This window comes from Microtus pennsylvanicus, chromosome 16 (assembly GCF_037038515.1).
Source record: "Microtus pennsylvanicus isolate mMicPen1 chromosome 16, mMicPen1.hap1, whole genome shotgun sequence".
Classification (NCBI taxonomy): domain Eukaryota; kingdom Metazoa; phylum Chordata; class Mammalia; order Rodentia; family Cricetidae; genus Microtus; species Microtus pennsylvanicus.
In genome coordinates, this window is record NC_134594.1 from 27,258,595 (window position 1) to 27,330,683 (window position 72,089).

A 72,089-nucleotide genomic window follows, 5' to 3' on the forward strand; every position below is an offset into this window, starting at 1 on the left:
AGTCACAGTTGTTACTTCTTTAGTGAAGCCTGTACACCTAAGGTTCGGGGACATTGCAGAAAAGGGAGCAGAAACATCTGCTGTGCGGCAGTGTCTTCTATATATGACAGAGAAGCTGCACCCATGAAATCCCAACAGTGTGGCTGCCTAACCAGGACCCACACAACGGCAACACTTTCCAACATAGATGGGGAAATCTCTTAAGGCCCCAATCCTAGCTGAAGGCAATCCATGGCTGCTGAGAGAGAAAAGTGAGTCTTCTTCACAGTTGAGTACGCTGAATTATTCAGTTCCAAGTGTTCAGCCCTAAACACATGTTCATAAGAGAAACACTAAAGAGGCTCTTTTGTGTGTGTGTGTGTGTGTGTGTATGTGTTTCTAAGGAGTATGGAAATAGAGTGCTTTCATGTTACTCTGAAGCAAAGAAAGGGCCTTCATTTTGTGGGAGACATAGCCTTAATAAAGAATATCCCTCCAGATAGAAAATTCCAGAACTTTCTTCAGGTCCATGAAAGAGCTCTTCCTAGCTCCTTATGGCATGAGGCTACTTTTCTGTTAAGTCTCTACATCTTACTTAAGTATGGCAAACTGAGGTGACACCATGACATCCACTCTGTCCCTGGCGTTCCCTCCTAAACACTGCCCCACATTTTACCGGAGAACCCGCTCCCTTCTTCTCTTCTCCAAACCTAAGCGACAGAAGCTTTAAGTGGATGGTACTTGCTGCTGCGGCCAGGACTGGCAGTCCCTGGGTCAGGGACACCTCAGAAAGGGTTGTCTTTGTCAGGTTTTACACAGAGTAATGATTTTGGCTGAGTGCCTCAACCCTGGGCTAGCAACAATGTCTTACTAGCTCCTAAAATAATTAGAGTCCCACTTCCCATTCTGCTATGCCTGGTGTTTTTAATTCTATTAGGCTTCTGCAGGCTCCTCACCATCTTTTCAAAGTAAAAATGACACAAGAATTTGTAGCGGGAGCACAAACGTGTCACCCCGGCCTGGTGGCAGCCAACCATTCCACACAGCACTTCCATCATCCAGCCATTTGTTTCTGGGGACTAAAGTTAAAAGGTCTCAGAGGCAGGATGATGCAAGAAGAGAGAATTAGTATAGAAGCCCGACAGACGATAGCAGAAAGGTACCCCAGATGTCCTGTCACAACCAAAGTGCAGCTCCAGAACGAGGAGATGCATAGACGATTTGACGGGAGTGAGATTTGTAGGTAGCAGATAAGTCCCAGCTTCAGGAATCTGTGAATCCCCACCGCCTACCATCTGTTCTTCATTCTTCAGTTGTTTCGGTTATAAGGCCCCTATTCCTCTTCTGGAACGAGCAAAGAAGGTAAAGAACCTCCTGTTCCCCAAAACACTTTCCAGCGAAGGAAGAGTAGGGATAGTACCCATTTTGCAGATGAGAAATTGAGGTGCAAAGACCCTGAGGTTTACTCGGGGTGCATAGCTAGGCGGTGAGAGAACTAGAACCATGCTTGAATTGTGTCCTGGGTTTCCTCAATAGTGTATGAAAAAGTCAAATGACAAGACTTAGGCAATTGGCTCCTAGCTGCCACTCCACCGTGGACAAGGCTACAGCTCGAGTCAAGTTTGTTTTGGGACAGGCTCTTGTGTGTCTCGGTGAAAGGACCATGCCAATACACCCAATGCAGAACTTGTCTTGAGAAATCAGTTATTTCCTGCTTGTGCCGTAATGATTGTCTTCCTACCACTCCAGGCAGGCCTGTGCTAAGATAGTTCCTGTTATCACTCCAGGAGAGAAAGAAAAAAAAAAAGACCTTCCCAGGTAAAACACCAGTAAGTGGGGAGTTCCTTCTACAGGCCTGAGAGACAAGTGGTGCTTCTGAGGTCTCTGCCAGCCTCACAGGTCTAACATGAGGTCACAAGTTTAGCTGGAATTGGCTGGTTTTCTCTCAAACTTTTTTTGCCACTCAAATTAGCATAATTTTCGTATGCTGGAAGCATGGGCCATGCTACCGTAGTACCATGGTAAGGCTGATAAGTATCTACAGACTGCTGTTATGACAGAGATCTCTCTTTTAAAGGTAACTGTCCTGAGAGGACCTTTTTACTTCCCGAAGATTACCTTGGAAGCCTCAGCTGCCTATGGAACAGTTCACAGAAAATACTAAGAAGCTATGGGTTTCCTGTGTGGCCTTAGGATAATGGTGGGAAATAAAAGCAGAAAAAGTCTCTGTGTCTTTATTCAATGTTACAGTAAAATATTTTCTGCCTTGAAAGCCATCTTCCTAATATTGCAAATTGAGTATCATTTCCAGATTGTTTCTTAATGTAAAATGACAGCAACCCACATCTGATCTCATTGTTCTACTCCGAAACAACAGAGTGCATGCATTGTTGGAGCCGATTTTAATTTGGTAACATCAATTCTCATTTCCCTATTGGAGTTTTTAAGAAAAGCTGGCAGATCCTCTTTCTGTCTGGCGAATGGTTTATCCAGTGGCAAGCGTATAATGCTGGTGATGGCCAAACCCATCCTCGTTTAACGCTGTGGCAGGTGGCACGGTGGAAAAGAAATCACAGGAGAGTGTTTCAGGATGGCCCTTCCCTGCTCTTTTTCGCAGACAAGGTTAAGCAAAGAAGAAAGGGGTTTCATCTTAAATGCATAGCCTTGGGGCAGTGACAACAGTCTCTTATCGAGAGTCATACTTAGATTCAGAATAAGATTTTGATTTTTTTTTTCAGAGTCATTCACAGATAGCAGATTTTTTTTTTTTTGAGGCAACTGAGACAGTTCATGGTCAACCACATCTTTCTTTGTTTCTTGGAATAAAAACTTGTCCTGGGAAGAAACACTCCAAGGGTAGTAAGCGATCTATTAAGCCAGCAAGGTGGAACTTGCCGTGCTCTCCACGAGCTCAGTGATATGGGGGCTGGCGGGACTGCGCACACAAGACAAGGTTTGTTTACCCCTTTGGCACCATGCCCAGCCTCTCATAGACAGTGGCTACTTTTTTCCCATGAGATGGTTATAAAGAGTGTAAGTTTAAATTTTTTCGCTATCTTTTGAGATCGAATCTCACTATACTGCCCAGGCTTGCTTTGAATGTACAATTCCCCTGCCTTAGTTCCTGAGAGCTGGCATACACCTCCATTGTGATGGTTTGGAATGAACCTCCCTCATCTCAAGACTTCTCTCACACCTCACAGGATGAGATAGGTGGAGGAGGGGTGGCGTGAGAGCAGAGACTTGACACAGCCCTGAATTCTAACACAGTGATTTGTGAAATCCAGCCTGACAGCCAACCTCCATTGTGGTATAGGCTCTGTGCTGGGCTCTGAGGCTGCTGTTCGAATTTCTATGTGGGTAAGAAGTTTTGTTGTTGTGGAAAACAGGGACAGACTACTCTGTATCCTTGCAGCCAATCCTTAAACCATTATCTAGCTATTATGCTCAACAAAGTTATGGCAACCTGTCACCAGTATCAAGTCCTGCTGGGTTAGACGGAAAGGTGATCCTCCCAAGGCCTTGGAAAGTTAGGGCTGTGTGAGAAGGTGCTCAGGTGAGTGGCAAACTCCTGCCCAGATGTACAATTAAATACTGTAATGCAGTTGGTTGTTTCAGGTGATGTATCAGTTATCTTTCTCCCATTGAACAGTTAGGAACAACTATTGCCAGAATCCAGAAGAGATTTTTCTCCAAGATCTGAGCAAAGCCGTTTATTAGAAAGAAGGATGTATTATGTAAGACCTTGCATTTCCACCATCCCTTCCCATTTTGTGTAATTAACTCTTCTCTCATTCTTTCTTGTTGCCTTGGCCTTTAGGTTGTGTGAGATGAGAGAGAGAGAGAGAGAGAGAGAGAGAGAGAGAGAGAGAGAGAGAGAAGACTGGTGTTGACTGTAATTCTCTTCATCACTTTGTCTAAATGAAAAGCCTTATTTGCATTCAATGGCAAACACAGACCTAGGCTTGCAGCCATCAAAGTAAAGTTTATCACCTAATGAGCTATGCTTACCCAAAGCTGATTCAGCCATCCACTGTTTTCCCATCTGAGAACTGTTCTTACTTATCAGAACAGTATGTGAGTAGACTTCTGTATGAACGCTCATCATGACTCATTGTATCTGTCCAATACAAATCGATACCCAGCTAAGGAACCCAGCTGCATCCAGGGGCTATTAGCCATTGGGCTGGAGCAGTGATTCTCAACTAGAGAGGTTGTGGCCCCTTTGGCAAACCTCTTTCTTCAAGAATATTTACATTATGATTCATAATGGTAGCAAAAGTATAGTTATGAAATAGTAACAAAAAGATTTTTGGTTGGGGGTCACCCCAGCATGAGGAACTTTCGGTCAGAGCATTAAGAGCATTGAGACCCACTGACCTAGAAGGAACCTTAGCAGAAGGGACTGGAAGCTATGAACAGTGCACTGGAATTCAGGGGTCCCTATTGGATAGAGTGCAGTGGAAAATTAAAATGCACAGTCCTCTGCTCTCACAAGTCAAGTGAACAAACAGAAAACTTCCTTATTGCACTTTGGCAACATTGAAGTGAAAACTTCGTGTCAGTGGCTTATTTTTCAAATCAGTTCTACAACAGCTGTGGACCCAATCCATCTTCAGTGTCTCCCTCTCAGCCAAATCATTTATCTATTCAAGGTATTTTTGGAGTCAATCCAATGTTTACTTGGAAATGACTGAGCGAATGACTGCACAAGCGAATGAATGTGGAGGCTAGAGAGACGGCTCAGCCGCTAGGAGCATGGACCACTCCTGTTGAGGATCCGAGTTTGGCTCCCAGCACCCATGTCAGGTGACTCACAACTGTCTGTAACTCCATTGCCAGGGGATGTGACACTTCTGGCCTCCTCGAACACTGCACTCATGTGCAAATGCAACCACACACACACATACACAAACACACATAATAATAACAATAAATGAATAAAAAAATAAGATCAATACTGCTTTGTTAGGCGATGTATTTTATCCTAATTACTTTAGAAATTATCCAATTAAGATATAATATCATAAACATACTTCTTTGATATACAAAGCAGAATTGGTTCAGAGATGTTATAAAACCATGGAAACATTGCAAAGGGAATATAGTCTAACTTTCTATCTTCTACATTCTCAAAAATCATTTAGGTGTAAGTCCTTTGCATTTATATGAGAGTGGTTTAGGGGAAAAAAAAGAAACTATTACTCCAGATAAATTTTTAGTGTATTCATGTTCCACAAAAAGATTTTATGTCTAAATCACTGTCTTGGCAAAAAAAAAATCATTCCCAAAATACTAGAATCTTGGAATAAGATGGGTAGGTAATTTAAATAGGCAACTGCCTAGATTAAAAAAAATAAAGCCAACATAGAGGCTGTTCCAGGCATAGCATTGTAATGTTCTTTCATGGTGTTTGGGAAACGACCAAGAAGAAAAGTTCCCACACTTGTGAGTGGGCCCACTTTGCACGGGATGACTGAACTACATCAAAATGACAAAAGTGGTGACTTCAAGGTCAAATGAAACACTACTTCAAGGTCAGATGAAACACTAGTTAAGAAGTAGTAGAGTGATGGACATCACTTTTGGGAGTGGGAGTAAAGGTCACAGCTAAAGGGATCATTTACAAAAAAAGCACACAGGGAAGTAATGACTTGATCACAGGTAAAATTCTAACAAATCTGGGGAAGAAGATGTCAAAGCCAAGGTTGCCTTTCAAAATGCTACTCCAGTTTTAATGAGGGCTTTCGGTTCTGTTTTCTCCTCAGACGCAAGTCTGATTATTTCCAGTTTTTAGAGGTGTGCTCAGAAAGACAATTTTTGTCCTTAAAGTTTCTAGGATTGTTTATACCATAGCATTATCATTAGTATACAAGAAGTCTTACATATTGTTGTACAATCTGGATGTGTTTTTAAAGAATTCGCTTAAGCCATGCTGTGGTAGGCGTGAAGGAAGTTCTATTCTTTCTTATTATGCTCCATCCATTTTATCTCTTCAATTAAAATAATTTTATAGTAATTTTTATTCTTTGAGAATTTCATATGTGTATGCAATATGATCTCTGCCCCCGTTTTTCCTACCTCCCCCAGTATCTGCACCAACATGCCTCCATCCCAACTTCAAGTCTTCTTTCTTCCTTTGATAACACACTAAACCAAATTAGTGCTTGTCCACTAAGTCCAATTGATTAGTGCATGAATGGGAGGTCACTTGCTGGATCATGGGACACTTACCAGTGGCCACATCCTCAAAGAATCATGTCTGTCCCTCCCTCCACAGCTATTAACTGCCAGTAACTCCTCAGTTATGAAATTAGGACTGGAGATCGCATCCTCAACCTGAGCAAGTCTTGTGCAGGTAACCATAACTGTAAAATAATTTCTATTTAGTGTATGCTTTTCCTGTGAAGGTATGCTTAGACTGGTTCCTTATCTAGTGTAATATATAGGAAAAAATTGTTCTTGTAGGGTTTGTAATTGTCATAGATCTGAGATTGAAACAGCTCTAAAATTCTTTACACCCAATGCCACCTATGCTTCAGCTTCAGAGCTTTTGCGTGTCCCCTAGACTGCTCCAGGGGAACAGGGAAGAGCTTGGGAAGTGACTGTACTGCCGATGATCAAGTTCACCCTCAGAGTGGGGCAGCTGCGGGCTGCTGAGAACAGGACAATGTGACTTGTCATCCCTCCCCCTGCCCATGCTACCCTGCCTTTTCAGTCACCCCCACGACCTCCCTCCTCATACACACAGACAGGCTTTCCAGTTCCTGCCCTGCTGTGATCCCAATCCCCTTCCCTTCCATTCTTCATTCCACTTCTCTATATGTTCATAGACATGCAAGATAAGGTAGTCAACGGATGTGCCTCTGTTTGTAACGTGGGTCTATAAATGTTTATTATTATTTGAGTGTGTGTGTGTGTGTGGCCTGTGCGTGTGTTTCCAACCTACAAAATGTATAAATGTTTATTATTATTTGAGTGTGTGTGTGTGTGTGTGTGTGTGTGGCCTGTGCGTGTGTTTCCAACCTACAAAACGTATGAACACTGCACAGTTCGTTCATTCTAACCAAGATCCCAAATTTATATCCACTAGAAATATCTAGATAATTGAGGAGTAGAGAAGAAAGGAATGCAAATTATCTGATATAGCCAATTTTCTGGGTTTGCTCATTCCAATATGCTGCAGACTAAAATCTAATCGATCCATAAAGTCATGCACATATGCACACACTGAAAACCACGTGATGACACAGCTTGTCTAGCAAGCCCCAGCATTAACAAAATAGTGAGCCAGGTGCTTTTCATATCCGTATCTTTATAAATGCATCCCTGCATTTGTTTAAAGTGAAGCCTCAGACAGCAAAGCCTCACAAGGGTGTATAAAATGCTACGTAGCTTGCATTTCTCTATAGAGATTCCAGCTCAGAGTCTTTGGCTTAAACATAAAACTTAGTTGTAACATTTGCTTGAGTTAAAGAGCCATCATTGCTTGTAATGCAGCCACAAGTAGAACTTAGTTGATTATATAGTATACAAATTGCACATGTTATCTGGATATTAGCCAAGTATTTAGTGTAACACATCCAGATGAATTTTGCCAAATAAATCCCACCATTCTTCCAGTCCTCAAAGCGTGATGAAGCTTTTTGTAGAAAAAAAGTGGGTATTTAAAAAGAATAATGCTTAGTAATTGCTAGCTTGTACTGGCTAAGTTTTGGAAGCGTTCAGTTTTGGTCATATGACATGATTTATGCCTTCTGACTATTGAGAGCAATGAGAGAAAGACCCAGTTTTCAACATTTATCCCCCTTAATGCAATACAGAATTTTTGATGGATCTAAGATAAATTAATTTTTTTAAAAAAAGCTTTGTTATAAAGGATATTAAGGATCCAAGATAGTGAAACATATCTATAATCCCCATAGTACATAGAGGATCATAGGTTCAAGGCCAGTCTGAACTAAAAATATAAGATGACCCAAGACACTGAGGAATTTGAATAAAGACTATATGTTAGATTATATCAATAGTAAATTTCCAAATGAAATGTTAAGAAAATAAGAAAGATTCTCAGGAAATATTATGTTGAAATAGCTAACCACATTAGCAACCTTCAAGTAACACAAAAGTGCATACATGTACGTATGCATAGAACTATGGCGGAACAAATGTGTCAATGTGTTAACATCTGGTTGCTCCAATCTAAGGCTATATGGATGGTCACTGTTAAGACTCTTGCAAGTTTTCATGAATTATTTGAAAGATTTCAAGAAAATATGCTTAGAATAATAATCTAAAATTTAGCCAAAACGTTAGAAGCTTCTAAAGAAAGTACGATGCTTCAGTAAGCATCAAAACGTTCAACCTTTTGCTGCTACCATTAGTTAGCTCAGGATGACCCTTATCTCACAGGTGGTCGCAGTAAGCAATTGCAGGATGGTTCCTGGTAAAGGGATCCTGTAGGGGAACCAGAAACCAGTGAGCCTTTCTCATGAATTCATTTCCATGACTATCCTCTGAAATGAATGTCCTGTGGATCCTCTGGGTAAAGGAATCCAGGCATGTTCCCCTGTCATCCGTCATATTCAGAGGCAGCCACAGATATCTCTCCTATAGCTTAAATACCCAGGCAAAGGCAGTACTATGAAAACATCCTAGTTCTACAGAGCAGGTGGACTCTGAGAGGCTTGTGGAAAGCCCACAATAGCTACTAAGGTCCAGGTTCAAAGTAGAGACCTGGGAAATAACAGTAGTAGATAAACGAGACAGAAATAGAGCCGTTACCTAGGCAGCCAAATAAAGCACACAAGCTGCAAACAGCAAGTTTCACAGACCAGTTATGTTTCTCACAGTCCCACAATGGGGACCACCTCCTGGATCATCCAGGTTTGGGTGAGTTCTCCAAAGTGGTAGGAGGCCAAACCAACATCATCCTACAACGTCTTCTATAGTCCAGGCTCAGAATTCTTTGAAACCGGGAGCCAGTAAATGATTTGTAAACTGAATCTAGTCAATTGCAAACACAGTTGTGAATAATTGGGAGCATGGATTGGAGAAGTGGGCTTTCCAGTCCTCGCTGATCACACAAGAGTGCAAAAAGGTACTCTTAAATGATGAAGACTGGACAAGCTGGAGTTGAGATGTAGATTACAAATGCCACCATCCCTACAAGAGGATAGATACTCTCTTCCCTGGATCTCTATGTAGATCAGAATAGCAGGGAATAGAGGATTCTGTGCTTTTCACTAGGGAAGTATGTTTCCCCATGGGACTTCTGAGGTCCTACTCATCCTATGTGTGAGAACAGGGTAGTAGAACTTGCTTTCCTCCCCTCTATATCATGCAGAGTGAGCTCAAAGGTCTGGCTTACAAAGAATATCGACACATCCCTTGTAACACTGAACAAAATAAATGATACACCAGGCTAGCTACAGACTGTGGGAGCAACTCAAGCCCTCAACAGCTTCTTATCATTTTAGATAATAACTCAAGACCACGCTCTGGCAAATGCAATATGGAAGCAGAAAAACAAGTGTTGGCTCAGTTCCCCTAGAATGTACTTCAACTTTGACATCAAAGAAGGCAACATTGAAAAATAACTGAAGATTATTTGCAGAAAACAAGACTACTGTATAGGTGACCTATGCGAAATAGTTATATATTTTTCTAAACTACAAGCAAATACAGTTTGAGAGAAATAATGAATAATCTTTTCTACAAGCTCATTGCCTTGTCCTAGTCATAAAAACAGTCTTGGTCAGAGATGAGCATTTAATCACAATTACCTGTTCTTCATTCTTTCTTGTTTTGTTGTTGAAAGCTGGCATGTAGGGATATATCATGAAGAAGAAAGTTATGAAGTAGAGGGAAGAGGCAGGGGATGTGTGGAAGGGCAATCCAATGATAGGAAGAGGGAGGGAAAGCCTGGATGCCTCTAGAAGAAAGAAAAGCTAGACAAATCAGTGGGGAAAACAGCAGTACCGCATGGAAGCTAGTTGTGAGAATTTGCTGGTAAGCAACATGTACAAGTTCTGGGAGAAAGGAAGAGGAAAAAGTACAGGGAGAGGGGGGGACACTGTTCATGTCTCTTTCCATCTTTATGACTCTTAAAGGTAGTTATTATTTTTGCTTTTTATAAAATGATGCTACAAGTCACTCATGCACTTGAGGCAGAGTTGGAATCTCCATCCCCATCCCTATGTCTTCATGTTCTATGTTCATTATATTTATTTTTTTCAGGAGGCTGAAAATGGGAGAGAGATCTTTTGAGACTGGAAGTCATCAGTGAGGAAATGCTCCGATTATGTCCCTCCTTCTATGTCTGTTGTGGTGTTCTCACTCTGCCTGAATTTAGGGTGGCTGTCATATCACTTGCTTAGAGCTAATGAAATGTAGGAATTGTGGCCTGTGTCATGACAGGGAACATGTGACCAGAGCAAGAGCTGCTATGCCCCACGCTGTGGCAGTGACTGTGTGTAAGGATCCCTGAATGAGCACAGCGACTGCCTTTAGCCCTTGCTGATGCTATTGGCACTGAACATTAACAGTGGCTAAACACTCCTTATGAGTTTTATTATTGACATGTCATCTACCTTGTGATAACTAATACAACATCTCAATCTACAGACAGCGGATTTTATGATGGGTCTCCAAGAACATGATTGCTAAGACGCCTAATTCTGAGTAGCAGCCACATGTATCGTATGTGTAATATGTTCACTAAGGATTTTGTATATTAAGAATTAGTATAGCAATCTACCAGTAAATAGAGCCAAACACATCCCTTTTGAATTTGAGTGTGATGAGCTGCTCAAGTACAAAGAAGTCTTCAGCAGAAACAAATGGTTTCTAGGGGGACAGGTGACAATGTTAAAAGCAACTTAAAGTTTAAAAAAAGTCTATCATAGAAATTAGGGTGAAGGCTGTTTCTTTTAGTTCAGAAAAACAATGCTTTTCAACATTCATTCAATAAATAGCCATTAATTATGAAATACACGGGGGAAGGATAAAAGACCATTATGTGCATACAGTCGGTGCGCATTTATTTTCCCTCATTTATTTTTGATAATTTCATAGAGTAGATTTTTATCATATTCTTTCCCATCCCCCAACTCCTCCCAGATCTACACCACAACTCATACCACTTCGTATTCTTTCTCTTAAAAAAAAGAAAAGAAATTAAAAAATGCCCTTAGAAAAACATGGAGTTTGTTTTGTGTTGGCCAAACATGCCCAGCCCTGGGGCCTGCTTTCGAGTGTGGCTGAGATTCCCAGTGGCACTTCATGGAAGAAAACTGATTTTCCTTCTCCCATAAGCTATTCTTTGCTTCGTGGTGGGGATATTTTGTGCCCACTTCCCATGTTGTGCTGGGACTGGTCTGGCTTGAGCCTGTGCGGGTCTTATGCATGCTGTCACAGTATCTGTGAGCCCACGTGTGTCTGTCCTGTTGTGTCTAGAAAAGACTGTTTCCTTGTGCACATGTTTCATACAGCATCTTGACCAAGAAATCTAAACAGACATGGTTTGTCCTATATTATATGTCGTAGGCTATGTTTCCAGCATAATATCCCCTCCCCCCCGTTACATCGAAGAAAGATGTTCCAGGCATACCAAACTGCTAAGAATTTCCCAATTAATTTTTCAGCACTTAGGTTTAATCTCATAATCTCCACCTACTTTCTCCATGCAAACTTCTGCTTCCCTCCTCTGTATTCTCAAACTGTGTTCTATATTCTCTCCATAAGCATTTATACATTTCAGAATGCCAGCTATATCTGCATGTCTGTGTGCTTTGATGGGCTGTGAATCCCTAGATGGAAGGAGTAACATTCCACTTACCTTGCTACCACAGAGCACACCTGTACAGGATCAATGATTATCTGCCAGACAATTGCATGAATGAGTGAAAGAAGAAAGAAACTTGAAGCTTCTTGGAGAGACAACCCATATCCTATTTTTACAAGCAGAAGAATATTTACTGAATGAATAAGTGATCCTGTATAAAATCATAGTTACTCAGAATGGCAAGTACTCAGAATATGCATGAGTTTCCCCTACGTTTTATAAAGAATTTATTTGTAGCAATAAAATTAAGCTTTGAGATACAGAGTAAGATCTGCACATACATCCTCACAACCAATTGTGGTTTTTGTTAGTCACCTACAAATCTGGGATTTTATCTGGTCGGTCATTACAGACAGCTAAGGAAGAAAGGGAAGGCTATGTTTGTAAAGCAAATGGAAGGGCATCTTTCAATTTGAGCACATCAGTTAGTGCGCTACCGTGGGCACCATCCTGGCTTTCTAATTTAAAATTGGGGATTGTAGCCATCTCTTCTTCTGTTTCCCACCTGAAGCTGAATTCGGTCCCTTACCTTCTTTAAGGAATTTCTTCAGTAATTCTTATAGGCCAATATTTATAAGAGCTTTTCATTATTGTTGGCAAAACTATCAATATCTAACAACCATCTCCCCAACACATACTTCAACCTAGACTGAGTTTATATCTTAAAGTGAGACAATAGATGGGAAATTCGCAGTTAAGAACTTGGATGTGCCAATGGCACAATGACACGTTCAGTTCCTAATGAGAATTCAGACTCTGCCATATTCATGCTGTTTTGGGTGGGGCTGTACCATTTCAAACCAGAGATGCTGTTAACGTAGATATGATTTCCTGAATGTTGGGAATCAGTCAGTCTCTCTCTCTCTCTCTCTCTCTCTCTCTCTCTCTCTCTCTCTCCCAGTTCTCACTGCCAAGCTTGGTTAAATGATAAACTGGACTCAGAGTGTGGGCATGGCCATGGTCACATCCCTAGGGAACTCCTGAAGAAGGAATTCTGGTGTCAAGGGACAGCTGGCCTCAGACTGTTATACCCTGTGGTCACATCCCAAACATTAGAATCAGAACTCAGGATCAGACTCTGGCTCTGCCTCATGCCATCCTGGAATAGCCAGTGGATGCCTAGATAGACTTCTTGAATTTAAACCAAGAACAAGCCATGCATGCTTGCTCAGGACTTCACCTAAGCCTGTCTGGGTCCTTTACACGAATATATTATCTGAAAGGGGTCCTGCCTATTCACGCACTTACAGCCTGAGCACCGTTGTTGGGTTTTCTAATCTATGAACCAACCAAAAGGCTTTGTTACTTTTCCTTTAGCTTTCATCATGAGCAATGATAAGAGTTAACAAAATTCAGGTGTATACCTTTTATTAATGCAGTTAATGTGATAATACCTACCAATATGATCCACTCTTGCCATTTCTTCCTGAAAATATGTTAAATGTAAAATTCACTGTATAAAACAGGGATGGTAAAATACAAGCACAGGGAAAAGTGTGAGTCTAGAGCTTTCATCAGATGAAGTCCAAATTGATCCTGCTGGAAATAGAGGCTGAACGAGAGAAGTTTTTACCTGAGATGGGCCCATCTTTACTCTTACAACGAATGGCAACCCCAAGGTTATTCAGTAACTCTCTCATACAGTTCATCATGGTGACCAATCATCTCCACTATCGCTCATCTGCCTCATTAAACAGAATAAAGGAAGACAGGAAGAGGAATTCAGGAAACTTGCAGATGACCCCATCAGTGGCGTTGCTGTTGTCTCAACACCGGACAGAGCTGTGCATCTCACACATGTCTAGTAAACATGCTAAGCTAAGCCGACCAAGAGCAAGCGAGACCAGAATCTATCTTACCTTACACCAAGCTTCTTCAGTGACAGTCATGTCTGTGCTCTGAGCTGCTTTTCAAAGAACTTTGTATTTCGAAGGGGAATAAACACGAGAAGTAAGCCCCCCCCCAGCTAAAAACACAAAATGGAATACTCTACCCACTTCCTAGAGCTCAGTGGCTCCAGAGTATTAGAAAAGCAGGCAACCCTTTCTCCATCTCCCCTTTGCCCAGCATATCAAGGTGATCAGAGCGTAGTCCCACTGGGCAACTTCACTCACAAACACCTCAACTTTCTCTTGATAAAGGTTTTGGGTGTATGTGGTGGGGGGGAACAAGAAACCTCTCTCTAGCAAAAATGAAGCACATTCAATTACAGACCCATATATAAGACCTACTATGGGCTAGGTCACAAAGTAATCTTATTTATAGTCTAGTTGGCCCGCTAAGACAATCACATATAATCCTTAACACAGTTTTAAGGACGATGTATTGCAGGATGGCACAAAAAGAAAATATTTCAAGAAAAGACTCAACAATCTTTCCTCTTTTCCATTGTCTGAACAGCGAGTCAGGGAACTAGAAAGCGAAAAGCACCCTAGAATAAACATCCTTAGGAGTGGTTCCTGGCTGGACCGGATGGCTGCCCATTCTCCTGTCATGGGTACCTGCAAGGGGAACCATGCCCATGACGGAGGCTCTGACCATCTCTAAGTATCTGGCTGCCAGTTAAAAGCCTCCGAACTGAGCGCTTCCGCAGAACGTTTTCCCCCAGGAAAATAAAGCGGCAGAGAAAAGGAAGGACATTAAGAAATAGACCCCGTCATTGGAACCTGGCATCAAACCCGAGTGAGCCCGGGGGACCAGACATCTGGGCACGCAAAGCGCACAGGCATAGTCCTGGTTTTCAACAACACGTTTCTGAGAATGAATGTGTCTCTCTGCTCTCTAGGGGAGGGGGCGCATTGCCTATTATTCCGTCTTAATGAGAATTCAAACATTTGCCCATAATCTGCGAACCTTTCTCTTGCCTGGGAGGCGCAAGGCTGCAGGCAGTCTCTCGCATCCTGGGAAAGCGAAGGATTGAGGGTGCATTACTTACCCAGAGAAAGCTCCGCCCGGGAACCCGAGTGTTCAGCGCCAGGGAAAAACTTATCCGGATTTGCAGCCACTGAAGACAGGTGAGAAGACTCAAGCGAATACAGCACAGAGCAATGCCAGCCGTCAATGTCTGCGTGGCGAGTCCCCAGGAAGGAACAAATGACCCTAGAAATAAAGAAAAGCTCACACACGCCGCAAAACCCACACAAAAGGCACCAGAAACGTATTACAAAGTGTACACAGTAGGCAGCGGAATTAACCTTTGCAGCGGTGGACTGGAGGGCCGACTTTCCTGACTCCCCATGCAGGGAACCACGCAGGTCATTCAGGGGCCAAGGACATTGCAAACTGGGCCCCAGGTGGATCCAGCTGTAGCTGGCTATGTGTCCCTAAGACCCTGAGAGCTGGGTTGCAGGGCCTGCTTTAGGACCCTAAGGATGCGTCCAGCTACAAAAAGGAAAGATTCAAAGGTGTTCCACAGCAAGGAGCCAAATCTCAAGTAGTCCCAGGAGAGACGGGGGAATGAAGTCCAAAGCTAAGGGATCCCACTGCCACCCTAGGTGGGGCATCCGGCGGCCCTCTCTGGGAACGAACCCACTGCCATTGCTCCTTGCCCCCTACGTCTCAATTCCCCACTCTTGGTCCCGGGCTCACTGACTTGCGGATCTGGACTCTGGCGTTGGGGTGGGGCGGCGGCCCAGCCTCGGAGCTGCGCGCCCGCCGGGCGGTCCCAGGGAATGCACCGCGAGCGAGCGGACGCGATCAGAGCGCACAGGCGGCGGGCTCAGTGGGAGTGGGCACCCGCCTGGCTGTGCCCGGCTCTGCGGCGTCCCTCCGCCCTCAGGGGCCGCGCGACCAATGGCTGAGAGCCGGGCCCACTCCCAGCCTCCTGGCAGTCGGGGCGCTCAGGCGCTAGGACAGCACCAGGCTCTGACGAGGGAGGAGCTTACACCATGGCTGGAGGAAGTGGAGGCGTTTGCGCGGGGAGCCCCATCTGGGGAAGGCAGGTGTGGTGCGGTGAACTTTGGTGGGGGTATATGGTGGGGCTGAGGTTTCTTTTAGGCGCAGGGGAAAGCATCCCCTTCCTTCCAAAGTTTCTCCTCTTATGTCTTTAGGAGCCCTATGTAGCCCCCACTCCCAAAGGCGAGCTGTGTGGGGACATCGCCTCCTCCTATGACGAATTTTACCTTAGACTCCCCCACCCCCCGTTTAATCTTTCTTCTCAACTCCCTCTCAGTCTGAGAAACCATCAGATGAATGAGTAGGACCTTGGTTTCTATGAGTGCTAGTCACAGATAAGTCTCTGTGAACAACTGTCACAGTCATATAAAGGAATTCTGGAACGGGAGCCTTCCACGCCTGGGCTTCCTTCCACGCCTGAAGGTATTTCAGTCGAGATGGGTGCCTTTTACTCAGACATCCAAGGGCCCAGTTGACTCCCTGGTCTATGTGCTCTGAAGCATCAAGTCCTTTGGTCACTTTCTATTGATGGATTTCCACCCCGAGACCCATTTTTCTATGCCTGAAAGCAATTAATTCAACAGAGCACTGGGATGCTGAAGTCTCTATGAGCATGTGCACATCCCGCTGTTCATCAGTGCCCAGCTCCTGGACCACACGACTTCTGTCCATGCTTGTTGATTTTCCAGATAGAAACAGGCAGGGAGCTAAACTCTGAGGTGGCAAGCTACTGTGAGTAAAGACTGTGCTGGGTCTCTCCTCCTCCTCGTCCTCCTCGTCCTCGTCCTCGTCCTCGTCCTCGTCCTCCTCCTCCTCCTCCTCCTCCTCCTCCTCCTCCTCCTCCTCCTCCTCCTCCCACTCCTCCTCCCACTCCTCCTCCTCCTCCTGGACATGTGAGACTTTTCTACATGGGTCTGCATGGGCCTCATTTAAAATGCAGGGGTGGGGACGAATAGCTCAGAGTGCTTGCCCAGCCAAAGAAGGTTCTGGATTTCATTCTTAGCACCACATAAATTCAGCATGGTGGTGCCTGCTTGTACTCTCAACAACTCCAAAGGTGGAGGCAGAGGATCAGAAGTTCAAGGCCATCTTTAACTACCTAGCCAGTATTAGGGCAGTCTTGTCCACCTATCTCATTTCAAATAAAATAAAAACTGCAGAAAGGCTTAATGAGCTGTATTGTCAAGAAGGCAATCTCAAGGAAGCTTATCTCCCAACATTCGTACTCCAAAGCTCGCCCACTTTGTGTTGTTTGCTTTTGAGACAAAGTCTCACTCTATAACCCAGACTGGTCTGGGATGCCCTGTGTAGTAGCCCAAGCCAACCTCTAAATTACGATTCTTCTGCCTTAGCTGACGCGTGCTTACCATACCTGGTTGGTAAACCTCACCCATTTGTTCATTTGACACCTCCACGGGTTCTGTTCCGTCATCTACCTCTGTGCTGGTTGGTTTCGTTGTCATCTTAACACAAACTAGAGTCAGAACCTCAACTGAGAAAATGACTCCATCAGATCTGCCGATGTGCATGTCTATGGGGGCGTCCTCTTGATTAGTTGTTGTGTGGAGGGACCCATGGGCAATGCTACCCCTGAGTAGGTGCCCCTGGGTTATATAAGAGGACAGGTTGAGCAAGCCAATAACTAGTGCTCCTCCACGGCCTCTGCTTCAGTTGAGCCCCCTGGTTCTTGTTTGAGTTCTTCCCCTAGCTTCCCTTCATGATAAACTGTAACCTATAAGTCAAATAAATCCTTTTCTCCGCTAGTTGCCCTTGGTCATGATGTCTGTCGCAGCAACAGAGATGCAGACTAGAACAGCCCTGTACTGACTGTTTGGTGAATTCTACCTTTCATCTTCATGTATCCTCTTCCTGAACAGTAATATGCATTACATCGGGTTGTTATATCCAGGAATGTTTTACCATTGAGAGAGAAGTTCTCTCTGCCTCCTAAAATCATGCCATGAAGCCAGTTGACGTTTCTTACACATCCCCTTGGAAACCCTGAGGATTCAGAGAGGAGGGTTAAGCCTGTCAGCCTTCAGGACAGTTGTCCTCAAACCTATCTGTGTCTAAGATCTCTAGTCCCAGCCCTGTAGTAGTCGGCTCCCACGCTCCATGTGATTCTAGCTCAGGGTCTCCATTGAGAATCCTGCAGAGGCCCTGTAAACTTCAGACGGGGAAGGAGCTGGTTGCTGCCTGAGGGCCTCTCTCTCTCTCTCTCTCTCTCTCTCTCTCTCTCTCTCTCTCTCTCTCTCTTTCTCTCATCATAAACTGACTTCTTTTCTCACATTGGCTTTAAACAGGAGACATCAGATTGTCACTTGGTCCCTTTTGGAAGCTCTGAGAAAAATTTGCTGCATGGCTTTCCTTTAGATTCTGGCTACCCTGATGGCTCTCAGCTTGTAGGCAGATGGCTCACCCCAATGGCCACCCATCTTCATTATCATCTTTTTTGTGTTTCTCTTCTCCTTTTCTGTGGACAGTTTTTACTGGCTCCAAGTTCCACCCTAGCCTAGCAAGACAACATTTGACAGTCTTAACTAGACCTTCAGAGATCCTCAGAGCATACATTCATAGATTCTGGCTGTACATATATTTTGGGGCGAGACCACTCACCCCATTATAGAAAGTTAGTGATTTTTTCCAAGTTCTTTGCTTTGGGGCTTTGAGGCTAGGACATCCTGCCCTCCCAGTCTGACATCAGGTACATTCTAGCGATGTTAGGCTTTTTAGCTCATTATCAAAGTCAATTTGCTCACATCACACGAGAAAATGGGGCCCTCAAAGATGGCCTAGAGACACATGCCAGTGTGTCTTTGTATTTTCGTTAGTTGTGTATAACTTTTCTTTATCCTGTTTCTTTAAAATAAAATGGATTAATAATTGCATCCTCTATTTTAAATGATATAAAACTCTTCTATTGCCTCCTACGGCACTGAAGAACTGGATGGTCAGTTGATATGAATCAACTCTCCTCCTTCTCCTCCTCTTCTTCCATGAACAAATATCTAGGAAGCATTAATGGAACTTGTGAGCAGACTCTGGAGATGTAGCTTCTGGTGAGCTTGAAGCCTAGCTCTTCACCCAATTCAGTTTTATTCAGAAATGGGTGTTGAAATCATGTGGAATTTGGAATAATAATGAATCATTAAAGCCTGACGCTGACGCTTGCTGTGTGTGTGATGGTGATGTAACTCAATTATACAAAACTCTTGGAGCCTCATTTTTTCTTGATTTATAAACTGGATAGAGTAGAGTCTGTTGTATGAAATTGTTGTCAGGGATGTTTAATGTACACACTTGCAAAATGGTACCAATGTGCCTGGTTCTTAGTTACAGGTGAGTGTTACGAGAACCAAAAAAAAAAAAAATCTCCTTTTAAGAAAGACAAGAAACCACATCCTAAAGCCAGTACCCTAAAGCTATCGGCAGAATGAATTCCCACAACAGGTCAGAATACAGTGCACACTTGAAATATTACCTCTGGGGCTAGAGAAATGACTCAGTGGTTAAGAACATTGGCTGCTCTTGAAGAAGATCTGGGTTTAGTTCCCAGGACCCTAATCTGTAATTTCAGGGGTCCTGATGCTCTTTCTTCCAACTTCTATGGGGATTGCACACATGTACCAAACAGTAAACACATGTATATGCAGACAAAACAACATGAAATAAAAACTTAGAAAAATCCCACCTTTTCTTCCTTGCTACCATTAAAGCAATATTCAAAGTTTCTCTGTCCATTCACTGATATCCTTCTAGCTTATCAGAATCTTACACGCCCTGTTGCTCTCCAGCACGGTCCCCTTTCGATGCCCCTCCCCCACATCTACCTTCTATTTCCTGCTTCCACCTTTCGGTCTTCAAGCAATTTCCTCATCCCACCTACCCCAGTTTCAGAAACCAGTGCTCTCTGAAGATATTGAGAAAACATAACTCTAAGGAAATTATAGATCATAACAAATTTTTATGACGCGTCAATGTATCTTTTCTATTGTTTAAATTGTTATAGTCCCCAAAGTACGGAGAAGTTTATGGTATCTGATGTTACATAAAATGTTCTGGTCTGTGGGTTCTGTTAAATCCAAGAGTCGTTTTGCGAGCATCTTCTGGCGTCCAGGAATTAAGGATATAAGAACCAAGGAGACTAAGCACAAGCCCTAAAATTTGCACACACGAGCCAGAAAGACAGACACGTCACAAAACATGCTTTAAATGACCTTGTTTTTATGCGTGTTTCGTGGCTCATGTGAAAGAAATCCCTGCACAATTTTGTGATACTCTCTTGTCTTGGCCAATGATGCCCTCCCTACCCACAGTCCCCTCTAAGTGAGCAGCCACATTCTCCTTCCTGAGCAAGCCAGCTGGAGGGGGATGGATGTGGAACAGAAAGGCAGCCATGTCTGAGTTACTGGAATTGGAATTGACCTCTCCATTTTTTTTTTTGTAGCTTTGCCCTATACTACAGCTCCACTGCTTGAGACTCAGTGGCAAGTGGAATGCATGTCTCAACAAGGAAGTCTAAGAGTCCATGTACTCTTCCTCCGTCTCAACGTGTAATCGCTGGGACAAGAGCACGTGATCTAGACTTGGTCTATCTAATGTATATTCCTTAGCCCTGGAGTTGGGAGCTGGGCTCCTAGGATGAGCTCCCTCTGGTGGTAGTTAAACCAGTGTAGGATTGTAGGACCCACCAGGACAAGGGGATGGATGGATGGTTAGCGACCTGTGGTTCTAGTGTCCAAGGATCAGTTCCAAGTCACAGCGCCTGCTACTGGGATGGCAGGAGACTCCCCTCTCTGCTAATTCACGGGTGTGATTCTGGCTTCTTTGTTTCTATTCATTTGTCTGCATCCCTGATCATTAAAACATACCAAGCAAATTGATTTCTGTTGCTGAAGCTGGCAATACTTTTGGCTAAAGCCTGGAACAGGCTGTGCTTCAACAAGAAAGACAATTAACTGATTCAGATAACTTCTCTTCTTATGGTATTTGAGTCATAAATATTAGGATGTGTTCATTAGCATCTAGAACAGATGCTAGAAACACACACCGAGGCTTTGGGTCAGCACAGCTTGGCGAAAGGCTGAAATCCTGAATAAATAGAGATTACAAGTGAGAAAAATTGCCAGGCGTGGTGGCGCTTGCCTATAATCCCAGGGTTTCGGAGGCAGAAGCAGGAGGATCTCGGTGAGCTTGAGGCCAGCCTGGTTTACATAGGGGCAGCCAGGTTTGCAGAATGAGACCCTGTCTCAAAATTAAAAAAAAAAAAAGTTGTGAATTAGCGAAGAACACAATCCATGCTGAGGAGAAAAGGGAGAAACAACGGTTACCTGGGAGCAGCAGGCCAACAGAAACCGAGCATAGCGAGGGTAAGGGAATGAATGAGTCACCCTCTTCGGGGGGGGGGGGGGGGGGGGGGCGGTCAGCTAAAGCTCAGGAGATCTTCCTGGAGGCCGGAACTGTTTTCCTATTTGTGAACTGCATTTGCGTTTCTAGGAAGCTGAGCAGCTCTGGCTATTTGTGAGTTCCCATTTGCCCTTATTTGGGCACATGCTTTCCAAGCTCCCCAGTTATCTGAGACAATTAGGCAATGTTCCGTCCTATATGCACCACCTCAAAAGTGACAGCGATGGGACAGGACCCTGCAATGGCTGTCGTCTGGAGTCGCTGATGCGCCTCTCAAGTTGCTGCTTGTCCGGAATCCCCCCCGCATCAGAGCCTGCATCTGAACTGAACGACTGCGTTCAGGAATAGTGTTCCACAGGAGGCCCTCCTAAATGGCGTTCCATTCCACAAAGAGAAAGAAGAACCACAGTGGTTCGTTTGTTTTTTTTCTCAGCACTGACTCCCCGGACTGACTTTGCCGTCTTAGGAACCAATCATGCAGACACCTCATTATTTCCTATCTTCTTGCTGTGTCCGCTCCCTCTCCCATGCCATCTCCTCTCCCTCCTCCTCCCTTCCTCCCTTCCCAGGCCTTCAAACTGGCAGTGCTTCTTCAACATCACCAGAGGCATCTACTCAGCATCCTTGCTGCTTTCCTTGCCTGACTGTCCCTGTGCCTCAACTTCCCTCCATCTTCAGCTTGGGCTCCAGCTCCTGTCATCCCAGGAGACTCTCAAGCAGGAGCCCATCAGCCTAAAATGACTCACAAGGTGAGGTCCTTGCAAAGACACTTCGTGTCACCGGCCAGCTTCACATCAACTACTTTTAAGTTGATGTATCTGAGATGCTGCTGCATCTGAGAAAGGCACAGGCATCCTTCACTCCAGGTCCTATTACTGTATATCCAACTGTACTGCCAAACCTTTAGCATGCTACGTGAAATTATACCACCACATTATTTAGAAGAGAGTTTTCTTAAAACTAACTTAAACTCTTGAGACTTCCCATATTGCTTCTTTCCTATGGATTTTTTTTTTTAAGGAGAAATAGTCTATCTTTGTCATTTGTAATGTTTTAAATTCAGACATTGAATAGGATACTGTAGAAGGAGAAAAACAATAGTTTTCTTTAATGGTTTTGACTCTTTTATCTTCACCCCATCTGCAATAAAAGTTTAGTTCTGAAAATGAAACAGAGGAATCTTCAAGAAACGCCAAAAACCAAACCCACATACTTGAAATGTTTACCTTATCCAGTCAAGACTTTTCCCCTTGAGCTGTCTGACAAATACAATTAGAAACTTTTGAACAACTAGAGTTACCAAAGAATTACAAAGACATTGGCAGAGGGCCCCCAAGAAGCTCTGCTAATGACATCTTACATTGTGCTGTTTATCACAATTAACAAAACAATTAATGTTCCCATCTTAGTCATGGGTCATGTTTTATTCAGATTTTCTCAGCTTTTAATAGGTACCAGTCTGGACCGCATCCAAACTGCCATATCACATTCTCCATCCTGTCTCCTTGGGCTATTTTTGGCTGTGATGTTTCCTTAAAATTCTTTTGTTTCATGACCTTCCCAAACTAGAACAGTACTGACTAGGCGTTTTATCAAATGTCCTCTCGTAGGCATTTGCCTGCAGTTTTTCGTACAATTTAACCAGTTTTAGATTTGTGGGGGTCGGGGGGAGACCCCACGGGCCACCACCATCTTGTTTATCAGCACCAACTTTGCCCACTCTGCTGAGCTGGTGTTGGGCAGTGACCTCCGCGAACAGAACTCTAAAGTGATTGCTGAGTTGACAATGGTAAAAGCCCTCCCTAGAGCTTGTGGTTAGCCGAAATAAGAAGAACCTCGGAAACACCAGAGTCAAATAAGTTCACTTGTTGATTCTTACGGATCAGTACCATGCTTTGTACGCCCGGCAGTTTTTGAAGATTGTTTTCTTACTTACTTGATTTGTGCTTTTGAAGACAGGGTCTTGGGAAGCTGTCCTGGAACTATGTAGCCTAGGCTGGTCTCAAAGTCACAGAATATCCTAGTTTCAGTGTCTCAAGAGCTAGGATTGTAGGTGTGCACCACTACACCCAACTAAAAAATTACAAGCTAAAATGTTTATGTGCTGTGAATTGCTAAGATTTTTTGAGAAGACAAACCTCCTTGTAACAAATAATAAAAAAATATATTCTAATTTTGCTAGTAATCTTAGGCTACAAAATATTTAATGATTTCTTCTAAGTAACAAGAAATATTACCACAGTTGCTTGCTGGTTGGTAAGTTTTCAACAGTAAAAGTTGCTAATTTTTTTCTTTCATAAGATCAGAAGACGAGTCAGAATCTATTATTAGGAACCTCTACAGCCAACAAAATTAATGGAAAATTATATATTTTTTATTTATTTGTTTTTGTTCTTAGAGCGAGGGTCTCCCTAAGAAGTCCAGACTGGCCTTGATTTCATAACCCTCCTGTGCAGGCAGGGCTCTCAGATACTGGGGTTATGAGGCAAGAGCCATTGGGACTGGTTCAAAATTCTGTTGTCATATTAATTCTTTAATATTTATTTCAGAAAAGATAAGAAACAAGCTAGATGCATGTCTAGAAGACACAAAGGAAACCATGCACATATCATTAGTCTCTTCTTTCATGAAGGGCTGCCATTGTAGTTGACCATTGCATAGTTTTAGAAAATCACCATGGAGACAGGACATTGCTGCCTTGTTTTTACCATAACTGATTAGGAAACATCATATTGAGTTCGTATATTGATTTCATTAGTGAATAGTGTCACAGAAACCTTTCAGCGATTTCTCGCTATTTTAGTAACATCTTCAGTGCACATGAAGGACAGTTTTAAAATGGAGTCAGCCTCTGCTAAAGACATTGAAGTATTAGCTCCCCGCCTGACTTGTCAGATATTAGGTTTCTCGGTTGGATCGCATGCAAAGTTTTCTCCATAGATTGAGTTAGCCATTTCTGTCATTTTAAAGTGCTGTTGAAACTTATAAAAACCGTGTGATCCAAAGGAGCCAGACACGGGGCCTATGAGTCTTTCTGCACAGCTTCTTACAACCACTTGTGACTTACAACCCCTTACAAACAACATTTGTCTCCAAATAACAGTTTTCATTTTTAAAATGAGATGTGATAAGAACAACCCACGAAAATACGGTTTGGAAAAAAGTGTTGTGATATGGGGGTCTTTTGTTTGTATCCCTGGCTGGAACTTACTGCGTAGATCTGGCTGGCCTTGAACTCGTGGCCATCCTTCTGCTTCTGCCTCCCTGGTGTGCAACCAAGGGTGTGCACCACTGTACCCAGAAAGATATGTGTGATGAAATCAATATTTCTGCTTTGAGTTTTCTATGTATTTTTGTGAAAACCAGGATTAAAGGAAGTGCCTCTAAAGGAAATACCAAGTATAATTTATGTTCAGACAAGTCTTATAAGGCTTTTTTGACATATGTCAAAGACATTGGGAAAGAAATGATTCTAATAGCTGAATAACAAACACGTTGGCAAATTAGAAGACTCTTTCCTGTTACTGTTAGTAATTGCTGATATCTGACACCTCGATAATAGATTCTTACATAACTTATTCTGACTTTTAATTCAGGAAGGTTTCACGGAGTTGATCCTCGTGCCATTTAGTGTTAGCTGTCAACTCGACGCAGCCTAGGCTCATGGGAAGAGAATCTTTATAAGGAATGATCTAGACCAGGATGGCCTGTAGGCATGTCTTCAGAGGGGTAGCCTTAACTGTTAATTGGTGTAAGACACAGCCCACCGTGGACAGCATCATTCCCTGGGCAGTGGGTTCTTAACAAAGTAAGAGAGGAGAAAGCTGAGCACAAGCAAGAATTTGTGTATTCTTCTTTTGTTCTTGACCAAGGAGATCATGTGAATCTCTGCCTTGAATTCTCCAAAACTGTGGCCTGTGGCTTGGAATTGTGAGGCACGTAGACACTTTCCCCGTCAGTTGTGGCCTGTGACTTGGAATTGTGAGGCATGTAGACTCTTTCTCTATACGTTGCTTTTCATTAGCGTGTTCATCACAGCACAGAAATAAAGCTAGAACAAGTGTCATTGTTATTAGACTTCTATTGTTTGAGTATCAGAGAAAGCTTCTGAACATACACGTATCAGTAAAATATGGGGATTAACAATGGTTTATATTTTCTGCAACAACCCAGAAATAAGTAACATTTAATCACTGATGAAATAGTGATGATGATGATGATGGTGATGATGATGATGATGATAACAATAATGTATTCCCATTTACTCTCGTGGTTTCATTGAAACATTTTGCCCATTGTCTCCATATTGCAACAACTTGGTTCCAGTTTGTGACACTGTTTCCAGAGGTTTAGGCGATGTGGTCTTGTTGAAAGAAGTATGTCACTGAAGACAGGCTTTGAGATGGAAAAGCCTCTGCTGCTTCCAGTTTGCGGTCTCTGCTTTGGTTCCTGGTTCTGATGCCATTGTCACCATGCCTCTCTTCTGTCATCACAGACGTGAATTCTCCCTTCTCTAAGTTTCCTTGGTTATGGGTTTTTTTTCCAAAGCAACAAAAATATAACTAAGACACTGACTTTGGCTGTCCTCATCCTTCGAAGAGAGAGTCCAACAAAGTGTTAGCTTTTATGTTTTAGTAGCTGTTAAATTAGGTTTTAAACATGTTTTGACAAAACATTTGAATAGGTAAACAGTCTAACTACTTTATTATAATTGCAGTAGCAGCTCGGTCTGAAAGAAATGTTTTACTATCTAGAACCCTATGCTCATAAAAACAGAAAATATATATTAAGCTTCATTTTATGTACATATTTGTGCAGAGAAATGTGTGAGGGTGATAAATAAAAGTCCTATGAGTACAGAAATATAAAATTCAATTACGGGGGTAGGTGTGAAGGGAGTGGACTGAAAGTACAGGCTCAAATAGAAAGAGGATGAAAATTTTCAAATTAAGAAACCCTTTTCCATGTATTTTTAAATGGATGATGGTGGGTACCAAAATTATATGGAATTTAAATTCATGGGTTAGTCTTTAAAGAGTGATAGATAAAAGTATGTCTTATATCAAAAAGTCTACCACATTTAAATTTACAACAAAGCATTTCTGTATGACGGTAAACACGTGTGGGAGGTGCGTGGCTTTCCGAAACTCTTTCAAGAAAGGAGTCGAAGAGCATACAAAATGGGTGCGCTCCTCTCCAAAGGCTTTCCTTTCCTGTGTTTCTCATTTCTGCTATTACATGCATCAGGACGAAACCAGCACATCGACTCATTTCTGGTTAAGTTCAGTTGTCTAAGAGCCCACTGTGATTCTGTGCTGGCGTGCACACACACACACACACACACACACACACACACACACACACACACACGGGGAGGGGGGACAGGGCAGAGATAGAGATAGTGCGACAGAGACATAGAGAAACATGACCCCTCTAAGAAGTGTTGTAAGTCACGCAGTCATCCATCTCCGGTTCCTGGATTCCCTAGAAGTGAGAATTAATGACTGAAGAGAATTACGCAGCATAAGCATCACCTGCTTAGTCTGTTTACAATTTAAGATTATTGTCACGTGACTTGCATCCAAAAATTCGAGGATAGGATTCTACTAACTCGTGGTCAAGTAGTCTATAGATTTATTTTGAAAGCCATTATCACTCTACAGTGAGAGGCTTTGTTCAACATGTTGTTTACTATCAGTGTGTGTGTGTGTGTGTGTGTGTGTGTGTGTGTGTGAATGCATGCAGGTGCCACAGTGTGCATGTGGAAGGCAAAGAACAGTTTTGTGGGGTCACTTCTCCCACTTTTCTGGGGGTTCTGGGGGTTGAAGTCAGGTCTTTGGGCTTGAAGAGCAAATGCATTACCGAGCGAGCCTTCTCACCTCTCCCCCACGAAGATGTTACTTTGATTGACATGTATAGGAAGTGCCAGCTTCCTACGGGTAAGCTATTAGAAAAGTTTTAAAAGCCTTTTCAGAAAACTGCATATATTCTTAGACAAGCGTTCCCAACTGTAGCTGTAGAGAGGAGAAAAGTGGCATTTTCCTAAAGGTAAGATGGAATTTGGAATCTGAAACTGTATCCATGAACTTTACAGAATTCTGCCATGTTGAAATTTCCCAGCCCGTCTTCTGTTCTGAATGTGTGTTTTACCTGTGGTCATAACGTGTCAGCTCACCGCATTGTGTAGATCTTCCACGTGTTGGTGTATTGGGTTACACAATAAACCTCAATGTTTGTTATTCTTTCTGCTAATCTCATCAGAAGCATTTTTGAGCTTTAAGATCTGCCAGGTCTCCCGCGACAGATGTGCCTGTCAACAACCCCAGTTCCTAAGGAAAGCTTGAATCCTCGCATTGGCAGCAAACACTACCAGGCTTCTTCCTTGAAGTGATGTCTCACTCCAGTCCGTTGTGGAGAAAGTGTCTGCCAACTAACAAATCGAAATGAATGAGGCTCTTGGCTGAACCAGATGTAGGTTGCGCTCCTGGTAAAGAGTGACCGGTTCTGATCATACCTGGTTTTCCTTTGAGAAAACCACCACATGTTATCAAGCACCAGTAGTTTTTGTTTGTTTGTTTATTTCACATGTTCCAATCTGTCAAAAAGAATATCAAAAAGCCTCCTCAAGGGTTGGTATTTACTTAGTAAAATTAATTTTGCATTGCTTGATCAAAAGAAATTTTAAAACGGACATCTTCTGTCCTTTTCTTATCAACCAGTGAGTGGCTGTGGAGGGCAGCCTAAGAGATGCCCACAGACACCGAGCCAGGACGCTTACCACTCATGCCCATTATCCTGGTTCGCCCTAAGCCGACAGCAGCTTTACCCGCCATTGTGCTCCCCCCACCAGTGCGAATACCAATAGCATGAAAAGGGCCAATAACATCCCAGGACCTCTATGCACATAGTTCTGAGCTTTCGAATATTCTGAGGACTCTCACGTCCACGGCTCTTAATTCTGTATTAAGGATGTGCTAGCTGGGCGGTGGTGGCACACGCCTTTAATCCCAGCCCTTGGGAGGCAGAGGCAGGCGGATCTTTGGGAGTTCGAGGCCAGCCTGGTCTACAAGAGTTAGTTCCGGGACAGGCACCAAAGCTACAGAGAAACCTTGTCTTGAAAAACCAAAAAAGAAAAAAAAAAAAAAAAAAGGATATGCTAGCAACTTTCTCCCAAGGAAGCCTGCAAACTTCTCCTGCAATCTCCCTCTGGCACAAACCCTCCACTCTCACCTCCCTGCTCCTCACCCCCAATGCCACCATCCATCAGGGTGAGAAATTAATTGTATTCATATTTTTGGAAATGTCTCTTATTTTACTGTCCCCATTTCCTCTGTCCCCCCACATCCTCTGCCTCCTCCCCCATTTTCTCCTGTTCCTCCCCCATCCTCTCCTTCATCCCTCCCCCATTTTTCTCTTCCTTGCCTCTTTATTCTTTACCTCCCTCCACTTTCTCGGCCTCTTCTCTCTCCCTCTCCTTTTTATCTTTTTATTTTTTTTTAAATCATGCTAACACAGGCTGCCATCTCCCTTCTCGACACCTTTAAGTATAGAATGTATCACCGTTGTCTGTCAGTCCAAGCCCAATGATGCACATAAAGTGTCCAGAGGTGAATCAACTTTTACAACTGAGATTTTATACCCGTGATTGACAACTCCTCCCGCCCCCTCCCTTCAGGCCTCAGAAAATATCTTCAATCTATTTTATTCTTTGTTTTCATGCATGAGATGACTACTTTAGATGTCACATAAAAATGGCTTGTTTTCTTCTGTGACTGGCTATTTTAACTTAGCATAATGTCCTCTGGGTTCATGCATTTCATCCAAGATAAAAGGATTTCCTTTCTTTTGAAGGAGAGATTGCCATCTGACCTAGGAAACTCTGTAGAGATTCTTATACTTATTAATTTTAGATAACAAAAGGATACTCATATCAGTAATGGAAGTTACTTTCACATGCAGAACTTATTTATTTATTTATTTACTCATTTAATTTTTTTCCGTTTATTTATTTATTAAAGATTTCTGTCTCTTCCCCCGCCACCAACTTTTTAAAGACTTATGTGCATGTATGTGTACCACATCTGTGCAACTGCCTGTGGTGACCAGAAGAGGGCATCAGATCTCCTGGAACTGGAGTTACAAACAGCTATTAGCCACCACGTGAGCTAGGAACCGAACCTGGGTCCTCTATAAAAGCAGAAAGTTCTCTTAATTGCGGAATCATCTCTACAGTCACTAACATGCATAATTTAAAAAAAAATCTTACTTCATCTTAATTTTATTGGAGGTCTGCCCTATCATTTTCATTAAAGTTTAGTTCCAGGCAGTTAGTGAGTTCAAAGATGAAAAGCGAAGCCTGCGTTTTGCTAATTGCATTAAACATTTATGAATTCTTAGCCCATGTTTGTCAAGATGATTGACACCTATCTGTGGATCAGCTCCAGGTCTCTGTGACAGTTTGATCTTCTGTAGCTCAGTGAGTAGAGCCTCTAGAAGACATGGAGGTGTGGTGTTCAGAGGAATCAAGCCTTTAATGTACTTGCTGGCTAGTCACCATGGTGTAGGTGGCTGCTGAATATTCTCAGGGATGTTGAGCATGGATTTCAGTGGGAGACTTGGGGGCAGATCATGCAGACCTTGTAGGAGTCTCCTTAGCAACAAGACTGAAATTAACACCTGCGTGGTCATTCTTAGTGCAGCAATACACTTGTTGCTAGGACAGTTTGCAGGGATATATCTAAATTAGAGATTCCATTTGCCTCCACGGTTGGTGTTCACTTTATTAGCCCCAATCTCTGAATGATTGCAGAGGAAAATCATTCACCTATTCATACAAACCATGGTGAAGGGCTCTGACGAGGCTCATGAAACTCAATTGTAAACTGTCAATTGAAATGACACGCTTGTTTTGCAAAGAAATCCTTCTGAGGTAGAAATCCTTCCTGGGGTTTGCAGGGCCTGAAATTTTCACAATTTCAGAAAAATCAAAAAATACAATAATCTTACTTAAAAATGAATAAATTCACCTCTACAAATTATGTCAGCCCAGGCAATTAAGAACTTCTTCGTGTAGTTGACTAGGACGGGTTATTGAAAAAAAATGTCCCTGAAGGAGCACGGCTGAGTTTTCTGGATACTACAGTCCAGGAGCTCAGAACCCTCCTTACCAGGTTGGCAAAGAGTGGGTTGTCAGCTTCATATTAGACTCATCTTGACCTTGGGAGAAGGTTCCACACAACACCATCTCTCATGCCTTGTTGGGAGAGCATGGCTGTTGTCACATGACCCTGAATTATATCTGAGGTTTGTTGTAGTGGCAAAGATAAGTTGATTCTTTCCTCTCATGAAACCATGTCATATTTTAAATGACATTTTAAAACCTGTAAGTTATATTTAATATCATCTAAAATTATATTTAAAAATTACTGGGCATGGGAATGCCTCACAGGGCACAAATGTGATCTTTCTCTGGAAGGATATTAAAAAGGGATACTACCAGTTTTGCAAACTTAATTCCTAACTCTCATTATTTTTTTTTAAAAAAAGAAGTCTCACTCCAAAGGCAATATGAAAGACAACATTTTCATAAGGCTTATTGGATATGAGGTAGTTCATTACCCCCAGTGTCACAGTTATTGTATTAACAGATTTGTGTGCTGATGAAAAGGCAAATCTCCATACATTTGTTTCTGGTTGAACATTAAATCTTTGGAAGTCCAAGGTTAAAAATGATTTTAGTTGAAACAATACTAAAAGCTGTTAAGAATCATGGAAGAATTTCCTTCGTTTTGTCTGCCAACATTATTTAGAAATATCCTCTATTCTGGTATTGTTACTTCCATAAATTACAAAGCACGTGAGCACAGATAGGAAGGTGATAACATGGGCCTCCTAAAAAGTTTGCAGCATAATTATATTTTATAAACACCACGCATATTGGATGACATGTTACCCCAAAGAGAACATGTCTGTAATCCAGCAGCTAACCCAACACTTGAGTGATAAGAGCATCTTTTGGTGTATGGCCTTTATCACTAGCATAGAATTAATACATTCTATGCACATGTCTTTGAAGCAAGCATTCAGTCCTTTATTTCACCCCTGTGCAGTGGAAGATCATTACAGACACCTCGCCAACTGAGTACCTTCTCAATTTGGATTCTGTCGTAATCTGATCCTCTACATTTGCCCCTCAGCGAAGTATACTTTAGCAGAGCGAGATAAAGATCACTTTTTCTTGCTGCGGTGAGGAAATATATGAAGAAATCAGTGGAAAGACAGGAGGCTTGATCTCAGTACCTGGTGTAAAGGTGCTGCCCTTCATGGTAGGCCAGGCATGGCTGTTGAGCGTGAGGTACCTTGTTACTGCCTACGACAGACAGAGAAGAAGGTTTGTACTCTACAGTCCTTTCCGTTCTGTAAACTTCAGACTGTGCTTCTTAGGTTTTGTCAACTTGATACAAACTAGAGTCACCTGGGAAGAGGGAATTCCAGCCATGAAATCGCCTCCATCAGACTAGCCCATGAGCAAGCCTGTGGGGGCATTTTCTAGACTAATGCAGGAGGGCCCAATTCACTGTGGGTGGTGTTACCCCTTTTTGCAGTCCTGGGCGTAAGAAAGTAGCCGAGCAAGCAGTGAGGAGCAAGACAGTCAGCAACATCCTTCATGGCACCTGCATCAAGGTTTCTGTCTTGAGTTCCTGCCTTGGCTTCACATTATAATGGACTGCAACCCTTAAGCCTAGCAACACCTTGCCAAGGTCCTGCTGCAGCCTGGGTTCGTGTCCTGAGATGGGGAAGGGCTGTCAGTGCAAAGAAGTGAACTGACCACCAGATGAGTTACACACAAGCCCCAAATAGTTCCCACAGTCTTTATTTATACATCAAAACAAGCATGTCTTACCATACTAAAAAACAAAATTTTTCCATCCTCCAACATTAACCCCCCGACAAAAACAAATACATCAAATGTGCCCCTCCCAACCTTTACATCAAAATGTCTCTTTTAAAACAAAAACAACACTTATCATTTTGTTATCTTGGCTAAATATCGAGCCAGGTACATCATGTCTTTACAAAACTGAAAAGTAATAAACAAAGGCACACATTTTCAAGAGCAATAATATTGGTAAAAACTTACCAAACATATTTACAGGAATAGGGGTGAATTATCTCCGATCCTGTCAGCACTGAATCAAGACATCTCCCAAGGTCTGAAGTGGCATCTGGCAACCCCAAGCCAGAAACCTGAGAAGCATCAGCTCCCAAAGAATTTGAGGGGAAATATTTGAAAAAAAATGGGGTTTCCAGGAATGATCACATCTGTTCCATGCATGACTGACATGGCAAGAAAACTGCCAAGAGAATCATCAGTAATAGAAAAGAGGGTGTGCAAGCCATGCGGTCCCAGCAGTATTCTATGTTGTCCCAAAGTCCACTGGTCCTTGCCGAGTGAGGTTGTCGCTGTGGGCTTTGTGTCACCCAGAGACCCATTGGACAAGCACCCAGATACTGGTCCAAAACTAGGCTGCACAGCTCCCAACAAAATCTCTTTATCCCAAGTTGTTTTCAGTCCTGGTGTTTATTATAACACCAAGAAAAGTACCTAAATCAATGTGGTACCCTAGGCTGTGGATTGGTGCCACCCACATTCAGGGTAGAGCTTCCTTTTTTTGTTAAACCTCTATGGAAACACCTTCGCAGACACGCTTAGAGGTCTGTCTCCCAGGAAATCCCAAATTCCATCAAGTAGTTGACCAAGATTAACTCACAGGTTCTCCTTATGTAAAACCTGATATTCGAACAAATAACTTTTAAATTATAATTTCGCGTTTCTGAAATTCCGTTCATCTCCTCTCTAGTGGTTAGGATTTGGCGTGCTCACTGCCGTGGCCTGGGTTCAATTCCCGTTGTGGGAACCAATATTGTAATTTTAAAAAACGCCACGAGGGAGAAAGATGGCATGCGACAGAACTCATGTGGAGGGGTTTTTCATTAGGGGAATGGAAATGTAGAAAGGGGGGAAGGGGATGGGAAGACTGGCCTCTAAAGACAGGAGCAGCAGAAGAAAAAAGAGACACACAGAGAAAAGGAAAAGACAGAGACAGGCAGAGAAGCAGAGAGAGAAAAAGGAACACACAGAGAAAGACAAAGAGAAAAAGAAAGAGACAGGAGGTGCCCCCCCACCCCAGGGTTTCTCTATAGCTTTGGAGCCTGTCCTGAACTTGCCTTGCAGACTCACAGAGATCCACCTGCCTCCTGAGTGCTGGGATTAAAGGCATGCACCACCAACACCTGGCTAAGGCCCACCTTTTAAAAGGGAACACAGTAAACGTGCACAGGAGATGCTCTTAGTGGCTGCAGCTGAGGACGTATCCTGTCAGGACCCCAAGGGCAGGCCAGTACAGATGCCTGAATGCTAAGAGTTGGTCCATCCTTTAAAGTCCAGAAAGCTTAAACAGTTCCAAAACTGTTCTAAGTCATTTAAGTGCGTTTCTTCTGAGTCTCAGGCCACTGAAAAGAAAACAATTTGCGTACTGGTAACAATCACATGCTCAGAGAAACATCAGGTCAAGGCAAGAACCAGAGAGCCAATCACCAAATCCTGCAGCTCCATGTCTGCCTCTGGGTCTCACGACAGAACCATCCAGGCTCCAATAGCCTCGAGCAGCCAGGCCTCTTCTGCCTTGTAGACATTCGGCCTCTGGCTTGGCCAGCTCCACTCCATGCTTCTAGCTTTCCTAGGCAGATTTTGTGTGGTCCTGGAATTCTAATGCCCTGGAGTCTCTGATGTTTCTCAGGCTACACTTTTCCAGCTTTGTGCAATGGTCTCTCGGGAGCGGGGTTGGGGGGTGGGGTGGGAGGGTGGGGGTTGGGGGGGGTAGTGGTGGAGATCGCGGGGGCGGGGGGGGGAGCTGCTTGAGGAGAACGCAAAGTTGCTCTACGTTGTTGGAGCTCGGTGGCTTTCCAGAATCATTTCAAGGCTCTAAAACTCCACCCTTGCATCTTCCATGGCTACAAAACAGGTGCCGCGCGAATAACACAACCGAGTTTTGATGCTTGTTTGAGCTGCGACCTGGTCTGCTTGGACTACACAGTTAAGGTGGCCTCTCTGGGCATATTGTTTGAGACAACGAAAAAGTCAGAGGCCATAATAATGTAGAGGCACTAGGGATGAATTCATTGACTGGGGACAGACAGGCTTCATGATGTAGTTACTTACCTCTAGACATACGCCATGGCTGTCCTCAGAGCTGCACTGGGCTGATCTAATGGGTGTTCTTTAACCTATTTGCCGTTAAATTCCCATTCCAAACTCAAATTTTAAATGCGTGCGTGTGTGTATTCGTGAGTGTGTATATGAATGTGTTTGAGCGCTCCTACAGCGCTCAGAGTAGGGTGTCATGTGTCCTGTTCTATTATTTTCTGCCTTCTTACCTTGATAGGGGGTCACTGAGCCTGAATCTTACCCCTCCCAACAGGCTGGATAGTTACTGCGCTAGCAAGTCTCACTGTCTCTGCCCTCCAGCCCCGAGGTGACAGGCATGCCCTGTTTACTTTTGTTTTGTTTGTTTTTTGTATTTTTGTAACATGCGTCCAGGGGGATTCAAACTCATATCTGAATGTTTCACAGCTAGAATTTTTACTCACTGAGCCACCTCCCTAGCTCCCATTTGTTGTTGTTTAAGCAATACAAGTAGAGTGTGCTGGTTTGCTAGGATCATAGGGTTGTTTTCTGTTATATTTATCTCCTTCCTTCCTTCCCTTCTTCTTCTTTCTTTCTTCCTTTTTTTTTTTCTTTTTTAGACAGGGTTTCTCTGTGTAGCCTTAACTGTCCATAGCTGCCCTGGAGACCAGAGAGGCCTTGAACTCATAGGGATCTGCCTGCCTACGCCTACAGAGAGCTGGAATTAAAGGTGTGCACCACTACTAGCTGTTGTAAGGGATGAGCTGTAGCAGTTGGGATGAAACTGGCAGACATCGCAGGATTGCTATCCTCCCACTCCATTCACGAGGGAAGTAAGAGTGATTGACATTGCCTGTCTGCTAATGTCACATGAGTATTAATGGGCCTCATTTTCATATCTGACACAACAAGATGCAAAATATATGCGTGATGCGTGATGCTTAGCCATGGGAGTCACTTTCAGATGTCTGCTGAATAACTTCCTCCTGTCAGCAGTCAGATTTTATTCAGGGCAGAAACACCCCCTCCCCCCCGCCCCCGAAAAATTCCGAAGTCTCTTATGCATCTAGGTATTCATTGTTGTTCTAGACAATGAATCAGCTTTTGAGAAAAAGCGCTTGGTTTCCTGGCAAAAAAGAACTAGGCATCTATGCTTCTCCACGCCGTCACTCTCCTTTTTTTTCCCCCAGGAGCAAAAGCTCGAGCTTCTTCTGTGAATTTGGGGTAAAAAGCCTGAAGTAGACGCCCACAGACTAGCGCTTTGACTCCGATGTCTTTTGACAAGGCCAGCAACTCACCCCCTTTTCATGGCTTAATCCTACTTATCTGAGTAAGTGTTCATGGCTTTCCTGTGGCTGATAGTTTGAGAAACAAAAAATAGCTAATATCTCAACTCAAGAATTAGATTCTCTTAAAGCTATGAGTATTCTCTGTTCTAAATCTGAAGGCTAAGGCTTAGTGCTGGTGTTGAAAATTTGATTCTCAAAATGATCCCTGCCGTCCCATTCGGTGGGTCTTGAATGTTAGTTTCAGTTATGTCTGGCTGCATCCTTCGGTGAGGGCTGGGATACAGGGGCTCCTGGGGAGAGGCAGTCACACTAGGATGTGGTGATCTGAACCCACACAGGGTGACAAATCAAGAGGAACATAGCCTATCCTGGAGGATCAAGGGTGGGTAAGGGCTTGGGCTCTGTGTTCTCCGTTCTGAGCAAAGTAGTCTAACAACTTGAAAAAAAAGTTTAAGATTTTAATTCGTCCTTACTGATGCTTATTTTTGGTCAGTTCCTTTCTGGGGATCTTCCACGTATGGACTTATGGAATCCTTACGTTGGCCCTAGCTAGGGAACACCAGCATCCTGGGTTTTTACAGAGTCGAAAATTAAGTCTGTAGTAGGTTCCTTCATTGGATGACAGTTACACCTGGTTAGGTAGGGTGTGAGACTTGTGTATTAGTTGCTTTTGCCTTCTTATTGTGACAAGATTACCTAACAGAGGTAACTGAAGGAAGGGTCTCTTTGGGCTCATAGCCTGAAGAAAAAGTCCACCATGGCAGGGAAGGCAAAGCTGCAAGAGCATGAGGCAGTGGTCACGTGGCATCCATAATCAGGAAGCAGTGGTCATGTAGCATCCACAGTCAGGAAGCAGTGGTCACATGACATCCACAGTCAAGAAGCAGTGGTCACATGGCATCAACAGTCAGGAAGCAGTGGTCACGTGGCATCCACAGTCAGGAAACAGTGGTCACGTGGCATCCACAGTTAGGGAGCAGTGGTCACGTGGCATCCACAGTCAGGAAATAGTGGTCACGTGGCACCCACAGTCAGGGAGCAGTGGTCACGTGGCACCCACAGTCAGGAAGCAGTGGTCACGTGGCATCCACAGTTAGGGAGCAGTGGTCACGTGGCATCCACAGTCAGGAAATAGTGGTCACGTGGCATCCACAGTTAGGGAGCAGTGGTCATGTAGCATCCACAGTCAGGAAGCAGTGGTCACGTGGCATCCACAGTTAGGGAGCAGTGGTCACGTGGCATCCACAGTCAGGAAGCAGTGGTCACGTGGCATCCACAGTTAGGGAGAAGTGGTCACATGGCATCCACAGTCAAGAAGCAGTGGTCACATGGCATCAACAGTCAGGAAATACTGGTCACGTGGCACCCACAGTCAGGGAGCAGTGGTCACGTGGCATCCACAGTCAGGAGGCAGACAGCAGTGCACTGTGGTGCTCAGCTGTATTTCTCCTTTTCATTTAGGCTGGAAACCCAGACCATGGGGTGATGCCACTGACATTCATGGTGAGTCTTCCCTCTTGAGGTTAGTCTTTCTGAAATCACCCTCGTTGCACATGGAGATTTGACACACACAGGTGTGCTTTCCTGGGGATTCTCAGTCCAATCAAGTTGGTTGACGGTGAAGATTAACCATCAGGATTTGGCCACCTTTGGCTTATACTCCTGGGGATCCTCCCATTCCCCAGACAGGTTCCTGTTCTTTTTCAAGTTGGGTTGTGGGAAGTAAAGAAGAAAAATGGGTGTATCTTGGTCACTATTTTAGAAAAGAAATTGACTTTTGGATCACTGGACTTTAAAGGAAAAGGCTCTTGTGTCAAACTCAGATTCATTCTGAAGAACTGCTGGCTTCTGTGACATCTCAGTTACCTGAGGGAAAGGTGGAGGCATTTTAATAAGCCCACAGATTGCTTAAGGCAGCGTCACACAAATCAAATATGAAGATTATTAGCATTAAAATCATTTCTAGTTTAGAAACATTCTGAAGGCTACGCCAATGGCAGGCCAAGATTGATTGATTGATTTGGGTGGCCCAGGATGACTTTGATCCTCTTTGTCTTAGGCCCCAAGCACTGGGGCTACAGGCACATGCCACCCCTTCTGGCTCTGCATAGTCCTTCGGAGTTAGTGTGGAAACAGTAGCCTCCTTGCTTTTTTCTACTTTCTAAGGAACAGATGCCCAATATAAAAGCCATAGAACATGGTGATGCTATTCTTGGTTATTAACTTGACAACATCAGGAATTAACTAAAACCCAAGTACCTGGGTACACCTATGAGGGATTTTTTCTCAATTAAATCTTTTGAGGTAGAAAGATCTACCTTTAATCTGGGCCACACCTTCTGGTGGCCTATATAAAGGACAAGAAAGAAGGAAGCTTTTACTGTGTGCCTGCTGGCAGGCCCATTCCTTCACTGGCATTAGAGCCTGCTTCTTCAGAATTCTGGCATATCCCAAAGCCAGCTGAGACATCCAGCCTCATGGGCTGAACAACTACTGAATTCTTGGACCATCTGTTGGTAGACAGCCATTGTTTGATCACATAGCTAGACCACAGCCTGTAAGGCAGTCTAATAAACCACACTTTTATGTGTGTGTGTGTGTACGTGTGTATGTTCTCTATGTTGTTCTGTTCCTCTAAAGAACCCTACTAATGCACCCAGAATGGCTTAGCAATCTCTTAAGTTGCCCACAGCCCTGCTAACTCTCAGAGCGAAGATGTCGGAGAGCCTGTAGTGGGTCCAGGGTGGCCAGCTAAGGGCTCCAGGTCCCAGGATCTTCAGTCTTGAGAGCAAATGCAAGGCAGAGTTGCAGTGCTTTCCCCCTGCAAGTGTGCGGGAGATGCTAATGAGCATCCAAGACGTGCACTTGATCTGCATCATCTGGGACATTCTGCAATGATTTCTACAGCAAGTAATTTAATTAACATGATGGAAAGCAAAGCCTGGCATGAACACCTAGGATACCACAGAGCTTCCTGGAGGCAGCTCACCGTGAGAGAGAGCAGAGGGTGACATTTCAAAAGAGAGACGGAATTAGCCACAAGATGAGGGTTTAATGAAACTCTGATTGAATCAAGGTTTCGTTACCTGATAGGTGCAATGAATACAAATAGGGTGGCAGGTGGAAATTTTATTAGTGAGAAAAACAGAGCAGGAGAGAGTTCTGTAGCCTGTATAGTAAAGCAGATTTTTTTTTTTTAGAATGGCAACAATTACGTATCAGTCACCCAAGTCAAGAATTGAGTTTCAAAGCAAGTTCCATTACCTTTCAAGTACTCAAGTGTCATTTCTTTAAAGCTCTAACTTGGGAACTGTGGCACACTCTGGTTCTATAGTATATACTAGAAAAAGAATGGGGAAGGGAGATGTGGCTCAGCTGTTAAGAGCACTAGATCGCTTGTTGCTCTTGCAGAAGACATAGGTTCTGTTCCCAGCACCCACATGGTTATTTACAACCATCTGTACCTCTAGTTCCAGGGGATTGGATGCCTTTTAATCTCTGTGCACACCAGGCTACTGTTTCCGCATCAGTAAGGAAGAACCTGCTACGGGGGTTTGGATGAGGAGGAATGAAATGTCCACATAATTTATAGACAGGGGTCTGGCACATGCTACCATGCACAGAATAAACCCACTATTATGGAGTCAAAGTTCCAGATTTCTGGATTCATACACTTCTCATTCCTTTTTACCTGCTCCCTTTTATTCTCTCCTTTTGGGCAATTTCACAGTTAATTAGCACCTCTATCCTATCTGGAGTGGCAAAAATAAGGAGAGAAAATCAAGACCATCAATATTGGCACTAATTATCACCTAGTTAACATATAAAAAGGCAGAAGGCATCAGCAGAAACGAGATATCAGGCTGTCTACAGATTTATCTGTGTTCTCTCCAGACTACAGTTCTCCCAACCGGCCTGTTGATTCACTTCGTTTGAAGGATGCCTTTCAACAGTATTGGCTCGTGATCCGGGCTGTACATGAGAGTCCATTACAATGTGTTTTACGGGTTGTTTTCATTTTTGTATTTGACTTGTCATTGTCATAGCCTCACCCCAGATCAGTGTCCCTGGGGTTGTCCTTTTGTTGTTGTCTGTTTGTTGTATTGTTTATTTTCAACACTCCACTGTGATTGTGTTAAGTGGTTTCCAATAGTTTAGGGAAGTGATCATTGTGATAAAGTTTGCCTATCATGGACACCCGGCCGCTAGACTGAATTTCCCATGCAAAGTTCCGTGGTGGACCCAGTGTAAACTGGTCTTCATCAGCTGGGCAGTTGATGACTCCTACCAATGTGCACCACTGTGTCTTCTTAGGTGTGACTGCTGAGGATGGCATGAAATGCCATCCCGGGACAATCAAATCCTGCTGTGGAAAAATAACCGCTGAACTAGAGGCTGCTACCACAGCGTAAAAGCCAGGGCTTTGGGTTTCTCTGGAAAGATTGTGCCCACTGGGATATAGTCTCTGATGTGTTCGGTTATATTGTATTCCTCAACCAGAGTTAAATCTTTAAAAAAAAATCAGCGGAAAAATGTAGAGAACCTTTTGAAATCGTATTTTGCTTTCTGTGTCAGATGTTGTTGAGAAAGCAGTGTTTTCCCTCATGTAGGGGAGCTGACTGAGCTGGGGGAGGGGAGGATGTGACTTGGGAAGGGAAGCAATACACATTTTAGGATTGGCGTTGTGGCTCCAGAGCCGTGAGTATGACCGCTCCCTTTAGAATGGGTTGAGTGGAGTCTTCTTAGCCTCCGTGTATGGATCCACGAGGAAAGTGGAGGTGTGAATAAAGAATATTCGCGTGGATGAAATGTAGGCAGAGAATAGAAAAAAAGACAAAGATTTTTGTGGACCTGAAAATTGCCATTTGTGAATCTTGCCATTTAGTTAACTGGAGGCAGGAGAACACTTGAGATAACAGAAACTATCAATGTATTGATCAGTGACAGAATGCACTGGGTACTTTCTTGCTTTTGTAAAATATTAGAGAGATGCTCTTTTTCCCCCAGTGTGTGTTTTTTGTGTAGGTTCAGAAGGGCATTAGCAGTTTGGACTTATTCCTGGATCTTCAGCTCTGTCCCATTGCTTTACATGTCTGTCTCGGTGCAAAGACCATGGTGTTTGCGTTACAATAAAACTTTAACTATATTTTGAAATCAGATATTGTGCTATACAAAGCTTTGTGTATATGTATTGATTTCTCTCTATTTGTACAGCACAAATACTTGATTTCAAAATATGCTTTTCAGAAGCAAACCAGCAAATCCAGAACCCAGGTTTCCAGCCATCTCCTTTCCCACACGTGCCAGACCAATGTTCACCTGCAGTAATCCCCACAGGGCTAGGTACCAGATAGCAAGGCAGGGCCTCTGTCTAGAGTCTACTCATGTTAGCAGTCACCCCGCCTTCCTGTTCTTATTCATGGAGACTGAAGGAAGATTCTTACACATGCTTCTTGCTTGTGACTCCAAACTGGTCCTGAGGCTTCCTTCTATGGTTCATGCAGCATTGTGTGTCCCTCCCCTTAGGTCTCTGGAAACAATCAACTGTCCATTCAGTGGCTGTCAACCCTTGACCCATTGCCCTTAGTACACCTCCATTCTGAAATTAATACCTTACCTTTGAAACACGTGTAGGTTATCCATGGACTTGATGTTAATATCCTCTGTCTTTCCAAGACACTACCAGATGATTCTGTAGTGACAGCTGACCTTCACAGACATGATCAAAGACAAAAACTACACATTTAAATACAACAAAATCTTTGACTCCACCAATGATGCAGAAAAATGATTTGGAGGGTGACTAGAATTATTGTTGGAGTCCTAGAAGCACAGTGGAATGAACCTGCCCTGTCTCCTACTTTTCTGTCACCTTGGGGGCTGTCACTTTTCATCTTACGCTTAGTTAGACCACGATTGATGGTTTGGGGTCACTGACGGCACAATTGGCATTTGGGGCTTATTCCATTTCATTTAAAAGCCATGCCCAACTGTGCAACATTTCAAGTTTTACAGGAAAGAAGTTGATTAGGTAAGCTGAAAGCATTCCCACCAAACTTTTCTAATTAAGGTTCATAAAGAAAAAAAAAGTGTGATAATTCTAACCTATTTTTCTCCTCTCCTCCGCAAAAACTCATAATAATAGAATAATAACATGTTTCAGGATAAGAAAACAGGAACATCTCAGGGGCCTGAGGTTCCTTTGAGTAGTTGAGAACTTAAAATTTAATGCTGGGTTCAAGTTTGACATGATGAATTCTATATTAATTACAAATTTATTATACTATAATAATCATACTAATTAGCTACACAGATGGAAGAAAATTATAGCTATCCTAACAACTAGAGTTCCTCTCTGAGTCACAGACAGAGACCTTTTCTCACTCCTTTTTCTCTGCTCCCAGTCCCATAGGGAGTGAAAGCAAGCGTTCCCTGCCAGGGCAGTTGTGTGGCATTTGTACAGAAAGTGGCTAGAAAGTATACTAAATCTACTTTTAAAATACAAGAAAATTACCACTGAAATTCTAAGCAATAAGAAAAGGAAAATAGTAAGATGCTATTCTAATGACTTTCAAATAGGAAATATTTTGTAGAAATGAGGATTTGGGGGTTGATGAAATGACTTGGTGGTTAAGGGCACTGTCTGCTCGTGCAGGCGTTCAGTTCTCAGCCCCACATGGTGCCTCACAACTGACTGTAACTCCAATTCCAGGGGATCTGACACCCTCTTCTGGCCTCTGTGGGCACTGCACACATGGTGCACATACATACATGTAGGCAAACACTCATATACATAGAATAGAAACAATGTCTTAAAAAAGAAATCAAGATTTTACATTTTAAAATTTCATGCTACATGCCCTTTATATTATGTATTTTTATTTTATTTTATTTTGGTTTTTCGAGACAATTTATAAGAGAGCCAAGACAAAACCTGTGAGAAAAACTGTGACATGGACTCAGGGAGAAAGGCAATCAGGATGAAAATCCAGACAACTAAAGGGGAAAGTGATGTCTTCCTGATTTAGAAAAACTAATAAGATAAAGGTTTGTTTCTGGCAGGAGAAGCAATAGGAGTGGGTTGGTTTTCTGCCAGTTTTGCAAACTGGTGTGTACATGTCAGCCAGACCTTGCAATCAAAGCAGAGTGGCTTGGCAGTGCATGTGGAGAAAGAAGAGTTGGAAGCCCTGGCTGTGCCAAAGGTGAAAGGCTGAGCAGGCCCAAAATTAACAGGAAGGGAAGGAGCAGGCCAGAGTGGAGTGCCTCTGAGAAGACAATCAAAGAAGGCACTGAAGGGTGGTGATCTCAGTGTCAAGCTGTTCAGAGCAGTGGTGTGAGAGGCAGCCTGGGAGCTGCTGCTGGGATCTGATAGTGCAGGTCAGAGGAAACTGAGGCAGGAGATGGGACAGGGTGGGTAGTATAGGAAGGCAGCTTATCTTGGGTTACAGATGCTTCAGCTTGGGCCCAGTTTATCCCCCAAGAGTTTCTGTGCTGAGACTTAGTCCCCTGATGCAGGTGTTAGACTATAGAGCTGCAGGCTTTAAGATGTGAAAGTTAGATCTTTAAGAGGGGTTAATTCTTTTTCCCTCAGGAAAAATTTAGGTCTTGTGGGAATATGTTGTCACCGACCACCATTCAGCCATTGTTACAAAGTTAGATGTCTCCACCTGCTCTGCCATTTGGCATCCTCTCTTGTCTATGACCTCTTTCGCCCATGTAGCTCCGGGGTCTTCCATAGACTACCACCATGTGACCTCATCTAATCTGTGGGAGAGGCACAGGGTCTTTCTGTTGTGGGAGCTGCGGGCTGCATTCCTACCGCCCCAGCTCCTGGTCGCCTGGCTAGCTTATGCCCCGAAATAACAACACACAAACTGTATTCTTTTAAACACTGCTTGGCCCATTATATCTAGCCTCTTCTCGGCTAACTCTCGCACCTGGACTAGCCCATTTCTAATAATGTGTGTAGCACCCCAAGGTGTACTTACCGGGAAGATTCTAGCCTACGTCCATCCTGGGTCGGAGCTTCATCGCGTGTGCCTCAGAGAGCAGAGCTATTGAGTCTGTCTGAGGCGTCTTACCTCACTTCCTCTTCCTCCCAGCATTCTGTTCTGTTTACTCCACCCACCTATGTTCTAACCTATGAGGGCCAAGCAGTTTCTTTATTTTTTAACCAATGACCTTCCTCCATCATCTTTCAACTCCTCTCTTCTCCGGAGTTGTGAGTCACTTTTCTTCCGGCTTTGAATAGTTTGTCACAGCAAGGCAGGATGGACTCACTCAGAGATGAAGCCATTGGGATGTTGCTGGGAAGAGTGCAATAGAGAAGAAGGATTCAGATGAGTCAGGAATGCTAGAGAAGTGATTGCTTGAATGCTGCCCTCAGGGAAGCAAGGATGAGCAGGATGCTCTGGATGCTTAGCCCTAGATCCTTCGCGGTGGCTCATCATCACAGCAGAAGGGGAAGTCGAGTGTGTGGGTTTGGATGTCATTTAAGAAATTACTAAATATTGAAGTATCACTTGCTAAACTTTGGCTCAAAGACAGACTGATGCTAATGAGAAGCAGAAACAGAAGCAGAGCTCACAGACGTGAGGTCAGAGGGATTGTAATCTTCACTGCGGTTTGGTTTTGTTTGATTTTAAATTTATTACTTTTAAGAATCCCATGCTTGCGAGTATTGTACTCACATCATTTCACTGTTCTCTCTCTTCCTCTATTGCCTTCTGTCCCTCACTTCCAACTCATGCCTTCCTCTTCTTAATTATAAGTGTCACACACACACACACAAATGATCTACTGGGTCCATTTAGTGTTGCTCACATGTATGTGTTTAGGGCTGACTAATTGGGATTACATAACCAATTGGGGAGCTCATATCTGATTTTTTAAAGCTAACACGGATATTGCTATTTAAAAATAATTTTTATTGCTTCTTATTTCCAAGGTATCAGGTGGCACCAAAAAAATCTTCCCTAACTTCTTCTCCCAGTAAAGTTATATCTCAATGAATTTCTGCTGCAAGTACTTTTATTGTTATCACTATCCAGGCCTCTTCTTCACCCTGTGCCTAAACTATATCAGAAGGCAATAAGAACGCTTGAAGAAGAGCTGAAGTGAATTATATTTCAGTGCAGATGGAAGGAAGGGTACATAACCAAACAAGCACAATGTTGGCATCGATCTTTAGAATACTGTCAAGACAGCTGAAGCAACCACAGCTCTCACAGGATGCAGATAAAAACACAGTGCGTGTTTTTGAGCTATATCCAAGCTAAGAGAACTAGAGAGAAACCAGTGATCATTGGGGAGAGAAGAAGAGTGGTGATATCACTGTTAGTGACATGTCGGTGGCGCATCCTTTGAAGAGGATCTGAGGCTATTCCCAAAGATGCAGTAAAGAAAAGTCGTTTAAAAATGAAAAAAAATAAATGGAAACAAGGATAAGAAAACAAGAGGAAAGCCAGACACACAGAAGGCACCCAGATGCTGGCATTATGACCTTTTTCATTTTGCAGGAAATAGGTCTAAAATTAGTGTCCAAAACAATGAGTTCACTTAGGCTCAGTTCTAGAATCTAGGATTGAGTGAAATGATACCAGATCAACACATAATACCTAGGCAGGTCACTCTAGACAGGACTACAAGGAAGACAGAAAAGCAAGGAAGAATGATTGCTATGTCAGTCCGTGCAGTGAACACACACACACACACACACACACACACACACACACACACACGAGAGAGAGAGAGACAGATACAGACACACACACGTATGTACTTATACAAGTACACATACACATTCTATGCACACATATGTACATATACACACTACAGAGATAAAACAGTGTAGCTAGAAAAATACATAAATCAGGGAACAGAAGGAGACAAAACACACTTGCTTATACTATAGAGTAACTTACTGGAACTACTTAATAAAAACAAGAAAAGACAGAATTCAACTAAAAGAGATAAAAGATATTCTAATACTGAAGGGAAATACAAAACTGGAATTATTTTTAAATGAAATTAAAACAGCAAAGAGAAGAACAGAAAACATTGAAATCAAATTTTGACAAAGGAAGGGCTTAAGGTTATTATGAAAAATTAGGATAAAAATGCCAACAGTAAAATAAATGAAAAAAAAAGAGAAGGATAAGAGCATACAGCAACATTAAGACAAGGATCCCCTTGATGTGGAGAACCCAACAAACGGGACATAAGATGCAGCTAAAGACAGAATACAAAAGGACAAAATGGAATTTTAATGATTAAGAGATACTGTGTTCTGGTAATTTTTGATTCTGACTGTCTCTCAATGATGTTTACTGAACAATAGCTACTGAACTTTGAAGATAAGCAAAGCGTTTTTTTTTTAATGCATTCCCAGAGAAATCAAAATCACCCTGTAAGGTGAGCTCTACCAGGTTTGGCCTTATGTTTCCACAATGGAGAGAGTGGAGCACTTCACTCAGGACTCGAGGGTTCCTGGAAGTGAAGATGCTGCTGACGTCCAAAGGGAAGAAGTGGATTTGTCAGAGAGGAAGAGCTCAGACTCCAGCACTTACAGCTCCTAGAAACACAACTGTGGGCTGGGCTATTCAACTTTGTGAATAAACAGACAGTGCAGTGGTTAAGAGTCCTGAGGCCCTGGGTCCAATTCCCAGTACTCAGAGGACAGCTTGCAACCTTCTATAACTGCAGTTCTCTGGGAGTCCCACACTCCCTTCTGTCCTCTGTGAACAAACAGGTACACATACATGTGTGTGGTGCAAAGACATGTATGCAGTCAAACACTCATGCATATGAAAATTAAACAATAAATATTTTTTTAAAAAGAAAAACAATTTAATCAGAAATCCACAGGAGCCAAAACAAATGACTCAGGAATGGAGACACCAAGGATCAGGGTAATGATAAGCAGTGAGTTTGGTTAACTCTTGAATGGCTCCTGTGTCTGCTGTGAGATGATGCTCTTGTACACTGTAAAGATTTGTCACTTGTATTCATTTAATAAAACACTGATTGGCCAGTAGCCAGGCAGGAAGTATAGGAGGGGCAACCAAACTAAGAGAATTCTGGGAAGAGGAAAGGCAGACAGTCAGTCAGTCACTAGTCAGACACAGAGAAAGGAAGATGAGAATGCCTCACTGAGGAAAGGTACCAAGCCATGTGGCTAAACATAGACAAGAACTGCAGATTAATATAACTTGTAAGAGCTAGTTAATAGTAAGCTTGAGCTAATAAACCAAGCAGTTTATAACTAATATAAGCCTCTGTGTGTTTCTTTGCGACTGAATGACTGAAGGACCAGGCAGGCCTGTCTACAAATGGTGCCCAAATTGTAAACAGAGACTGTGCTTTGTTTCCCAGCTGCTCAGACCTGAATAATCACAGATAAACTATATTAATTACAACACTGTTTTGTCAATTGCTTAGGCATATTCCTAGCTAGCTCTTACATCTTAAACTAACCCATTTCTATTCATCAACATAAGTTTGTGGCTTACCAGTAATGTTCTGGTATCTTTCTCCTTTAGCGGCTACATGGCATCTCCTTGACTCCACCTACTCTAATCTCTGCTTGTATTTCCTGCCTGGCTATAATCTGCTAAACCATTGGCTGAAACAGCCTTATTCATCAACCAATAAAAGCAACACATATACAGAAGGATATCTCACATCATATGCCAATGTGGGAATTACATTTTCTGAGCAATAGGTAAATGCTATTAGCCTGAAAAACTAAACTAAGACAGAAATAAAAATCTTGGAGAGGGTAAGAAAGACGGAAGAAATTTGGAAGCAAAAGAGGAATGGGTGAATTGCAAACCTTTAAGGCACTTTCACACACATTTCTCTCCACTCAGATCTCAAGAGACATTGAATGGCACCAACTCTGAGAGTTATTCCCTGAGAAGATGTTGTAGATCACATCCGTAAGAACAAATCCATTAGCATCCATAAGCTTTTAGAGCCAGAAAGGCAAGAGGACCCATAGGCTTTTAGAATTAGATTTATCTGGGTTAGCTGATCTCAGAAGAAAAGGGGGGCCACTCTGTGCCTGTTTGTGCTTTCATTGCTTTGAGACAGAAGAAAGAAATTCAAGCTAGAAGTATACCATAGGAATGCTTTGCATAGAGCTAAGGGCTTGTAAAAAAAAAAAGGCAGGAGTCACCTATAAACAGCATCGCTATTTACAGAACCAGAACAAAGCCATCCCAGAATCCCAAAGGAAGCTCTCAGCCATCCAAATATCTGAAAGGAGAATCCTAGGGACTAGGAAGGCTTTAAGCACAGGAGATAGGAAACATTTGCCATCTTTGAGAATGATGAAATAGGAAAATTTGGAATATATGTTAACAATCTTTTGAGGTCTAGAAAAATCCTTAAAGAGGCTGCTGCATGGTATGCGTACTTTGAGAGGAAGGGCAGCCACTTTTGATGACAATTTCACATTTATCCAATTCAGCAGTCGGAATAACGCTACTAGAGGAGCATTGTTCTGAGCCCAACGGACAGTCACTTTGAGACAAATGAGCACATACCCTGTGTCACACACTTAACAGATGCCTGAAGCATAATTTAAATCCAGGATGTGTTGTCCTTTATGAAAGAAAAAAAAAAGTGATGGGCAGATGAGCTGACCCAGGTATAGCAAGGTCAAGATATCTTTAGTGCTGTGTCTGTAATGTAGATGTTGCTGTAACTTTGCAGAGACTAGTACATCCTGGATGGGCTACATGTAGGATGATCATTTTTATTTAAAGCATTCTCATCTTAAAAGTATAAGGTTTAGGAAATGAAAACATTTTCCAAAACCTGAGACCACACCTTCAAATAGTTTTACAGTTTTTGTCTTTTTTTTTTCATACATTTTCTGGGCTATAAGTGATCAGAAATATTTGATGGGAAGCCTGCTGAAGCAGGAAGGCAATGTTCAGAGCTAAGCTATGGAGTGCTGCCCTAGTAGGTGCTCTTATCCGGGGCTTGATGAAGACACAGAAGGAAGACAAACTTACTGAGTTTGCCGATGACAGAAAGTTGGAACAGGGAGTGGGTATGATTGATGATACAATCAAGATTCAAAATGTTCTTGACAAGTTGGAGTGACAGGCAAAAACCAAATGTTCTAGTTCATATTTACCTTCAAATGCACAAACCCCCTCAGTGTGGATGGGAAATGTGGCTTGGCAAACAGTCTGTGTGAAAAACAATGTCTATAAGCATAAGCAAAGAATTCGGTGTAGTTGCTAAAATTGTATTAATTTGCACAGATATGATAGCGACATACAAGACACAGAAAATGTCATCGGACTTGGGTTTTGTGCAGATTTCGTCAGGCGGAAACTGTATTTTCCATTCTGGACATTAAAATTCAGGTGAATTTATTGACAAATTTAGAGCTTCCAAGAAATGATGGCCAAGAAGGGGAGACGTGGCTTTCAGGTGGCTCTGAGGGACCAGAGAGGTATTGGCCCTATAATAATCTGAGGGGTCACACAGCAAACAGCTGCCTTCCAGTATGTAAGGGGCAGATGATGTCCATAGTGCGGTGCATGTCAAAGTCTTGTCCAAAGTGACGAGATTTACTTAATGCTGAAATGGAAGAAAGAAGGAAGGGGGAATTTCAGTTTACAAGGGAGAATTATCTGACAGATCCATCCGCTGGAGTCATTGGACAGCTTTCAAAAGGCCCCCGGAGTTCTCCCTGAAGTGTGAATATGCAAAGATTTCTGTATAGGAAACAGTCAAGAACATCTCTTCACTTTTAATTTACATCTCACGGGTGGCTCAGGGTGCTCACTGTTTCCTCCGATTCTTCGTCTTTGACAGCTGCCTGCTCTTCTCGTTTGTTCGTTTATTGATTGGGTTATTTGGGTTCTTAATGGTCTTTCAAGTTCTTTACATATTTCAGCATATAGCTAGTCAAGCTGCTATCCCATCCTGTATGTTGTCTCTTCAGCCTGCCCAAGCCAGAATGACTCTCCGCAGAAAGGAACTGGCAACAAACGCTGGGAGGGAGGAAAGGGGAATCTCTGTTCACTGCGGGCAGGGACTCAACTGGTCTAGTCACTATGGAAATCAGTATGACAGTTCCCCAGGCAACCAAAAGGACTATTGTGTGCCCCAGCTGTCCCACGCCTGGCTAGCCCTCTGAGGGACTTTCCGTTAGCCAGCAGAGAGACTTACACAACCGGGTTTCTTGATATACTGTTTCCAGCAGTCGAGGAACGGAAATCAGCCTCCATATCTGTGGTGGTGTAAGTAGAATAGGAATGACCGCCAAATATTTGAATGCTTGGTCCTTAGAGAGTGGCACTTTAGGAAGTGTGGCCTTGGAGGAAGTGTGTCTGTGGGGAGGAGGCACTTTGGGGTCTCAGAAACCCAAGCAAGGCCTCATGGCCCTCTCTCTTCCTACCGTCTGAAGCCCTGGATGTAGAACTCTGGGTAGATCTTTCTCCATTCCCAAGCCCACCTGCAGGCTGCCATGCTCCACACCTTGACAGTAATGGACTAAACCTCTGCCACTGTAAGTCAGTTCCAAATAAATGCTTTCTTTATAAGAGTTCCTGCGTCATGGTGTCTCTTGACAACAACAGAACATCAGTGAAGACAATATCTATCAAGACATGAATGTCTAAAGAAAATGGGGTTCATACCCACAGGGGAGTTTTACTCCACCGTGAAGAATTAAAGTCATCTTGATTGAAAAAAATGTGGCCATCTTGAGATTTTCAGAATAAATGAAGGAAGTCAGACTCAAAGGTTAACCACAGGTATTCTCTCATTTGTGGATCCTGGGTTTTACATAATAACTTAAAATTGTATATGTGATATGAAAATAGTCTTCCTTTATGCTGTCTGTCCAGCGGTTTTTGGCCTTCCTCTTTACCTTATCCCATGCGCTCCTCCAAGCAGTGCTATCTTTGGGTATCTGTTGTCATTGATTCTCATAACATGGCCAGAGTATCTCCAGGGCTGTTGCCGTATCCTGTAGTTTCCTTCCTTCAGTAGATGGGGATGTTTCTTAATGTCATCGCTGTACAGCCTATCTCTTCATGTGTCTCCTAGAATCCTCCTGAGACAGGACATCTAGAACACATTCAGCCGCTGTTCTGAGGAGAGTTCCATGTGGACGAGTTCAAAGGACATGATATACTTGCGTGCACATTGTCTTTATGGAACTCACCACTGTGTACAATGAATATACACCAATGAACGTTTAAAATTAAAGAAAAAAGGAAAGTTCCTCTGGTTCCTCCCAAAGGACTTCTGTTGGGGCATAGGGAGACTCCTGGGTCCTCACGAAGAAGCTCTGTGGTTTTCATTCGCTGTCTCCACCACAAATTTCCTTCTCTTTTATCTTCTTTAACTCATCTTGCATTCCCTTCCCACAATCTATTTCCTTCTGGAAGCAAATCTGTGTTCATAAAGGCAAGAGACACATCTCATCTCTCTGTCAAACACGTTATTTTATAACGTACGTATTAAAGAAACTATTAAAAGCCAACTTTTTCTCAGGGATGAGAACTAGGGAAAGAGTTGGCCCTGAAAACTATTTGAAATCATTAACACAAAGCACATTTGTCTTCATATGAAATATCTCCATGTAGGTTTCTTCCTTGTCAATATAGAAGCAATTGAATCTTTCCTCAATTGTAGTAAATTGCTATTGGCCACAGAGTAGCATGGAACGAATCTCTCACTGAGTGTACTCTGCAAGCCCTGGCTTTTAACAGTCATTTTTAGAGGCAGGCCCAATGCAGCCCTTGAAGCCCAGCACATAATTAGATTGCTCACTTTCTGGCAAGAACAAAGGCTTCTAATTAATGAGGTTTGCAATTTTCTTTAGGAACTATTTACACATTTCACAGAAGAGTCCTGGTAATGTGGTGGGAGGGGCCGCCCTTCCAGTGTGTTCCATCCGTAGTCAAGGGCTCTCCTTTGCCCCCTTTCATTTTCCTCCTCCCTGATTAGCTCACTGACCATGACACCTGCAAAATGAATTACATCGGAGGCTTTACTCTACTCGTGTTTTGGTTTTTGTTTTTTTCCTAGAAACTATTGGAAGGCTTTAGTGTGTCGCAGACCCTTATTTTCTTGGGCTCCAATTTAGAATTCCCACAGCAGGGTCTATCAGCAATTTTGTGAAGTGGGTTTTCTCCTTGGAAACACAATGCAAACGTGAAGAAATGCATCTAGATTGCAGTCTGATGAGCTGTTTATAATCCCGCATCACTGAGCAGTTGGTCTGGGGTTCTACCCTGCGTTATGAATGCTATTGTGTCTGCTCATCTCTGGAAGGAGAAATCAGGTCCAGAATCAATATTCATGAGCTCTCGCTTGATCGTTCCTTCCCAATCAATCTGCATTCCTTCCCCTGGCTCTGACTGCCACTTAACAAGGCTGAAGATTGAATTCCGTGGTCTTTTTGTAGGTTCAAATTGCTAGGCACATCTGTCAGCCTTTGCGTACAAAATGATCACTCACCTCTCCAGAGAGAAGCCAGCTATTTCTAGGCAAGGTGCCTGTCACCTTGAGGAAAATATTTGAACCCCATCAAAGAACTAAAGCAAAGGAAAGATGCTAGAAGAACATAAGGGAATCAAAATGTGTTTAATTTTTAAAAATCACTTAACTAGTCTCGTTATTACGAGGAACTTCTGGAATCCAAATATTTCTTCATAATATTAAGTCTTTTATACCTGAGTTTGAGAAAGAAGCTTTTGTGTCATTAAAAAGCATAACTTTTGTATGCTTTGGATGCTGTGTGTCTTTAATAAGAAAGACACTGGTAATGCTTTTTCAGTTTCATCTCTAGGGCAGCTTGTGAATGGTGTCTTTACTCCTTCTCAGAAGACAACTTCTGCCATTGTTTGAGGTCTCTTTTATGGCATTTAAGAGAAAGAGGAGTTGGCACCCTAGGGGCATAGCTTGTTTTCATTCATAGATCAGCTCATATATCCATTTTTCCTGCTGTGTGTCCCTTCCCATAATGCATTTAATTTTAATTATACGGACTCTCAATTATGCCTAAGCATATGGTGGTATATAGGGGCCCTGACAGGTTACTAAAGGATACAGTTTTGTTTTGTTTTGTTTTGTTTTGTTTGGATTTTCGAGACAGGGTTTCTCCCGTAGCTTTTGGTTCCTGTCCTGGAACTAGCTCTTGTAGACCAGGCTGGCCTTGAACTCACAGAGATCCACCTGCCTCTGCCTCCCGAGTGCTGGGATTAAAGGCGTGCGCCACCACCGCCTGGCTAAAGGATACAGTTTTGTATTATGAATATATATCCCAAACCAGTTCAGGTCTTACCAGGCCTTCTAGGCTGTACACCCAGATACAGCCAGGGTATATTTAGAGAAAAACTCTCTAAACTTGGTTATTACATAGGGCAGAGAAACTTACGTTATTCAGTTATGGGAGTACCTGCAACCTACTGCAGGCAGGAGGAGAGGTTCTTAAGTAGCTAGGTGCACAGTTTAGAAGTGTGTGTGTGTGTGTGCACGCGTGCACACATAGTATGTGCAGTTGAAGGAGTTAGGCTACCAAGTGCATTGTTACAGAGAGGTTTGGTAGACAGTTTTCCTATAGTGTCTGCCTGTACACAGTCATGCATGCACGCCTGTACAAACGTGTACTTGCACAATACAGAACACACATGTATACACTCACACATACAGTTGCACTCACACAATTTTAAAATTCTGCTCATGTTGAGTGTGCAGTTTGATGAGTAACAGCCACAATCACCGAGAAACAGAACATGTCCATTGGTTGCCTTAAAAGGCTCCATTATGTTTGTGAGCTAAGGCCGTATCCACAGCCACAGTTTTAGAAGAACACAATTATATAATAAGTGATCTCTCCACCTGTAATTTTTCTGAGGTTCATCTGCCCTGCTGGATACAACACAGTCTGGTGTTTTCATTGCCTGGCTATACAGTTATGACCATAGCATGCTTGCACCTGGCTCTTGAAGGATAGAATAGAATATCTCAAATTTTAAGCTATTATTAATAGTAGTTGACTATAGCTAACTAATAAAAACGAGAAGAAAAAAAAAGGAGCGTTGTGTGAAGACAGCTCTTAATGCTGATTCCCAGCGCTTGCAGGGACTGGAGAGATGGCTCAGTGCTGAGAGCACTGGCTGCTCAGTCATGGTCCTTGGAGTTCCCAGTACCCATCCAGCTTGGGCAGTTCATTGACAGCTGTAACTCCAGCTCCAAGGATCAGATGGCCTCTTCTGGTCTCTGTATTCGCCCCCCCCCCCGAGATACACTTGCACACATATAAACAGAGACAACTGAAATGTTATTTAAGTTCTTAACCATTCTTGCTGATGTCAATCCCTAGCCTTATGATATGACCAGTTTTTCTACTTCCACACAGGGCACGAGAGTCCAGTTTTATCATATTCTCCCCCAACACGTGACAATTTTGGAGTATATTGACAGCAGATGATGGTGGTCTGAATTTTTGAAATGGATTAAAATTTTAAAATGCGTCTTGAAAATTTGAATTGCAAATTTTTCATCAACTACATCTCAATTACTATTTTTCCCTCATAGTCAAAAACCAAAAACCCTGTCCCTGTGCCTTCAGGTTATTAACTCTGCTTCATCCTTAACATGGCACACGACAATGGTACCTCTCCTGTGTTGACCCTGGGTCCTTAGCAGTGTCCCAGACCGACACTTACTGTTCCAGGCTGCTCTAAACTCCTGCCCTCTAACTGTGTGGAGCACAGTCTGGTGTGCCCATTCATGTCTGGCTTGCACGAGTCCTTGTCCTACTGAAAGGAAGCTGATTATCATCCTTAAAAGCCCATCAAACACAGCGTTGCTACATTCAGAATCTTGGTGAAGCTTTCAGGCAGTCACAGGATGTACTTGCTAGCTCTTTCATCTATTACCCGGAGCTGGTGGTATAAGAACAGGATGCACAGCTAGTTATCCGTCCCTGTGAGAGGCTTCGCAGAGCAGAGAGGGTAAAGAGCACTGAGCCCAAACCCGAGTCATTAAAGACAGCAAGAAACACCCATCATTTAATGGCTTACAAGGTACATAAATATATTGTGCCATCTAAATTTTGTTAAGACACAGGCCATAAGCAAGTCATGTAAACTCAAGTGGGAATGGGTAACTCAGATCAGGTATGAGGTGTGACTCTCAAGCTGGGAAACTGGCGCTGTAAATATATTAGCAACACCTTTTTTATTTTTAATTTTATTTTTTAAGTTTACCCAGGAGATAGTGTCTGTTTCCTCATCACGGGGGTATCCATGTGTCCCTCTTAGGGTCCTCCTTCTCTGGGGCTGTGAATCATAGCTTGGTTATCCTTTGCATCTTATATCCACTTACGAGTGAGTACATACCATGTTTGTCTTTTTGACTGGGTTATCTCACTCAGGATGATTTTATCTAGTTCCATCCATTTCCTTGCATTTTCATGATGTCATTGGGTTTTTTTTAACAGTTGAGTAACATTCCATTGTGTAAATGTACCATATTTTCTTTGTCCATTTTTTGGTTGAGGAGCATCTAGGTTGCTTCTAGGTTCTGGCTATTACGAATAATGCTGTTATTAACATGTTTGAGCAGGAGTTGCCAGTATTACAGCACGGGAGGGAACGATATCTTGACTTGTTGGGAAGTCAGGCTATACCTGAAGCCATGAAGGGCCAGCCCTGGAGGGAAAGGTTCCCTGACTTACTGGGAAGTCAGACTGTATCTACAGCTCTGAATGGAGGGATCCTGGATATCTGCAGCTGTGGGGAGAAGGTATCCTGACTTGTCTGAAGCTGGGGTGCAGTGGGGGGATGGTCTCCCTGCAGGATGTAGCGATCCTGCTCTTCTCCTCGAGAGAGACGTTAGAGAGGAGTTCTGCCCTGTTTCCCTAAGGGAACATCCTGGCGGAGCTCACTGTTTATTCTGGCCTAAGATGTTGCCGCTTCTCCTTCACTCTGCTAAAGGGGAAACACCTGCAGAAATGTAGCAAGCTCTTACTGCTCTAATGACAAGTTGTTACTTTTTTTCTGCTTAGCACCCCACCAAGGGAATGTCTTAGCTAATGTTATTTTTTCTGCTCAGCCCTCCAAGGGAACATCTCAGCAAGGGTTCCTCTGCTCCTTGCTGGCACAAGAAGATCTTTACCCAAAACTCTTTTAAGAAAGAGACTTATTTGGGAAGGAGGAGTCTAAGAGGGTGGCTGCTTCCATCTGGGTGGGAAAGGACATGTAAGCAGAGACTGCACTTTCGTTTCCAGGCCACCCAGACCAGAATAATCACACAAAACTATGTTAATTACAACACTGCTTGGTCAACGGCTTAGGCATATTCCTAGCTAGCTCTTGAAAAGGTTTGCAGTTCGGGGGGGGGAGGACATCAGATCAGAGCCCTGACAGAGACCAGACCTTAGTTTCACTTCACTAAAATGGGACAGAGCTGAGCTGAGCTCTTGAAAGCCACAACTTATGGGTGGCCATCAGCAAGCACCCCCACAAGCTCTTCTGCTGATTCAGCAGGTCCCCAAAGCCCTTCTGCTGGCACATCCCAACATGTTTCTAAGTTAGAGGACACAAAACAATACAACATCTGAAAAGCCAGGTTTCTTCTTCTTCTTATTTACTTTATTTTACGCATATGAGTATCTGCATACAGGTATCTGTGAACCACATACATGTGGTTCCCACAGAGGCTAAAAGAAGGTGTCAGATACCCTGGAACCGAGTTACAGATGGTTGTAAGACCCCATTTGGTTTCTGGGAACCGAACCCCAATCCTCTGCAAGAGCAGCCGGTGCTCTTCATCACTGAGCCCTCCTCCACACTCTGTCACCAGGTTCCTTGTCATGTTAGAGATTCAGACTACAATAACTGGGGTGATCCTGGTTCCTCCTCTGGTACCCATTCTAGGTTCTGACTTTGTGACTTTTTTTTTGGTGGCAGGAGGCCAAGTCTGGTGGCTCATGGTGGAGGATATTCACAGCCCTGACACATGGTTTGGATGAGTATGTTTCTCTGTGTGGGCACCAGAGCATGCTCAAGAAGAGGGGTCAGAGAGCTGCTTCCTTTCCAGCTAACAGTCATAAGACAGCTTCAAAGCACTGTAACATTCATCTGGTTAGTTATATCAGTTACATCACTTCTCTGGCTGGAGGAGTGGACCTCTGGAAGCTCGTCACATGACCAGGTGGTACCCCAAGGTTCCTGCCAACGCCTCCCATGCTCCCCAGTTAAAATCTTCAGTGCCCACAAACCAGCCCTAGAACGGCTTAGGCACAATTTCAGAAATGTTTTCTTTTTATTTCATGGCTTTGAACTCTCAACCTTAACCTTCCAAGAATTTGGGGGAAAAAAGAAAAGAGAAGTACCTGTTGTTCTAAATTAGCTGGACCCTAGAAAATTATTTTCTATCCCGAACAAGAGGAAGTTGGAATGGGAAATGATGTCTCTATATAAGCCTTTTTATTAGGTTTGATTATTTCTGAAGGACCTGTAGCCTGGCTTTCCAGGGTGGAGGTCACGTTGATTTAAAGTAGAAAGTTGTTCAGAAGCAAGCTTTGTCTTGGCAAATTATTTTCATCATAAATTAGATGTTTAAAAAATATTTCTATGTATTTCAGTGAATCATACTGTATAAGTGGGGGTTGTACTGAGCCACCATTGTGTTCCAGAATGAATAAAGATATGGTATCTTCCAAAAACTCATTTCCTTTTAAATGTGGATTAGTGCCTATTCAGTGAGGCAGGGACATTCTTCGCATTCGAAAGCCATTGTGTGAAGCGGAGCATGAATGTATCTGCAGCCATCTTTCATCTCAGAATTCTTTTTGCTTCTCACAATAAGGAAATAGCGAGGACAGCGTTTCCAGAATGTTGTTCTATCCTGAGACCCTGTTCACTTTTGTGTCTGTTTCTCTTCACAATCACAGCAATCCCATGTGTCAGGATCCGTAGTCATTCCCAACTTTCAGTAAATAAACGGAGACTTGACCTGTATGACCTGCCGAAGACACACATCGTGTCTACAGAGTGGAGTTAGCAGGCTTTGGATACAGCTGCAGGTTTGACTTTGGGTCCATATACTTCTCACAGAATGTCATGCTTCCCTGTAGCACTAGACGCTCATTCCAACAGTAGAAGTCATGTTACCAGAGGTAAGGTCTCTTATTCAAAATATATTTACACGTGCTTCCCGGATCTTTTGCTGGTGAAATTATTTTTCATTTCCTTGCATTGGTTTCCACTCAGAAGAATGCACTGGGAAGGGTAGTGGTGAACCTTCATTGTCAGGTTGACCGATTGACCATAGATGTGCACAGAGCTCTGGCTATGACGGGGATCCACTGTCATGCTTGGATGAATGTGTGAATACAGGCTTCGTCCATACCCAGGCTGAAGAGTAGCTCAATGGATAAAGTGCTTGCATGAAAGTTTGAACGCTGCCACCCAAGCAGAAAGCCAGACACAGCGTGAGCCTGTGACTCCAGCTCAATGGGGAGGGGAGCAGAGTCACGTGGATCCCAGGAGGCTTTGGTCTGGCTAATATAGCTGAACTCTAAGCTCAGGTTCAGTGACTGACTGTATCTCAAAAAATAAGGTGGAGGGATGGAGTGTTGGAGAGATGACTTGGTTAAAAGATAAAAGTGAGCTCTGCTCTTACAGAGGACCCAGGTCCAGCCACCCACAACAGCCTGAAGTGAAGATGTAGTTCCAAGGTTTTCAATGTCCTCTCTTGGTCTCTGTAGGCACTGCGCTAACAGGGTCTCTCTCTCTCTCTCTCTCTCTCTCTCTCTCTCTCTCTCTCTCTCTCTCTTTCTCCCCTGCCACCCCTCTCTCTCACACACAGAAGATCAAAAGTAATAGAAGCAAAAATATTCTAAAGAAAAAATAAAAAATATGGAGCAAGATAAAGGACAACTAATGTCAACCTTCATCTCCACATGTGTCTGCAATGTGTACACACTCACATATACATGTGCATACCCACAAGAACACCCACACAGGAATGCACCACACACACACACACACACACATACATACACACACATACACAGACACATACACACACATACACAGACACATACATACACATACACACACATATACACACACACATACACACACATACACACACATACACACACACACACATACACACACATATACACACAAACACAGACACATACACACACATACACAGACACACACACACACACATACACACACATACACAGACACATACACACACATACACACACACATACACACACACATACACACACACACACACACACACACACACACACACACACACACACACACAAAGTCCGGGTTAATTTTTTGCAATATTTTGTGCTCATGTTTTTAATGCAGCTCAAAACACAAGGCAGTTGTGGAATTATCATCTTGTGGCATTATGTCAATTTTTAAAGAGTTTCAGATATTAATACATTTTAGGTTTGGGTATTTACAGATTGGGGGCGCTCAGTTTGTTATGTCTGTTATTATTTCTGTTATTATGTCAGTTATTATTCTGCATCTGAGGGGCCACTCTCCTCAGAGAGAACTGGACAAGTTCTATTTCTCCTTGAATGTTTGTAGGCACAGATTTAAGCACAGTGACGTTTTGATGCTATGTTCAAACTTTCATTCCACAAGCCTCACCCACTGCTCTGTCTTTAATGAAAATAAGATTGCAATCCAAAAACATTAGTAATATTGAATTTGTGAGTCAAAGTCTCTTTATACCATATATGGGCGATCAACGATTAATATGTCTAATAATTTGATGTTTCTGCTATGTGTGCAGAGTGCTCTTGATGGTGATGAGAAACGAGGAAGGTTGCTTATCTGTAAATTGTAAGCCATCTCTGTGTGATTCACTGCGTAGGCCTCTGACACAGCTTCAGCGACCAAACCCTGAAGAGTCAAGTGGCCACGTTTGCAACGCTGAAAGCAGCACAGGGCTGTCCGGACATCTGACTGTTCAGAGATTCCATCCTATTTTACAAGCCTTTGTTGCATACCTACCGATCAGAGCAGCGGTCTTAAGAACTCCGACAGCAACAAATTACAGCGCTGGCCGACAGGAAATAGGACATCCGTGGGAGTGACAGCACACTGGACAGAATGCGATTTTCCTCTCCCACGCTACGGCTGTTTGGGATTTATGGGGAGGGGCATTAGTGACGGTGCCTAGTGCCTCACGCATGCTAGGCAAGCATGCTACCCCTGAGCTGTCTCCTCAGCCCAGAGCCATCAACCTATAGGAACAGCTGGGGGCTGAGGTGGAAGACAGAATTCTCTAAGAAACTGCAGTACAATGCGAAGTGGAAGGGTGCGACATTTGCCGAAGAGAAGAGGGACATGAAGGACTGCTGGCGAGGGGTTCAAAGCACCAAGTGGTATCTGAGACAGGAGACACCCAAAAAAACAAAGTCTGAGGATGTCTTCAAGTATGAGTTTTAGAGATCAGACGCTAAGCTTCATCTTCTGATGAACTTGGATGCAGTCTAACAGATGCAATGCATTTAATCCAAATGGCTGTGAGTTCAGGCTTCCTAATTTAGAAAACAGGACGTTTTGGCCTTTGGAGAGTTATTGTTCAAAGTGAGGTGGATGTAGATTATGACAGGTAACGTGTTAAACACGGTCCATAGTTGTTTCAATGATAACAAATATTAACAACTTAACTGTTTTCCATTGCCAGGAAAGATTTCTCTCCTTTGTCTTTTTCTCTCTTCCTTCTTCTCTTTTCCTTCCTTCCCTTTAAATATGTAGCTTTGTTATGCCCCACGATCCCTCTGTCCCAGCCTCCAGGGTAGCCAAGATGTTGAGGTACATTTCACCCCACGCAATTTCAAATAACTGTGGGATATTCCAACATATGGATCATCCTTCATGGAGAAATTTAGTTTCCTAGTTTTTCATATTTAGATTGTTCCTGATTTCTACGGGTATAAATAAATCTGCCCTTAAAGCTCTAGCAGCTAAGGTTTCTTTAAGTGCCTGTCACAAGCCAGGCATTGCCTCAAGTGCTTCTGTGAGCACAGGGCTGGAACCCAGTAGCATCCTGGAGCTTGAACAATAGATGCTCTTCCTTCCCACTGCCCCCTTTTCTGGTCCCTCCAAGACACCACTGGTTTGCTTTATGTCCCTGTGGAGTTGGTTTGATTTCCCGGAGTTTCTGGAATAGTCCACTGTGCACCTCCTTGTCGTTGCTTGGCATCTGTAACTCTGCATAGTCATTTTGAGATGTATCCAGGTGGTTAATACACTAACAGTTCATACCCTTCCCCGGGAGTATTGTATTTACCCATTATCTGTTGAAAGCTATGCTGGTTATTTCTAGTTGTTTGCTCATTGTGAGCACACAACAAAGATGTGTTCTCACCTTTATGTGAACATGTTCTTTCAGATCACTTGAAGAATCCCAATATCTTAGTCGCTGTTCTATTGCTATGAAAAGACACCATGACTGCCCTGGCTGGTTTTATGGCAACTTGACATAAGCTAGAGTCATCTGAAAGAAGTGAACCTCAATTGAGAAAATGCTTCCACAAGATCCAGCTGGGGAACATTTTCTTCTCTTCTCTTCTCTTCTCTTCTCTTCTCTTCTCTTCTCTTCTCTTCTCTCTCTCTCTCTCTCTCTCTCTCTCTCTCTCTCTCTCTCTCTCTTTCTTTTTCCTTTGGAGAGATGGATTTCAAGACAGAATTTTTCTGTCCAACAGTCCTAGCTGTCTTGGAACTCACTCAGTAGACAGGCTGGTGTTGTGGAATAATCTTTTTATACACTGTGAAAGATGAGTCTTTGTCAAGGTGCCTTCTGGCTGGTTTAATGAAGAGCCCAATGACCAACAGCTAAGCAGGAAGAGTTTAGGTGGAACTTTTGGCCAGAGAGATGGGGAGAGACGATGGATCTAGGCACTGGAGAGACCAGAGGACATGGAGAAGAGATAGGAGGAGCAGACAAAACATAGATTAATACAAATTGGTTTATTTAAGTGATAAGAGCTGATGGGACAAACCTAAGAAATAGGCCAAGCTTTCGTAATTAATATTAAGTCTGTGTGTGTGTGTGTGTGTGTGTGTGTGTGTGTTTTGTGAGCCTGTGGCCCAAAGAAAAAAAATCCATCTACAGGTTGGCTTCAAACTCACAGAAATTCACCTGCTTCTGCCTCCTGAGTGCTAGGATTAAATGAGTGCACCACCACCACACAGGTGATTGATGGGGAGGGCCCAGCCCTTTGTGGGTGGTTCCATCCCTTGACTGGTGGCCCTGGATTATTTAGAATGCAGGGTGAACAAAACCATGCACACAGCACCCCTCCATGACCTTTTCATCAGCTCCCTCCTCCAAATTTCTGCCCTGTTTGAGTTTCTGTCCTGACTCCCTTCTATGATAAACAGTGATACAGAAGTGTAAGGCAAAGAAACCGTTTCCTCCCCAACTTCCTTTTTCATCATGGTGTTTCTTTGTAGCAACAGAAACACTAACTAAGACCAAAGAAACTCTTGTAAAAGCAAACATTTCATCAGGGACTCTTTAAAGTTTCAGAGGGTCCATGATTATCATGATGGGAGGTAGTCGGGCATGGCACTGAAACAGAGCTTTACATCATCATCCATAGGCAGCAGGCAGAGACAAGGATATTGTGCCTGGCATGGGCTTTTGAAATCTCAAAGCACACCTGTCGAGACTCACCTCCTCCAACAAGGCCACACCCACTCCAGCAAGGTCACACCTCCTCCAACAAGGCCACGCCTCCTAATCCTTCTATTCTTTTGCAAACAGTTCCACTCCATGGTAACTAAACATTCAAATATAAGAGCCTGTGGAATCCATTCTCATTCAGACCACCATACCCAGGGAGCAGGATTGCTGAGTCACTTGTTGCTCGTTCAGTTCTACAAACTGCTGAGCTGTTTGTTCCATCTTGGCAAGGAAGACTTGATGGCAGAAGCTTGAGGCGGCTGGCTATAATGTGTACACAGTCCAAAAGCAGAGACAGTGTTCTGGAGTTTTGAGATCATGGTTAATACTAGCCCGTTAGAAAGGATGAGTTGGAAACCAGTCTTAGAGTGTTTCTGTTTTGATTTCTATCATACTGTAAGGGTATGTACTTTGTATTGCTTGAATTATGTTAATCTCATGGACTTCTATGACCCTGGATGTGGTCTATTTCACAAATTCTGTTGGGCAAAAAGTGCAGTCTGCTGCTTGGTGACCCAGTGTTAGGTAAAGAGGTTAAATCAATTGAGAGTGTCATTGATTTCATGTTTACCCTGCTTATTCCCCATCCTTTTGCTTGGTTAGCTCTTCCTGTGCAGTGGCTCACCTGTTGTTGATATTATGAAGACCATTCTTCATCTTAGACCTTGTAGTCTATGTTTCTATACACTCCTCATCTTCATTTCTGTCTTAGAACATATGAGATGCCATTATCGTAGCTGTTTTCATGTTTGTGTGTTTAGATTTTTTTCTTTCTGGTTAAAGGTGACTATTGTATGAGAAGTAAAGAACACTTGCTGTGTGAAGATGGACGGAGGAGTGGTGGAATTCAGCAAAATACCCATCACCCAGTAGAATAGGTAGCTTATGTAAAGGACCCCAACAAAGAAAGGTTTGGAATTTCCGAGAAATATAGAGAAGGTCTGACTGGGCATGGGGGGCTGAGACACAGAGAGCAAGACAGTAAAAGAGACCTTTGGAGAATGTGCTCAGTGGACCCTCCAGGCACAGCCCTTGGCAGCACAGACTTTCCAAACAAGGACTCATTAACTCAGTGTACAACAGAGGATTGCTTCCTACTCCCGTCCTGTGTTCCTAGGAAGACCATCACGTTGGACCAGTACTGAGGGAATAATCCCTAACTAGAGTATGCCAACACACGGCACAACAGGACAAGCCTCCTTAGAACCACCCTATGCATTAGGAAGCATCTGTTAGATTGGCAAAAAATCATATCCATCCATGGTTCACTAGAAAAGAAAATTGTGTGGTTGAACCTCATCTGGACACAGATAATAGTCAGTGCCTCTAGCTAGATTCAGATCAAAATGAAGCAGGGGTGTCTTAATGTCACCCCATCTTTTAAGGGCCAGCGTCAGATACAAGATGGATGAGCATACTAAGAGGTGTTTAGGTGATAAGTAAAGTAAAATAGAATATTTTTATAATAGATTTATACAAGTAACAAGTTTATTTTCTGTGCAATTTATGTCCAGCCATTCTGTCATCACTTTGAAGTTTATAACTGCTTGGTATAACAACTTTATAGGGAATGAAACAGTTCTCCAAAGTAGAATTAATGATCCTAGGGCATTAGAAGTCCTTGATTCAGTATCCACCGGCAACTGAATGGTGCCATAGTGCAAAGAGGCCATCAGGCCTTCCCTCTGAGGCTGACACTTTCACTGTGACAATAGCCTCTGCTAGAAGATTCATGTGTTTTACCAAAGAGGACAACAGGTTTCCTTTCAATAGATAAATTTTCTCATGCCTTAAAGAACTAAAAACCTACATTTACACACATTTCCATGAGTCTAAAATAGTGTTATTTATGATCTAAAATAATGTTACTATTTCAATACTCTTATTTAGGGTCATGTGGTTTGTGCTGTCTGCATCAGACATGGGAAAGCCTTTGAGGAGGGCTCTCCTCCTGGAAGCTATCTGTAGACAAGGAGTCTGACTATATTGCTCTATCAGAGAAAATGAACCAAACCCAGGGCATCCTCCTGCAGTTTGTAGGCTGAGCCTACATGAATGGCTGTTCATACCCCCGCTGCAGCGCTTGGCAGACAGTGGAAAAGGTTAGTGAGATTGACTTTCTCCTATGCATCAACCCCAGAAGGATATGAGAAGCATGTGACTCACTGTTAATTCAGAAACACAGCCATCCCCTCCAGGGAATAAGATATAGGTTATTCCAGAGGCAAAGAAAGTCATGAATCAAAGATACTTTCAAGATACATTAGTGGAAATATCAGGTAGGAAAGAAACAAAATCTACTATTGACTTCATATTTTTATCTGATTTTTTTTTTTAGTTGGCCTTTGGGGTTCTGTTTGTATATTCCAAAAGGATTTACCCAGTAGTAACAAGGATGCTAGGTCAAACATATAGGTGGTCACTGAATGGCTATTAGGGAGCTAGGATTATTAGCCCAGGATTATTTGGCTTGCAACATTCCAGATTTCTCTCCAAAATCACAAAAGTTCTGACCAACTTTGTGGACTCTTTAACATGAATATTGCTTTTTTTTTCTGTACCCATCACCTAGCATAGTGCCTGGCAGGTCAGGTTAGTAAGCGGTTTACACCACCTTGTATCCACCACCCAGCACATGGCCTGGCAGGTCAGTTTACACCACCTTGTATCCACCACCCAGCACATGGCCTGGCAGGTAATCAAACAGCTGCAGGAAGCACAGAGCATCGATCTAGCTGACTATTGCTCTGAGTAAGCTTGGCAGGAGCCCCACTAGGAAAGAGAGGCTTTTAGTCCTTTCTGGCAATGTCCAGGAAGGCTCCAGATGGGTATACAATGTGAAGGCTGCAAGGAGCCAGGATAAGGGCTGGCAGGAGGCCCTGTACAGGGATCCACTGGGAGGCAACGGTGCCAGAAGAGGGGGCAGTGAGCTAGAAGGACAGATTGCAGGATGATAAGGCATGAGTCCAAACTGGGTAGACGGACAAACTGTTGCTTCTTGTGTGGTAGGATCATTACTTTCCTGTCTGACTAGTTTGCACCAAGAAGAGTCAAAGGCCCTTCAGACACTATGTTGTGTAGATTTTTATAGGTGAGAACCTTTATAAAAAGAAAATAGGGTACTCTCCCACCTGCTGTTTGAGTATAGCCGGTTATTTATTTATTTATTTATTTATTTATTTATTTATTTATTTATATATTTTTGGATTTTTCGAGACAGGGTTTCTCTGTAGCTTTTGGTTCCTGTCCTGGAACTAGCTCTTGTAGACCAGACTGGCCTCGAACTCACAGAGATCCGCCTGCCTCTACCTCCTGAGCGCTGGGATTAAAGACGTGCGCTACCATCGCCCGGCTATAGCAGGTTATTTATATCATTAGAAATTACTCCTTTGGTGATGAGTCAAATTTCTCTGTATCTTCACAAACACATAAGGCTATGATTAAATTATGCATCTACACTTGGCAACCGCTTTGCAAGAACTTGTCTTTGGTCTCTCTTCATCAAACTAAATAAAAGTGATCAGTTGTATGTTTCGATCCTTGGAAAATGGGAATTTGCTGACATTTAAAGCCTGGTGAGCGTAAGTCTTAGGCAGTTCTGTTCTCACCAACGGCCTGCTGAGTGTTTAGTCCACTCAGTCTTTGTGCTGTTGCTCACTGATTCCCCTACTCTTCTAGAATGGGGTACAGCCTACCAGGTAATTGTTTATGACCATAGATGTGGTGGTTTGAATAAGAATGGCCCCCATAGGCTTATATATTTGAATATTTAGTCACCAGGGAGTAGAAATATTCAAAAGGATTAGAAGGATTAGGAAGACTGGAGCAGGGTCGGTGCCATTGGAGGAAATTTTTTCACTGGGTCTAGACTGTCTCTATTGCCCTCTGCCTGATGATCAGGATATAAAGCTCTCAGTTACTTTGCTAGGGCTATGCATGCCGCCATGTTCTTAGCCATGATGGTAATGAACTAACCCCTCTGAAATTGCAATCAAGCCCCCGAATTAGTGCTTTCTTTCATAAGAATTTCTTTTATTTTGGTGTTTCTTTAAGCAATAGAATAGTGATGAAGACAGTACATTTCAGTGAAACTAATCCTTCAGGTAAATAAACGTGGGCAGTCTGAGTTACAGCAGACTACCCTGTCTTAGTGAGTGTTCTACTGCTGAAAAGAGACACCATGACCACAGAAACCCTTATAAGGAGACATTTAATTGGGACTGGTATCTGTTCAGAGGTTTAGGCCATTATCATCATGGTGGGAAGCATGGCAGCACACAGACAGACATGGTGCTGGAGAGGTAGCTGAGTATTCTACACTCAGATTGGCAGGCAGCATGAAGAGTGAGCCCTTGGGCCTGGCTTGAGCTTGTGAAACCTCAAAGCCCACCTCCAGTGACACACTTCCTCCAAAACGACCACACCCACTCCAACAAGGCCTCCCAATCCTTTCAAATAGTGTTACTCCTTACGAACCTCTGAGGGCCATTTTCATCCAAACGAAGTCAGAAGCCTTACTAAGTAAGATGTTGTGCCCTGAGGAAGGAGTCTGTATATAGCATTGCCCAATTTACTTGACCACAGGGCCCTCACCTTCAGACAGTGCACAAAGTGTGCTACAGAGCTTGCTCTTACACACCCCAGAAAGTGCAACATAGAGTTTCCGGTCTAGCTTCTCCCCAGAAGTCACCAGGCTAGGGAGCGTAGTGGCCAGAGTCCAGAGCACTGATAAGAGGTATAGACATGCACAATTGCACGGAAACCTTGGAAATTGTTCGCTTATTTCTTTTTTTTTTGTTTTTGTTTTTGCTTGAGCAGCATATTTCTTTTTTTTAATTAATTTATTTATTTAAGGGTTTCTGCCTCCTCCCCGTCACCACCTCCCATTTCCCTCCCCCTCCCCCGATCAAGTCCCCCTCCCTCATCAGCTCGAAGAGCAATCAGGGTTCCCTGACCTGTGAGCTTATAATTCACGTTCCTAGAGAAGCTAAATAAGAAGGTGAATCCAAAGACAAACATATAGTCATCCTCCTGAATATTAACCTTCATCAGGCGATGAAATGAGACAGAGACCCATATTGGAGCACCGGACAGAAATCTCAAGGTCCAAATAAATCAGGAGCAGAAGGAGAGAGAGCACGAGCAAGGAACTCAGGACTGTGAGGGGTACACCCACACACTGAGACAATGGGGATGTTCTATCCGGAACTCACCAAGGCCAGCTGGCCTGGGTCTGAAAAAACATGGGATAAAACTGGACTAGCTGAACATAGCGGACAATGAGGACTACTGAGAACTCAAGAACAATGGCAGTGGGTTTTTGATCCTACTGCACGTACTGGCTTTGGGGGAGCCTAGGCAGTCTGGATGTTCGCTTATTTCTGATAGCATTAAACATACTCATAAGCATAGCTAATGGCCCAACAATCCTTACCCCAGGTGTTTGCCTGAAGGTATTTAAAATATAGTCACATAATAATTGGTACTTAAGTGTTCATAACCACCTTACTCACAAGTGTTAACTACAAAGAATGCAAATTTCCATCAGTGAGGAAGGGACAATCAAATTGTAGTACAAGCCTATCACGCAATATTACTTAGAATAATAAGATGTAAACATTGACACATGTGCCAATGTGGGAACTCTAAATGCATCTTGGTCCACGACAGAGTCCAAATCACAAAGGGTACATGCCTATATAATTCCCTTTATATGACATTCTAGAGAAGAGAAAACTTCAGTGTCAGAAAACATCAGCTTTTCCAGTGACTGGCAGGGGCAGAGAGAGGGCAGCCGCTAAGGGGCAGCGAATGGAATCTCTAGCTATGATGAAACTGCTCCGTACTATGAGAGACACCTGCAGAATTCCATACTAGAAAGTCAGTTTCTAGGCTATGAAAAACTTTAAGAATAAAACAAACTGTAATTTATTTTAATTATTTTATGTATATTGGCGTTTTGTTCACATGTGTGTCTGCGAGAAGTGTTGGATCCTCTTGAATGGTTGCCACAGAGGGTTGCCAGCTGCCGTGTGGATGCTGGGAATTTGAACCCAGGCAGTACTCTTTAACCACTAAGCCATCTCTACAGTTCCCAAAATCTTAAAAATATATGAAACCTATGACAGCTTTGGAGATGAAGAAAGCTAAACCTTTTTCTAGCAGAGTAAATATTAAATGAAATAAATTTTACAAATTTTGGTTACAAAGAAATAAAGAAAAAAATACACAGAACAAATGTCCCATAACCTGGGAGACATTTTGTACACTGTAATTAAAATAAAACACTATCAGTTTTTATAGATTTCCCAGTGTTTTTCAATCCCTAAAAGATCAGATATTTACTGAGTATCTTTTTTTTTATAACCAAAAAAAGCTCTTTCTAGTTCATGGATTACAATCACATCCTCCCGTTAGATACATTGAATCCAAGGGGAAAATATTTTAAGTTCTATTTACTTCATCTTTTTAGTTGGTTTTCTTTTCTTGTAAAGATTATTCAAATCAAAGAACGAGTTTAAACCCTTTGTTATTTGAAAGGGTTTCTGTATGGAAATTTCATGAAGCAGCTTTGTTGTGCTGTATTTGAGCAGTTGTGCTTTTGAAAGGCAAGAGCTACTGATCAGAGCGCTGCATCCCCGAGAGATCAAGAGCTTCCTGCTTTCATGGAGATTTAGATCAATTTACCCAGATGGACACACGCTTCTGCGGATTCAGGGGCAGATTAAAATCCTGTCTTTCTTTGCATTAGCGAATACAGGTTAGGGTTTTAAAGCAGTGGTAGAAAATTAGCTTCTTTAACATGGTCTTTTCTAGGAAAAAAAAACTGTAGGAAGAGACTGAGACCACAGATTGATGGGTTTTCAAATTAGTAAGGAGATCTGTTCATGAGGACGCGTGCAGCTTCTCAAGGGTATTTTGCTCCAGCCCTTGAGGCTCACTTTGACAGCAGAATGTGCACCAGTTTCAGGACTCTTGTGCCTCTGGGTCAGAGCAGCATGTGTTGTATTGGCAAACATAGCTCTCCCAAGCATACCCATTTCTATTCCGAGGGGAACAGTATCGCTGAGTCTAAGCTATCAGTCACATTATCCTAAAGGGTATTGCAATTGGGGAAAAAAAAAAATCTTATTCAACACTCTTTCACATTTGTGCAGATAGAATAAGTCAGAACTTTTTGAAAGTGGAAACTGGAGAGGACCTCAAGCTTCAATTTGAGTGAGTGTGTGTGTGTGTGTGTGTGTGTGTGTGTGTTCGTGTGTGTGTTTGTGCTGGAGGAGGAGATACGGAGACAGAAGTGGGAACCTGAGAATTACATCAGCTTTACCATCCCCCAGATAAAATGTATTGAGGAATCCGTATGCTGACGGGAACTAATGACCACCTTAGAAAACAGGAGAAGGGATCCTCTTCCATCTAAGCAGAGATATCTTAGAACTGACCTTAAAATTGAAAACCCTTCCAACATCAAAGAATGGCCAGTGATAGAGCACCTGGAGCAATGGTTCCCGAAGGGTCTCCATCCCTTTGAAGGGAAAGTGACCCTTTCACAGGGGTCACCTATGATCATTGGAGAAATCAGATATTTACGTTACAATTCACAACAGTAGTAAAATTACAAAGTAGCAACAAAATTAGCTTTATGGCTAGGAGTCACCACAACATGAGGAATTGTACTAAAGAGTCACAGCATTAGGAAGGCTGAGAACCACAGACTTGAATGTCCCCGCATAGTGCTAAGTGCATTGCCAATGTTATTTTATTGAATAAATAGATTGTATTCATTCCTATGCTTCTGATGAGAAAGTTGATAGCCAGAGCGTCAAGTCACACAGCTTGTGAGAAGTTCTGGTTCCCCAATAGCCAAAGGGCAAGTGACAGCCTTGGCCTCTGTACTCTGCCAGTTTTGCCCTGTTTGAATGGTGTTAAAGGAAACAAGGTTCAAAGCGACGGACGCTAGGGGAATCCTCTACTTATACCACAAGCTACCGGGGAAAATGTCTCCCATTGATTTTTGCCTGCATCTTCAGACAGCGTAAAGAGTAAAAATCCATAAATGCCCATTAAATGAACTAAGGAATAATCACTGTACTGGCTGGTTTGGGGTGTTATCTTGACACAAATTAGAGTCATCAAGAGGAAGGAGCTTCAGTAGAGAAAATGCCTCCATGAGACCCAGCGGTAAAGCATTTTCTCAATTAGTGATCAATGGGGGAGGGCCCAGCCACTGTGGGTAGTGCAATCTCTCTGCTGATGGTCCTGGGTTCTGTAAGAAAGTATGCTGAATTGGCACAGGAGACCACCTCCTAAATATAACCCCAGTAGCACACTGGGAGAAAAAAATTAATAAATGGAACCTCCTGAAACTGAGAAATTTCTGTAAAGCAACAACAGTTAGCAAGACAAAACAGCAGCCTACAGAATAGGAAAAGATCTTCACCAATCCCATATCAGACAGAGGACTGATCTCCAAAATACACAAAGAACTCAAGAAATTTGTCACCAAACGAGCAAATAATCCATAAAAAATGGAGTATAGACCTAAACAGAGAACTCTCAACAGATGAATCTAAAATGACTGAAAGACACTTAAGGAAATTCTCAACATCCTTAGCCATCAGAGAAATGCAAATCAAAACAACTCAGATTCCATCTTACATTTGTTAGAATGACCAAGATCAAAAATACTGATGACAGCTTATGGTGGAGAGGTTGTGGGGTAAAGGGAACACTTCTGCATTGCTGGTGGGAATGCAAACTGGTGCAACTGCTTTGGATATCAGTATGACAATTTCTCAGAAGATTAGGAAACAACCTATCTCAAAGCCCAGCAATACCACTTTGGGTATATACCCAAAGGATGCTCAGTCGTACCACAAGGACATGTGCTCAACTATGTTCATAGCAGCATTATTTGTAATAGCCAGAACCTGAAAACAACCTAAATTCCCTTTGACCAAGGAATGGATAAAGAAGATGTGATACATTTACACAATGGAGTACTACACAGCAGGAAAAAAATGACATCTTAAAATTTGTGGGCAAATGGATGGATCTAGAAAACATCATATTGAGTGAGGTAACCCAGGCCCAGAAAGACAAATATAATATGTACTCACTCATAGTTGGCTTTTAGACATAAACCAAAGAAAAACCAGCCTACAAATTCACAATCCCAGAGAACGTAGACAACAAAGAGGACCCCAAGAGAGACATGCATGGATCTAATCTATATTGGAAGTAGAAAAAGACAAGATCTCCTGAGTAAATTGGGGGCATGGGGATCATGGGAGAGGGTAGAAGGGGAGTGGGGAGGGAAGGAGGTGAGTAGAGAAAGATATATAGCTCAATAAAGACAATTTTAAAAAGAATAATTCCAAGCAAAAATAAAATAAATGGAATTGTGTGATGGGGGGGGGGGACAAAGAAAGTGTGCTGAGCAAGCCAGGGGAAGCAAGCTGTTAAGTAGCACCCCTCCATGGCCTCTGCATCATCTCCTGCCTCAGGTTTCTGCCCTGTATGAGTTCTTTTACTAACTTCCTTCAGTGACGAACAGCAATATGGAAGTGCAAGCCAAATAATTAGACCCATTCCTCCCCAACTTGCTTTTTGGTCGTGGTCTTTCATTACAGCAATAGAAACCTAACTAAGACAATCCCATTCTACATGAGCATTTAGATAGAGTTGTAAAAGCCTCTTCTCATTTAAAAGTCACTTTCTTTTAAGTTCTGGGAAAGTCGGCATCTCCACCTAGCTGCTGAGAAAA